At 34.1% G+C, this 72,089-nt stretch overlaps 2 pseudogenes; one reads left to right on the top strand and one right to left on the bottom strand.

Annotated features, from left to right (window-relative positions):
* Nucleotides 1–35,199: 35,199 nt before the first annotated feature.
* LOC144229198 (U6 spliceosomal RNA) lies at nt 35,200–35,300 on the top strand (annotated as a pseudogene).
* Nucleotides 35,301–53,182: 17,882 nt separating this feature from the next.
* On the bottom strand, nt 53,183–54,195 carry LOC144229197 (large ribosomal subunit protein uL30-like; annotated as a pseudogene).
* Between the last annotated feature and the right edge of the window lie 17,894 nt (nt 54,196–72,089).

The raw sequence follows: 72,089 nt of genomic DNA, 5'->3' as shown, positions 1-72,089 counted from the left end.
GTAGCTACAGAAAGATGACATCTTGAATTTTTCTTCTCCTGTAACAAGGCAGTCTGCTTATTTGACTATCTTCTATCCATTCTTTTTTTGCATATCCCCTAAGTATGATGTACTATTGCAACCTGGCATGATAAGTGAAACCAACATCATTTTTTTTAGAGATTTATACCTGTTTAAAATTCTCCATTAAGATAATTTGGTAGAAAAATTTCCCCAACACTCCACATTTTATGCTTCTTGCTTTTGTTTAGCTCACTTACCAGATCTTACTCCATTTAGATGTCAACACTTACATAAATAATGAAGCTTTCTAGGCTTGCCTGGTTGGGTTTGATATATGTTTGTCCTCATCATTTTGGGTCGTCAGGTTTACTCAAATATTTAACTTGATTGTTTATCTGGAGCAAGCAAATATCTTTAAGCTGGCAGAATCATCCCAGTTTTTTTCTAAAAATAGAAGTGGAATCAACACTTTCTGCTTTGTTTTGTTTTCCCCCCATGTTTACCTGCTGAAATACATCCTGAAACTATAACTTAATGTTATAAATTATAGTTAATTATGGCCACACTATATTGTGATAGAGTATTTCATTGAGCTCCAGCCTCCACAGGAAAGTACACAAGTTAAAAACCTAATCTGGGGGCGCCTGGGTGGCTCAGTCGGTTAAGTGTCCGACTTCAGCTCAGCTCATGATCTCACGGTTTGTGGGTTCAAGCCCCGCGTTGGGCTCTGTGCTGACAGCTAGCTCAGAACCTGGAGCCTGTTTCAGATTCTGTGTCTCCCTCTCTCTCTGACCCTCCCCTGCTCATGCTATCTCTCTCTCAAAAATAAATTAAACATTAAAAAAAAAACAAAACCTAATCTGACTCTGTTTCTATGACATGTGTAATTCAAGAGCCATTTCTTGGGCCAATTCACAATAAAATAATCAAGATAAATCTTATTGATTAAAATTCATCTCTCTGTTCATATGTAGCTACTACGTATCATGTTTACTTTGCTTAAAATCTTACTTCCCCCCCTTCTGAAACTACTTACCATTTTTCAGCTTGCTTCATAATTTCGAATAACCAAAATAATACTTTTTTTAATACCTTAAAATTTTGTGCTAACACTTAAGAAATTTCCAGCACTTGAAGCAATTGAGAATGTAGTAGGGTGATATATGCGATAAAAACTATTCATCTTCAAAAAAAGATTAAATTTGTGCAACAACTTTCCATTATCAATATTGAAGTCTTGAACTATATCACCAAGAAGGTAAGCTAAGATTTGGGCAGTATGTTTATCTGGACACCTTTATGTCAGATAACTTCTACATAAAGCCCACATGGGCAAGAATGTTTCAGCTTGACTCTTAAAAGGACTTGCAAACTACTTCCTGATTTGATTTTTACTTTTCTTCCTTCATGCTTCTGAACTCACTTTCTGCTTGTAAAGACATTTTTTCTGCCTTTCTATATCTGGTTAGATGGTTTTCACCTGTTTTAGAGCCAATGACTTCTGGGGAAATGCATAATAGAGGAAAAACAGAAGACAATTGAAAATCACTAGTAATTTTTGATATATGACATTTTAAATATCCTTGAGAATTGCATATAGGGAATAGAGAATTATTTTCTACTACAGTAGCATGGCATCAAACTTGTGTGATATGATCTTTAAAAGAAAAGTCCTTTCTCTTCAATATAAACCATGAAAAATCAGCTACATGATACTAAAGTTTTCAGACTGTCCCAATTTGCCATTTCTTTAACTTAACTTATTAATATTTCTCCAAAGGATTGGATTTAAATTGCCATTGGGCATATAATTCAAGAGTAACTTTGTAGTTCTTCTTGATTAGGTTCTCAGAATGGTATTTAAGCTTTTCTTTTCTTTCATTTTGTAAAAGACAAAAAAAAACCTAAAGCATAGACTAACTGGTTTCTTTGAGTTCTGCTAAATGATTTGTTTCATTTTGGGATTCACAAATTATAAACCCCATTTGCAAGAGAACAATCTGATCATAGCTGTGCTGCTCTGCAGTTTAAATTAGAGTTTTGGAAATCTGAGGATTTAAATTAAAGCTCATACTCAAGGTAACAGAAAACCCTCCACTCTACACTCATATAGAGAGTAATTATATATGAGAACCTGAAATTAGAAGCTGAAATTAGAGCTATATTCATTCAGTCCCAAAGAACAGCTATTTTTTTAGACCCCATAATGAAATGATTCCAGGTAAGATAATATACATGTTACAGCCATTCTGTGCCACATTTTCTTAGCTTTTATTTTCTTTTCTCAAATATATTGAATCCCTTTAACTCCTTTTCTTGGTAAAAAAAAAAAAAGGTTTTAAACTATTTATAGAAATGCAATATTTAACAAAAGGTTTTCCCTTACATTGAGAGAGGTAAAACTTGCCATGTTTAAATAAATCTCCTTTTGGTTTTATTTAACATTCATAATAGCAAATACAAATAAGAATTGATATTTTTAGTGTCACTATCACAGTGATAAGGAATATAATATTTCTATTACAAAATGTTACATAACATCTTTTACAATATATGATAAATTAATTTATAATAAAGAATATGAAGACAATATTCATGAAAATAATAACTAGTATTTGCTGGATGTTTTTCTGTACCAAGCATTCATTGTGCCAAATATTTCACAGGTACTGTTTCATTAAATCTTGATAGCAACTTTATATATATGCATACACACATAAGATGTAAGCAACTCTTGGTTGTTATTTAGATTTTATACATATACCTACATGCATATGTATATACACAAATACCTCAAATTACCACAAGTTGAATTCATGATTTATCTCAGTCACAAAAATGTCCAGATTTCAACCTCTTGGGCTCTATAATATGGGAAAGTGCACTGTTTTTAACTTCAAGTTATGAAGAAAGAAAATCACTTCTTAAAATAAAATCTGTAAGTATATTTATTTTTTAAGTTTATTTTTATTTATATATATATAGAGAGAGAGAGAGAGGGAGGGAGAAGGGCAGAGAGAGAGGGAAACAGAATTTCACACAAGCTTTCATGATGTCAGTGCAGAGCCCCACAGTGTTCTCGAACTCAAAAACCTTGAGATCATGACCCTAGCTGAAACCAAGAGTAGGATGCTTTCTTTTTTTTTAATTTTTTTTAACGTTTTATTTATTTCTAGGAGAGAGAGAGACAGCTTGAGCAGGGAAGGGTCAGAGAGAGAGGGAGACACAGACTCTGAAACAGGCTCCAGGCTCTGAGCGGGCAGTCAGCACAGAGCCTGACGCGGGGCTCGAACCCACGAACCGCAAGATCATGACCTAAGCGAAAGTCGGACGCTTAACCGACTAAGCCACCCAGGCGCCCCAAGAGTAGGATGCTTAACCGACTGAGCCACCCAGACATTCTGTCAGTTGATATATTTCCAATATGTTGATTTTTGGTTTTATATGATGTTAAGTTTACATTAGAATGCAAATATAGAGGGACACCTGGGTAGCTAGATCAGTTAAGCGACCAACTCTTGGTTTCTTCTCAGGTCATGATCCCAAGGTTTGTGAGTTTGTTCCATGTTGAGCTCTGTGCTGACAGCACAGAGCCGGCTTGGGATTCTTTCTTCCTCTCTCTCTTTTCCTCCCCTGCTTTCTCTCTCTCTCCCCCAAAATCAATCAATCAATCAATCAATATTTTTTTAAATGCAAATATATAAACAATAGTATATGTATAAAAATAAACTGAAAAGGTGCAAAATACTATACTGAGTATAAGAAAAAAATTATACAGATTAATTAGAGCCAGATATGGCATTGCAACAATTGCTAAAACCTAGGTTAATCTTGAGGAAATTATTCTGTGGTGTCATCACTATTGGTAACACTTATTCATGGTCTTGTCCTGATAAATCAATTTGTCTAATCTGCCTCAAGTAATCTTCCAGGTTGTCAAAGATCAGAATGTGTGTAAGGATTCAGAGACACACCTTTGCATATTTCAATGGAATCAATAGTATCTACATAAAAGCTTCACTGAGCATGCATTGGCATTACCATATGCTTTCTTGAACAGTAAAAGAGATTGGGTTATATAGCTACTGTTCATCAAATTAAATATAGAGGTATAAACTTTGATGTTTCTTATTTATAGACTATATCCTTAAAAGTTTTATTGAAATGTAATAAATATACAAAAAGCTGCACACATTTAATACAATTTCATGAGTAAAGACATATGTGTAAACCCATGAAATCATTATCACATTCAAATTAGTGAACATATTGATCATCCCCAAAAGTTTCTTACTTCTTCTTTGTTTTTTATTTATTTTATTTTATTTTATTTACTTTATTTCAGTAACAACACTTAACATGAGATCTACCCTTTAAACAAATTTTTAAGTGTACAAAACAATGTTGTTAACCATGGGTGCTATGTTGAACAGCAGATCTCTGGAGCCTATTTGTCTTGCATAACTGAAATATTTTACTCATTGAACAGCAACTTAAACTTCAGAATATTTATGTAAAAGCTTTCTTTTCTGTAGTGAGTCATTTATCGATTTACCATTCTCATAGGAAAAAATGAAGGAGTGAGACTCTATGACTTTGTGCTTATTTCTAATCTCTACACCCTGGTTTATAAGAAGAAATTCTATAGTAATAATATATAAGCTATAACATAGATTTTTGCTTTAATTTAGAATTACTGGATACTTTTCTCTTTAAACTATAGAAAGCATCTGCCAATTAACTTCCCAATTAAAAACATAAAAAAGTATCTTCTTCACACTGTACTAATATGAGAATATAAATTGGTATGACCTTTCTGGAAGGCAATTTGGTAATGAGTTGCAAAGCCTTAAAAATGAGCAAGAAATTGCACTTCAGAAATATATCCTAAGGAAACAATTATGTGAATGAAAAGATCTACAAGAAATTTATTGCAACAGTGTTTATAATAACAATAAATTAGAATTTCCTAATTTACCAACAACATGAGATGATTTGAAACATGTAGTGTAATACAATCTAGACATCTTAAGGAATGTATAATATTAATAATATAATCAATTAAAATAATGTATATTTGCACAAGTAAATATACGTATGTATTAATAATTATAGTAGTATTTGATGGTAAAAACCAACAAGAAATAATTGAATATATTATTCCAAACATAAAGATAGAAGAAATTTTTAAAGTAGATGTGTCCCAACTACTACTGACAATAATTTTAAAAAAGAAAGTCATTAAAAATATATCAACTAGATGTAATATGATATTAACTTAAATGAAGGAACAAAACATCTTTTTTTTATTTAGTGAGCTTATAGGTTTAATGGCATTCTATTTTGTATAAGGAATTTATAGCAACTTTACTCTGGGGACCAAAAAGGGGAAATAGTTTGCTTGTTTTTTCTAATAAACAATATATCTGTTATTAAAGAAATGGTCTTGGGGCACCTGGGTAGTTTAGCTGGTTAAGCATCCAACTTCCAATCAAGTCATGATCTCATAGTTTGTGAATGAAAGCCCAGTGTTGGGCTCTGCACTGATAGCTCAGAGCCTGGAGCCTGCTTCAGATTCTGTGACTCCCTCTCTCTCTGTTCCTCCCCTGCTTTCTCTCTCTGTCTCTCAAAAATAAATAAATATTTAAAATATTTAAAAAAAAGAAATGGTCTTAAACATTCCCTGCATACTGGTAGACAGGTAAAATTAATTATACAAAGTGGAAATCCTGTTTGTGGATCTTTGTTTGGAAATAGTTATGATTATGGTATATTTCAAATCTTTACCAAAGATACCATATTTAAAGAAATTTTAAATATTTTTTAAAGAGAGTGAAAGAAAAGTAAGAGGCGCTAAGCTATTTCATCATTAAGAGAAAATCTATTTGACACATGAAAAGATGCTCAACATCACTCATCATCAGGGAAATACAAATCAAAACTATGATGACATGTCACATCATTCAAAATGGCCAAACTCAACAACACAAGAAACAACGGGTGTGGGCAAGGATGCTGAGAAAGAGGAACCCTCTTGTACTGTTGATGGGAATGCAAGCTGGTGCAGTCACTCTGGAAAACAGTATGGAGGGTCCTCAGAAAGTTAGAAATAGGGAAGAGACAAGATGGCGAAGTAGGAAGCTCCGTACATTTCGCTCACCCCCATCTCTCAAACAGAGAAGGTCTGAAGCCATAGGACACTGAACCGCAGGAGTATGGAGGAAAAAAGACAGAGTCCACTGGGAGGACAGCCTCATAGGTGTGTGATTGTGAACGGGGGAAGATAAAAACGGGCCGGGATACGGAGATACAGAGGAGAGGAAACTCCATTCTCAGGGAGTCGCGGAGAGTGGAGGGGAAGAGAAAGAGCAGCTGAAACTACTCATAGAACTGTCCTTGGAGAAGAGAAAAACCTTGGCCCAAGACAGAGAGGGTCCTGACATCCCATCCCGAACTGCAGGGCGATCGGAGAGTGATCCTATTTCTAGCTGTGGCGCTAACCTTGGGCTGGGTGCACTGTCCCAGGAAGCGCCAGAGAAACTGCTCCACTGCTCTCCTGGCTTGATCCTTTGCTGGAAGCAGCTCAGCCTGCTGGGTTACATTTTGGGCGGTTTCAATAAAGTATGAAGACTAAGACCTGGAAAGAAGGTGTGGCTTGGGATATAGAAATGGACCACCTTGGCTACACCCGCGGCACAGGGAGATCAGACCTAAAAGAGTGATTTGCAACACTTGGTTCAAGAAGGAATTGGGGCACCTCCATTTTTCTCCCTACAACCACCAACGTGGGACCTCAGGGAGTGGCCCATGGTACCACAGTGGAGGCAAGACCTGCCTACACCAAACCACGCCCATTCCCGCTAGAGAGCTCCTTTTTTTTTTTTTTTAAACCAGAACCGGGGGCAAGACCAACATGGATGCACTGCCATGATTAATGCTAAATCAATTCTTCCTATTCAGATATATTTTCCCTTGTCTATACATATCCCTCCCCTCTGCTGGACTGGGCAATCTGGTCATTGGTTTGCTTAAACAGTCACATTTAATCCATTTTCTAGATGTATATCCTACACATTCATCATTACCTTCCTATCTCTCTCTCTCTCTTTGGAGTAATCAGACTGTACAGTTTCTTTGGGTAACATTATCTTCGTTTCTTTTTCCTCACCTCTTACCATATTCTCCTCTTTCTCTCTCTGAATTAAGCTTCTTAGTGTCTCTGCCTGGTCATTGTCCAATTTCATTGTCTCCCCGCCCTTGTCATTTCTATGCATATGCTTGTCCATCAGCACTGCATACACCCTACTTTTTATTTGTAGCTGGAAATTCTGGTATTATGTTTTTAAACTACATTTTGTCTTTTTTTTTCTTTCTTCTTTTTCTTTTTCCCTTTTGGTTTGCTCATTTGTTGAATTTGTCTGTGCGTTTGTGTGCCTTTGTTCCCTGTGTGCTTGTCTGTATGTTTTCCTTTCCAGGGCTACCTCAAGAAACAAGCCAAAGTACACATGGTGGAGAATCCCAAATATTACTATCAGTAAGGAAACAAAATAACTAACGTCTCAACAAGAGAGACCAAGAGACACCATTAAAAGAACACTTCTTGGAATCACCTGGGTGGCTCAGCCAGGTAAGTGTCTGACTTCAGCTCAGGTCATTATCTCACAGTTTGTTAGTTCGAGACCCACGTCAGGCTCTGTGCTGACAGCTCAGAGCCTGGAGCCTGCTTCAGATACTGTGTCTCCCTTTCTCTGTGCCCCTCCCCTGCTTGTGCTCTGTGTCTCTCTCTCTCAAAAAAAAAAAACCAAAACAAAAAAAAACATTAAATTAAAAAAAAAAGAACACTTCTTGAATGGACAGGCCCTACAGTCAATGAGCTTTCTTTAATATAGCAGTATTCACGGGTACAGAGCCCATAACAAGCTTTTAAAACTAACAAGTGACAGAAGACTACCCAAAAGGATGAAACGGAAGTACTCTCCTCTAAAGAAATTCCAGGAAGAAGTGACAGGTAAACAACTGCTCAAAACAGATATAAGCAACATAACTGCGTAAGAATTTAGAAAAATAGTCATAAAATTCATCACTGGGCTTGAAAAAGGCATGGAAGACAGCAGAGAAACTATTGCTACAAAGACTATGGAGCTTAAACATAGTAGTGATGAATTAAAAAATGCTATAAATGAGTTATATGATAAAATGGAGGCGTCTAATGTACGGGTTGAAGAGGCAGAAAGGACAATCATCAAGACAGTATGATATTGACACAAAAACAGACCCATACACCAATGGAACAGAATTGAGAACTCAGAATTTGACCTAAAAATATACAGCCAACTAATCTTTGACAAAGCAGGAAAGAGTATCCAATGGTAAAAAGACAGCCTCTTTAACAGATGGTGCTGGGAGAACTGGACAGCAACATGCAGAAGAATGAAACTAGATCATTTTCTCACACCATACACAAAACTAAACTCAAAATGGATAAAGGACCTGAATGTGAGACAGGAAACCATCAAAACCCTAGAGGAGAAAGCAGGAAACAACCTCCTTGACCTCAACAGCAGCAATTTCTTACTTGACATATCCCCAGAGACAAGGGAATCAAGAGCAAAAATGAGCTATTGGGACCTCATCAAGACAAAAAACTTCTGCACGGCAAAGGAAATAATCCATAAAACTAATAGGCAACCGACAGAATGGGAAAAGATAGTTGCAAATGACATATCAGATAAAGGGCTAGTATCCAAAATCTATAAGGAACTCACCAAACTCCACATCCGAAAAACAAACAATCCAGTGAAGAAATGGGCAGAAGACGTGAACAGACACTTCTCCAAAGAGGACATTCAGATGGCCAAGAGACACATGAAATGATGCTCAGCGTCCCTCATCATCAGGGACATATAAATTAAAACCACACTGAGATACGACCTCACGCCAGTCAGAGTGGCTAAAATGAACAATCATTTTAGCAGACTATAGATACTGGCGAGGATGTGGAGAAATGAGCTCCCTCTACACTGTTGGTGGGAATGTAAACTGGTGCAGCCCCTCTGGAAAACAGTGTGGAGGTTCCTCAAAAAATTAACACTAGAACTCCCCTATGACCGAGTAATAGTACTGCTAGGAATTTACCCAAGCGATATAGGAGTGCTGATGAACAGGGGCGTGTGGACCCCAATGTTCATAGCAGCACTTTCAACAATAGCCAAATCATGGAAAGAGCCTAAGTGTCCATTAACTGATGAATGGATCAAGAAGATGTGGTTTATCTATAGAATGGAATACTACATGACAATAAGAATGAAATCTGGCCATTTGTAGCAATGTTGATGGAACTTGGGGTTGTGATGCGGAGCAAAATAAGTCAGGCAAAGAAAGACAGATACCATATGTTTTCACTTATAAGTGTGTCAGGAGAAACTTAATGGAGGATTGTGGGGGAGAAGAAGGGGAAAAATATTAGGGAAGAGGGAGAGAGGCAAACCATGAGAAACTTGAATACTGAGAACAAACTGAGGGCTGATGGGGGTGGGGAGAGGAGAAGGGGGATGGTGGGCATAGAGGAGGCACTTTTTGGGATGAGCACTGGGTGTTATATGGAAACCAACTTGACAATAAACTATGAAAGAAAAAAAAAGAAAGTTAGAAATAGAACTATCCTACAATCCAAAATTGCACTACCAAATATTAACCCAAAGAACACAAAGATACTGATTTGAAAAGGCACTTGCATGCTGATGTTTATAGCAACATTATCATCAATAACCAAATTTTGAAAAGAGTCCAAAAGTCCATTGACTAAAGAATGAAGAAAGAAGAGGTGGTATATATATGTAATGGAATATTGCTCAGCCATAAGAATGAAATCTTGCCATTTGCAATGACATGGATGGAGCTAGAGAGTATTATGCGAAACAAAATAAATCAGTCAGAGAGAAAGACAAATACCATATGATTTCACTCGTATGTGGTATTTAAAAAAGAAAACAAACATGGGGGGGGGGGAAGAGAGACACACCAGGAAACAAACTCTAAACTATAGGGAACAAATTGATGGTTACCAGGGGGGAGAGGAGAGGAGGTGGGTTAAATTGGTGATGGAGGTTAAAGAGTGCACTTGCTGTGATTTACGGAACTGTTGAATCACTAAATTGTACAGCCGAAACTAATATTACACTATATGTTAACTAACTGGAATTTAAATAAAAATGGGAAAAAGAGAAAATTGGTTCATAAAAATTGCATAGAGTTTTGGATAACTATTCATACATGTGTTATACATATTAGAGTATTCGATATTATTTATCTCAACCTATTCTTTCTATGCTTAGTTGACAGTGAAGTGCAGTATGCAGATAACTGCCTAAGTGTTTCAGTACATTTTCTTCTCATTAATTTTGAATGCCTCAATAAGCCTGGATATTCTTTGTTTAAGTTTCTCATTGCTTTTCCAGATGCAAATTTGGGTTTAGATCAGAAGGATATAATCTTGACTTTTCCACAAGTAATTTTATATTCCCCAAACATTGAAATATGTAGATATGCAATAAAATATCTAATTACTTATTAGTAATATATTTTTCTCCTGCTCTAGAATAGCTTATAGTTTACTATTTTCATGGTCATTAATTTCATGAGATAGAAAGAAAATCTCAGAGATCAACTACGAGAATGGCATAAACAGCTCCATTGACCCACTCACCAGAGAAAGTGTCAAAAATTATCTTCAAAAAACACCTATTTAATTAAAATTAAGAACTTATGCTCTATGAAAAACACCATTAGGAGAATGAGCAGACAAACTTGGAGAAAATATTTACAAAACATGTCTGATTAAGTGGGGTGCCTGGGTGGCTCAGTTGGTTATGTGTCTGACTCCTTCTTTGGCGAATTGTATTTTTTTATTGGAATCATATCACAATAAAGCTATTTCACAAAACAGCTTATAGAGGAGATACTATTTCTGTACATGATTACTAGCCAGTCCAGCATGCTTTAAGCTCCCAACAGCTATTTAGGCTTGTACAAGTAAAACTGATAAAGTGCTGGGTGAGTCTGACCTTATATTTTAAACAATTGTATTACTTCTTTTCTCCCACCATGACCTTCATGCCTCATTCTCTTCCTAACAGAAATTTTAAATGTTAGTAGGGACATACATATGTGTCTATTTGTGTATTTATATATGTGTTTTCCCTAAACCCTGCTATTCTGGTGTTTATTCTCACCTCTTCTTTCAGTCATACCAACATAGAAGGCATCCATTTCTGCTCCTTCAAGTTCTGAAGTTCCTTTCGCCATGTGTACCTTGTAAAAGTTTACAAGTGGTGTCAAATAAAATCGTAATGGGATGAATATGTAAAAGTGTAATAGATACATTAATACTTAGATAAATTTTAGTTTTACAATGTATTTTATTTAATCCAGTAAACACCCAAATGAACATTTCAGAATATAATCAGTATAATAAATTACTAGTGATATATTTAATATACTTTTTCATACTAGATTTTGCAAATTTTGTATTTTACATGTACGACATGTACTAATTTGGACTAGACATATTTCAAGTTTGTAAAAGTCACATGCAACTAGTGCTTGCCAAATGGACGAAGTTGAGAACAAGCCAGCTATCTGATATAATAACAGAGTGAGAAACAAATTCTCACTATTTTTTTGAGGAGAAACTACCCTGTTTGGAATGGAAATATTCATGTTAATTTATTTAATCCTGAAACTGTGTCATACGTTGATCTTCTTACATGTATTCCTTCTGTAGGAAACATTCATGTATTCCTGACAAAATTGATAGTTTGAGCAGATAAAGGAGAATGTCATGTATTTGAAAATACAAAAAAAAAATCATATTAATAGTTTTCACAATATCAATGTTAGTAATGAAATCACAGCTGTCTACACCACACTGCTATAATTTGATATTGTTTATGTATCTAGGAACTAAGTCCTAGAAAGTTAACAAATAAATTGAGCAGGTAGAAATAATTTTAGATTATACCATCATAGGTCTCTGCTACCTTTGGCATATTCAAATACAGGTAATGATTGAATATATTTTAAGAATTTTCTCAAATTTGGAAAAAAATGTGTGTGTGTTTGTGTGTGTGTGTGTGTGTGTAAAATCCAAGGCATAAACATGGACATTCATAGATTGTATGTACAGTTGGCCTGTCTTCTTTTTTATTAATCAATTAGTTTGTATGCTTTATGAGAATTACTGAAGACAAGAGCAATATCATTTTCAAAGTCAAAGTCATTTAATTATTCTTAATATGTCTAATTAAGTCAAAATTTCTTACCATCTGCTAAGATATTCATTATACAACCAAATCAAAGTACCCAAGATAGATCTATGGTGTCTCTCAAATTAATTTTGAATAAAAACAGTCATCACATTATTACTGACCTGCCACCCAAAGTCAGTGCTATATATTAACTAGCTTAGACTGAAACATTAAACATTAAAGCAAAGTTTTTACATCAAATATGAGACAAAAGAAACTGAAAATCAAAGTTATTAGAACTTATTTAAAATCAGCAAGATTGAGACCAGAAAACTACAGCAGAGGGCTAGGTCACAGAATTTTCGAAACAAGATGAGTTAAAATTATGAGAGAAGCTGGAGCTACAATAAATAAAAGCTTATGTGTGTACTTCTCTTTTCTTTTAATTTTCATACTTTATTTCATGTAAGAAAGATAGAAGCAGACATTCAGGAGCTGGCCTAGTGCTCAGAGCTAAGCCTGAGTTCCTTCCTTTAAATGTTAACAATTTCATAGAACATGAACATCAATTAAGGACACCCTGTGACTGTGAGGAAGTAAGGCAGAGAGTTTGTCTGTGCACTGAAAGAAGCAATAACTCTACTGTGCAAATTACTAAAACACCAAATGTACCATTACTCTGAATGATTTTAGTGACTTCCACCTCTTTACCATTTACATTTTCAGTCTTATGCTAGTCTTCTCTCTTACTTAAAATTTATTAAGGTAGCAAATGATAGAATTACTCCTGCTTTCTTTTTTTATTTCAAAAATTGTTTGATCGTCATTTATTTTTGAGAAAAAGAGAGAGAGAGAAGGCAAGCAGGGGAGGGACAGAGGGGGAGACACAGAATTCAAAGCAGGCTCCAGGCTCTGAGCTGTCCGCACAGAGCCCAATGCGGCATTGAACTCAGGAACAGGGCTTGAACTCACGAATATGAGTTCATGACATGAGCTGAAGCTAGACGCTTAACCAAATGAGTCACCCAGGCATCCCAAATTACTCCTACTTTTTAACAGTTTTCAAATAAGAGCAAAGTTCAGTTTTCTTGAACTCTCCCCCAAATCTTCTAACAGATCCAAATCAAATAAGATTCCCTTTCATACCTTCTTACCAGACACCCAAAAGTTCCACATTGTGATTTGTCTAGCTGCAAGTAGTGATACAGTTGATTCTTGGACAACACAGGTTTGAACTGTGTGGGTCCACTTATATGTGAATTTTCTTCTAGTAAACGCTGCACAGTATGTAAATGTATTTTCTCTTCCTTATGATTTTCTTTTTTTTAATTGTTTATTTTAGAGAGAGAGAGAGAGAGTTTGGGAGCAGGGGAGAGGGGAAGAGGGAGCGAGAGAAAGAAAGGATCTTAAAGAGGCTCCATGCAATGCAGGGATCCATCCCACAGCCCTGGAATCATGACCTGAGACAAAACCTAGAGTTGAACGCTTAACAGAATGAGTGACTCAGGCACCCTTTATGATTTTCTTTATAACATTTTCTTTCTTTAGCTTATTTTATTGTAAGAATGCAGTGAATAAAATACCTAACATACAAAATTTGAGTTGATTGACTGTTAATGTTAGAGGCTTCCAGTCAACAAAAGGCTATTAGTAGTTAAGGTTTTGGGGAGTCAAAGTTAACATGGATTTTTCAACTGCTCCAGTGGGTTTGGTGCCCCTAACCCCTGCCTTGTTCTAAGGTCAAATGTACATTCAACTCATTCAACTACAAGGGGGTCCTTGTGATCTTTTCCTGGAGTACACTGACAATTGAAAAAAGACAATACTACAGCCTATTTGCTTATTTTCCTCTTGATAGTTATTCAGATTAACTCTGATTTTGATAATGCATATCAAAGTTATAATAAACATTATTGAATCTATCACCTTGAATATATGTGAGTTACTCTAAAAATATACTTAGAATTAATATAGGTGGATTGTACATAGAAAATCCTAAACACTGTATGGTATTCCCAGATTTAGGTTCATAGAATCAGTTACAGTTTAAATTTGTACTATATTAGGGAATTCCTGATTCTGTATATTTTCATCAATACCAGGTATATCCAGTATTTAATTTATTTTTCCTAGTAATCTCTTTACATCCTTTACTTTTCTAATATCTTCTCCATGTCCCAATAGTAAAAAAGGTGAAGAAGAGGGAGAAACATCATAGAACAATCATTGTAAAAGTCATTGTCACATATTAAGCACCTAGCATACGTTATGTCTATTCTGAAGATTTTCCCTTGTTGCTTCATTTAATACTCTCTGCAGGTACATGACATGATATCATCTCCATTTTCCAGGTAAAGAAGACTAAGGTTCAAAGAGATTAAATAATTTGTCATGATGACATAGGTAGTTATTACTGAAGCTATCATTTGAACCTAGATCTGGCTCACTCAAGCCTCTTAACCACCATGACATTCTGCCTCTCAATGAATCTCAGTGAACTGCTTTTTAGTGTTCATGTACTATTCCCTGCTTCCTACCAAGTGCAAATTGTGGATAAACGAGCAGACATGTAAATTGTGTGACTTACCTTTAGTTGATTGAGTTACTTCTTTTGGTGAAAGAAATGAAGCAAAAAGTCTTTAGTTACTATGTGGAAAATGAGGATTCTGGGCTTCAGCCCTGGAGATTTAGAATCTTCAAGTCCTGGTGCAAGAGGGAGAAGTTGGACACACAGAAATCTGGACAGTTATTTTCTCTTTAATGCCTCTGGTACAGATACAGATGACCTTTGGACTACACACTGAGAAAAACCGATGTCTCTTCGTGTTACGTAGTCAAGGTTTTGAATGCATTCTCTGTAGGACCAAGTTGGATTCATTTTGCCATAAAAAACTTTGTATGTGTGTGCACAAGGTGAAGTGGTAAAAAGAAAAGGAAAGCCACAGAAAGATAGGTCATCAGGAAAAAGGAATATCTTACCGGAACGGACTGAATAATCAACCATGTATTTTTCCTTTATCTCAAAAGCTATATTCAGCCTGCATCCTAGATAAGCATAACTTCTTGATTCAAAGAGTCTCAAAGACACCACCCAGCACTGGTCATTTCTGGTGCAGAGAGTGCAGTTCAACTTTAGCAAGCCCTCTCAAAATACTTTTTTTGATCCCTGAGGGGATGAAATAATGAAACCACACAAAGCCAATGCCACTCTGGTAAAAAAAAAAAAAAAAAAAAAAAAAAAAAGTCACAAAATGCCTTTCAAAGGGGTTATCAGGAGTACTTCCCTGCAGTGGGACACACAGGAAGCCTTCATGCTTTTCTCCTTCAGACACCATAGAAAAACTGCCTAGCTTTCCTTCTTCCATTCTTTGTTGAGAACCACAATGACCTTTTATTCCAAATGTGGAACAAATAAAATTCTGTGTTAAGGTCCCCATTTAAACTGTAACCTCAAGGCAGACAAAGATTTTGTTGTTGTTTATTTTTTTATATCAATATATTCTTGATACTTAGAATGGCCCCTGATCCATGATAGATGTTCAGTAAATCTTGGCAGATATTAACTGACATAATAAATGAAGGAGTGAAAAAAAACACCACCAACAACACAATTTTCTTTATAATCATCATTCTTTTATAAAACAATTTTTTTCAATGGAGATTATTAAAACTTACAGACTTCTAGTTTATGTTCAGGTGTGTAAAGAGTTTGGAAGTTGTCACTCTGTCCTAACTATAGCTGAATGAACCAAAATTCAACAACAATATTATTTAGATGATCTGTCAGAGAATTGTGTCATAAGAATAACTACCATTCTCAAATTTGGGAAGACAGGTAGATATAGAGAATTATCTAGAGTAAACCTAATGTAAACTATGGACTTCGGGTGACAGTGATGTGTGGATGTTGGTTCATAGATTCTCACCACTTTAATGCAGGAAGGTGAAATAAGGAGAGACTCTGTGTATGTGTGTGTGTGTGTGTGTGTGTGTGCGCGCGCATGTATGTGTGTAGTATCTGGGTAATCTCTACATGTTATGCCAAGTTTTGCTATGAACCTTAACCTCTCTACAAAATAGTCTGTATACGAAAAAAAATAACCTTAGCTAAAAACAAAACAAAACAAAACAAAAAAGAAAACTACCTCTACACTGCCATAACTGCATTAGAGGCACTTTTCCTTTAAAATATTTTTTAAAAGACCTTTGAGCTTTATTTAATTTTTCAATGTATTTTAATGTATGGCATTAATCTAAATTTGTATTACTTTTTTTCTCATGCATAAGCATCTGTAACATCAGTACAGGTTGCCATTGCCAATATTTTCCCTTTAATGTAGTCTCAAACATGCAATGTGATTGAAAAAAATATCTGTGCTTAAGTTAATCCACAGCAACTATTTCAAAAGGAATAAAGCAATTAAGTAAGTTAATGGAACAAAACTTTGTATCATCATCAGTGGGAGTTTTTTTTTCTTTCTTAAAGATAGTTGAATGTTGCATTGAACAGTCAATGGTTTCTTAGATTTTATCAATATTAAATATGGATAATATGTAAACATGAAAACAATACTAATTGTCAAACTAAATTTTAGAATGTGCTCTGGATGTTTTGTGGTAATTTACTTATTAAACCTAAGGCAATGAAAATATATCCATACAGTTAAAGATGCCCAAGTGTGAGAGAATCGTCCTCAAAGAAACATGAGGAACCTTCTTGGATGACATGTTGAGTTGATGATTACAGGGGTTTTCGTGTACCAAATGCATTAAGCAAAATGTTTAAAATGAGTGAACTTTACTATGTATCTTGATTATGTCTCAATAGAATTGATTTAAGTACTCTATATCTTAGTAATGAATTTTTTGTCTGTTTGGTCTATCTTTTTCTGGTTTGGAATTGTTCATTTCGCTTCATATATCAGTTAATTGTTACTATGCATATTTCTGAGCAATGTAGTAATTATACTCATTTTGATGATTTTTACAAATTTTAGGTTACTTACTTTATTGTTATATGCAGAATCTCTGTTAGTCATTAAATCTTTGCCATAAAATACATTTTAGCTGATGTAAATACTCAGATATAGTCTTTATGTTTAAGAGTTTCGATATAATAACTTTTCCCCATCTCTTTATTCTTTTTCTTTCAATGCTACAGATGTCACTGAATGTAACCAATAGTTGGAAATGTTTATTATCTGCTCACCTCACTATATGTATATGATGATTAATATGTATGTGGAATATTTCCCATTCACTCAAGCTTTTGTGTTCACTTTACCGTGTTTTTTTTCATTTTTATTCTTTTCCTAGGTTTAGTTTGAGAAGTTTTTCAGAAGCTATCAATTGTTTTCTTATTTGTGATTACCTTTAAATATTAATAATCAGACTTGTAAAAAACATCTAGTGATTATCTATATCCATTTCTATATATATAAGGACCTTACCACATATAACTATCCATATCTTGATATTATAATTTAGTATTTATATTTTCTTTTCAAAATTATAATTGTTTTTTACTTTTATATTTACCAGATTATTAACAATTCTGATATTTTTTTAAGGAAGGGAAAAGGCAGAGGGAGAGGAATCCCAAGCAGGCTCCTGGCTCAATCTCACAACTGTGAGATCATTACCTGAACCAAAATCAAGAGTCCAAAGTGTAACTGACTGATCCACCCAAGCTCCCAGACATTTATGAAGTTTTAAAAATTGTCTTAATTTTGTTTCCTTTTTCCCCTACACCTTCCTTTCAGTGATCTTTTTTGCTGAATTATATTGTTAGTATAACTTTTTATAAGAGTACGTAGGTGATAAATTTTCTTAATCTTTGTGTACCTAAAAGTGTATTTTAACTCAAACTTGGTGAATAATTCACCTATATAAAAAATATAGACTGTCAGTGAATTACCCTTACATGTTTAAAACATAACTTCACTGATTTCTATCACCTTTGTTGCTAAGAACACTTATCATACTCAATTGTTATTTGTTTAGAAGGCATACTATAAACTATTTTTGATACTTAAAATTTTTCTCTACATCTTTCACATTTCATAGTTTGATCACAATTTGTTTTAATGTAGATTTATGTTAACTCTGCTTGATATTTGGGGTATACCTTTGATTTTGAAACACATGTCTTCCTTCAATTCTGGGGAATTCTCAAAGATCAACTCTTGCTATGTTGCTTCTTTGTCAATTCCTAGGTCTTCTTGTTTACTTAAGTCTTTTTTTTTTTTAAGTTTTTTAAAATGTTTATTTACTTTTGAGAGAGACACACACACACAGAGTGCAACTGGGGAGCAGCAGAGACAGAGGGAGACACAGATTCTGAAGCAGGCTCCACTCTCTGAGCTAGCTGTCAGCGCTGAGCCTGAGGCGGGGCTTGACCCCATGAACTATGAGATCATGACCTGAGCTGAATAGAGGGAGACACAGAATCCAAAGCAGGCTCCAGTCTCTAAGCTCTCAGCACACAACCTGATGTAGGTCTTGAACTCGCAAACTGTGAGATCGTGACCTGAGCCAAAGTAGGACATTTAGCTGAATGAGCCACCCAAGCAGCCCACATTGACAAATTTAAATTGGCCATATTGGGGGGCGCCTGGGTGGCTTAGTCGGTTAAGCGTCCGACTTTTGCTTGGGTCATGATCTCACGGTTCGTGGGTTCGAGCCCCGCGTCGGGCTCTGTGCTGACTGCCAGCTCAGAGCCTGGAGCCTGTTTCAGATTCTGTCACTCCCTCTCTCTCTGATCCTCCCCTGATCACGCTGTCTCTCTCTCTCCTAGAAATAAAAATAAAAACATTTAAAAAAAAATTAAAAAAATAAATTGGCCATATTGGAAGTTTTACAACATGGAAATTGGCAAAGTAAATTGTTTCAAATATAGATTTTAAAAAATTGGGTAATATATAGTTCACTTGTTTTAATAGTTCCATGACAATAAAATCAGAATTTAAATATTTAAACATTTTTAACAATTTAGCTGGCTAAGCATCAGTTACCTCCTTTAGATGACAAATGTGCTTTCCAGTTTTTCACAGACATAATCTCTTTCATTTGTTTGTATTAACAACCTGGCATCTTCAGACATACTCATTATGACCTTTGTCTTCATCTCTAAGAATTAAAAATGTCTCTCTGTAGATGTTATTATTCTGGGCTTGGGGTACTCTGTCTTACACCTGCTATTTTATCCTAGCTGTAGATTTAGCAAAGGTTCCCTAAATAAAATAGTAACCATAACATTAATAAAAAGTTAATTATCATAGTAAATATAATGGAAGAATTTTTCACACTTTATAATTGACCAGCTTTATGATTTATCCTCATCCACTGTGGTATGCCATTCTATATAGAAAGTATTTAACCATTCTTTATTGCTGGCAGAATAAAACACAAGTTTTATTACTGAAAAAGTTACGTTAGTTTTTAAGATAGTGTGATCAAACTATACTATGATTAAATGCCTATCTAATTTGATTGATCCAAAATGAACTAAAGATTAAATATGTCGTTAGGTTATTTCACGTCATGAATAAATGTATATATAAACTCATGTTATTTTATAATGTAAAGGATTATAATTAAATTGAGAGTCATTTTACTAACCATTGATGTATTTAATTTATTTAAGGTTTATATTTTCTGAGCTTTTTCATTTGTTCTGTACTTCTACTGAGAACTCTATCTGACAACGGAAAGTAAAATAAAATACATATCTTCAACACAAAGTTTAAGGAATAAACTAATAACACAGAGAGATTATTGATATTCTTTTTCTAAATATGAACAAAAATATGAATATTTAAGGAAAATTTACTCATATCTCATAGAAAATCAAGTGGGACTGCTATAGAGTTTATAGTGTAATCAACTGTTATATATATAGTAAGATAAATAAATTTAGAATTGGTGCAATGGGACTAGTCTGTTTGAAACATGCCACAACTGAAATATTAAATTAATCTTATTTGATTAAAGAAACATAGGGTACATCAATATATTTAAGTAGAACAAACAACAATAAGGTAAAAGGGAAAGAAATGGCTCACATGGGAGAAATGTGCTTATTTCTGGTTTTATTTCTTGGTCCTTCAAAATAAACTTGAAGGGAAATGAGGTGCTAGGAATGATCTCTGTTTAAAAAAAAAAGTTGTGTTTGTCGGCGTGGAGTGGTAGTTGCTAACAGACATCACAAAATGGAAGGGGTTTCCTCAGATAGTCACAATTTCTCAAAACTAGTGATGCTCATGGGGCTCCTGCGTGACTCAGTCAGTTAAGCGTCTGACTTTGGCTCAGTTCATGATCTCATGGTTCGTGGGTTCAAGCCCTGTGTCGGGCTCTGTGCTGACAGCCAGCTGAGAGCCTGGAGCTGCTTCAGATTCTGTGTCTCCTCTCTCTCTGCCCCTCTCCTACTCACACTCTCTCTTAGAAATAAACAAAACAACATTAAAAAAAAAAGCTAGTGATGTTTAGGCACAGACTAACCATACTGTGACATTACAGTTATCAATTTAATTGACTTTTTACTTTTTTCTTATATGCCAATATGCAAAATGTATCATTATTTCTTGTGTGTATATCGAAAATATTAATGAATTTCAGATTAAGGTGGACATCAAAATCAAGCCTGCAGGTCAAGCAATCAACATATAAATATATTGTCAAAGCTACTCTAGGCAAAATGCTAAGTAATATTTCTCAGTATAATTTAAATCACGTACCTTTTAGTCATAAAGAGGGAGCACCATAGTGTTCCTTAAGATAAAAAGTGATTTTAATCACAGTTAATGTGTATATGACATATTAATAAATATCACACGTAGTATGTAACATCTATTTTATGTAAATAATAACCTAAGGGACACATGCACCCTGATGTTTATAACAGCATTATCAACAAAAGCCAAACTATGGAAAGAGCCCAAATGTCCATCGACTTTATCCATGATGAATAGGTAAAGTGTCGGAGGCCGGCTCCCGCAGGTCCAGGCGTCCCTGAAGGATGGACAGTGTCAGCGAGGGAGGGAGTGAGAGAGCCCAGGATTCTTTCTGATCACATGGCAGGCATCTCTGTCCTGTCGGTTTTGGTGTCTTTATTTATAGGTCAAATGTTAACATGGCATCAGGAAATGGAATTTTTACAATGGATAGTTCTCTGTGATAAGATGTTTTTGGAATGTACAGAAACAGGCTTTACAGAAGTCTTCTGGCAGAACTGCCCCAATTATAGTGAGGTTGAGTGACTAAGTAAATGACAGGGTGTTCACATTTTAATAACGCTAAGATTAAGTCATAGGTTTGTAGATACTCCTATCCATCCTCATCACAGCTTCCAGGGTAAGGGAAGATGTTTATGCAATGTAGGCCTTAGCGAAGGGGCTACTATAGACCATCAGTTAGCAAAGGTGTATGTACTAACTTAGCTTCTGCCCTTATCTGTTCCTTCTCTCTAAGTTAGGCTCTTTGTCTCTGGGCAAGACTTGATTTTCCAGTTATATGCTTTATGACACAGAGAGCCAACCATACCTTTAAAGACTTTAGCTCATTTCCAATACATAGAATAGCCTCTTTGAGTGCATTTACCTTTGTGTCTAGTTTTATGATTCCTTGAATAACTAGGGCATGAGAGACATTTTCAGTTAGGTGATTTATATGTTGAGCTGTATGTACATCTTGGACTAATGCAACGGTAGAAACAGAATTGTGCATGTAGAGGTCAGTCTTTTATGAGTAAGGGTCATTAGCCTGTCCATAGCTCAAGGGAAAGTATGGAGGGAAACAGGACCTTCTGGAGACACGATGTCTGTTCCCATAATTGAAACAAAAAGTTCCCACAATAAGTTCCTTCACAAGGTGCAATCGNCCATTGACTGATGAATGCATTGTATGCTCATATATAATGGAATATTACTTAGCTATCAAAAAGAATGAGATCTTGCCATTTAAAATGACATGGATGGAGTAACAGTGTATTATACTAGGTAAAATAAGTCGGGGGAAAAAATACCATATGATTTCACTCATATATGGAATTGAAGAAACAAAACAAATGAACATATGGGAAGGGGGAAAAGAGGGAGGGAGAGAGAGAGAGAGAGAGAGAGAGAAATAAGCCATAAGAGACTCTCTAATGAGTAATGGGCATTAAGTAGGGCATTGGTTGTGATGAGCACTGGGTGTTATATGTAAGTGATGAATCACTAAATTCCACTACTGAAATTAATATTACACTATATGTTTACTAACTAGAATTTAAGTAAAAAATTGAAAAAATATAAAATAATAAATAAAATAAATCCTAAAACACTTCTGAAGTAATCATAAGTTGCTAATTTTGAATATTTAGAGGAAATCACTGACATTCTACCACACTTTGGTGTAAACTGGAGTTTACTCAACCTGAATGAATTGTGGATTGCGTGTAAAATATTTCCTATGAGGTTAATTGAACATTTTGTCTAGAGAAAATTTTCTTTAATATCTGGAGATTAAATGTTGTAATCGTAACATAGCTGAGAAAGATAGAAATATGCTACTTTATTAGCACTTGCCCAAACACTGAAGTTCTTTATTATCTTGTAGAAGTAATAAAATTCTTCAAATAACATCCTGTTTTTTTCTAAAATAGTGTTTTTAGGACAAGAATATTAATCTTCTAAGTTTTCCCTAGTTAAATTAATGAAAAAAATAGAAGGTTAGAAATTTTCAAAGTTTCATACGTTGTGTTGGAAAAAATTTTCTTATCCAAATAGTGGATCTACATTGCCTAAAACTAGCAATTAGAAATGGACACCATGTAGAAAACAAAATGTTTTATAATAAATAAGATTATATTAGATTCTGTGCCCTTCTGCCAGCTTCACCTAAGATATTACATGTTTTAATATAGGAAGTATCTGAAAGTCACAAATCTGTTTCTTCACCTTTAAGTTCACTGTTGTAGTGAGACCTAATAAAAGAAAGAGAGGAGGGAGAGCACAGCATCAGGAATATATCACAGAGCCCCATAATTTCTGTTTAACAATGCCTCCATAGCCCACAATGTGGAAAGAAGAAATGTAAAGGAGGATAGGATTAATTTGCTTTGAAATGTGTTAAAGCCGGATAGCAGGTAGCATATTAAAATAGTCATGTAAATGGTGAACCATAAACCACAGTTCTATTTACTCTATGACAGTGTACATATCACACATTATTCTTCAAGACATAATATAACAAATACTACAATATAAGCAACATTGCACTGAAACATCCATCACCACTAATTCCTCTCTATTGGAATACCTCGGCATCTGCTGATGGTTGAAAATGGAGATCTGAAACAAAACCCACTATATGATACCTACAAGAAACTCACTTCAAGTATAAATGTATGAAGACCCTTGTAGGTTAAAAGGAAATGATTGAAAGCTATAGGTCATGCTAACACTAATCAAGTGAAAGCCAGAACAAAGTCTTTTAGTCTCGCAAGTGTATCCAGTCCCTGTTACTCCATCTAAGTCTGAAACATAAATGACAATATGCTTTGTTAATGAGACTGCTGGGAAACAGACATTCTCTTATAAAGTTAGAGGGAGTGCAAACTATTACATTTGTAAGGAGGATGTATTAGTTTCATTATAATTACAATTTTAATATTAAAATTATAAATGGATTCACTCTCTCACTCAATTGAGAAATATTCTATGTGTATGCTTTTCTCATTAAAGTCATTAATTGCAGCATTGTTTGTAACAACAAAAACAATAATTAATTAAAATGATCTCTTGTCTTTGGGCAAAATAATGCTAAAAGACGTTGAACTGTAGCAAATAATATGATGTGCTACTCTAATCAATTAAGAAGCTCTCTGTTTACTTATATGAAAATAGACTCCAAGATATATTAAATGAGAAATCAAGGAGATGAGGAACATGTATATAGTATACTACTTTGTGTATAAAAAGTGGAAGATAAGCACACATTCACAAGTGGAAGGATTTTCTTTAAGACACTGGTATGACAGATAAGAAACGAATACAATTTTCTGTGGGAATTTCAGGAGCACAGAGAGAGTAGTGTGCATTTCACTGGATGATTCAATCATGCGAATGTATTATCCATAAAAAAAGTTAAATGTAAAAAAATAAACAAGGAATATCAAAAATTAAAGCAACATTTCCATTCTGCTACAAAAAGATCCAGTCACACTGGTAACCTATTTTCTGACTTTTGTATGATTGTTCAAAATCAGTTATTTTCTCCTTTCATTCATTCTCCCACTATTTTCTTTCTTTATTTTTTCTTTGGAAAAAATTATTCGATGTGATGTAAGAAAAAATAAAATGAAAACTTTATTTATTTTGACCCATATTATGAGGAAGACAAGAATGCCATATCATAAAACTTCCAGAAAATAATGCAGGGAAGAGTTGCTTGAAAACTCTTGGAACAACTGAAAGGTCAAAAATGCATAGCCTTATCCTTGAGAACAGCTGGAATGCCAAGATTTTCACACCTAGAGGTTTTGTTTTTTTTCCCCTCATGATTTTGTTGCTGGGAAAAATGAAATAGTTAATGTGCAAAGACAGCTTTCATCAGATATGTGATGAACTGTGAATACCTTCCGGGCATGAGTAAAATGAATTTAGTTTTAAACTTTATGGTTTTGAAATAGTTATTTTAATCGTATGTGAAGATGATTTAAACAGAATGATTTTACCATTACTTAGTCGAACATGTAATTATCAATAAGCTTTTCACATTGTACAGTTTCTATAGTTTTGAGACCTTCATAGACTTAAGTTGTATAAACTCAGTAATAATCACTCTTGGACAATTCAGTGGCTAGCAGTACAATTTAATTATACCTTGTCTCATTAAAAAAAATAATATAAAAAACTTGAGTGGAAAATTTTCATTCCTAAAACCTAAGAACTCATTTATCAATGGTCTCTGGACTTTAACCGAGAGAAGTAACCATGACTGATGAGTAAACTAGACATTTTTACACTTTACTTACTTTCATTAATATAATTTTAACACATGGAAATAGGTATTTTTAACCTCACTTAACACACATTAAAACTGATTAAATAAAAGAGAAATAACTCAATTATAGCTGTGTCCAACTCAAAGTTTACTAATGAAAGTGTAAGCTCTGGGAAACCTTACCTTTTCACTGTCACACAGCTGTCCTCATTACATTCACGTTACACACTGTGCCATTGTAAGTACTCAGTGATACAAACGATTCCATGCTTTTTCTAGAGTTTGAATAGGCTTGCCCATAAGTGAGAATAGATATGCTCCATTTTCTTGCAAATTTCTTTTTGTCTTAGGTCTAGAATCACATGTAAGAAAATACTTGACTTGGAAATCATTTTATCGCAAAATAAAAGTGACCCATTCCCAGCTATATTATCTTATTGGCCAAACATTGTCCTCTCACTGGGTTACTTGGTTATATGCATACGTTAAATGCACATAGCATAACTTGGCTTTATGTGAAGTAGAATATCTTTATAAGAAGCGAGAGCAATGATGGATAAGTGAGAGACGAAATTACATGCAATTTTAATCATATCATTTAAGCAAGTTTATAGAATCATTAAAAGTATTGAGAAGAAAAAATTACAGTCACTTCTGATTATGCCTACTGATTTATGTGTTCAAAGGTAGAATTCTTACTTATCAACTTTTATTACAATCACCAAGCTGGAATGAAAAATTAAACTGTTTTTAAAAACTTTTAATATTCATTTATTTTTGAGATAGAGAGAGAGAGAGAGTAGGAGAGGGGCAGACACAGTCTAAGCAGGCCTTGGGTTCTGAGCTGCCAAAACAGAGTCTAATGCGGGACTCAAACTCACGAACTGTGAGATCACAACCTGAGCTGAAGTCAGCGCTTAACTGCTGGAGTCACCCAGGTGCCCCAAAAAGATGAGCTTTAAAAGCAACTTTGGTCTGAGATAGACATTTAACATTTCGTTAATAACAAAACAAAACATAAGCATGTGCTATCAATAATTTTGTGCATTATGTAAGATGCCCCAGTACCAGCTGAGCCCAGGCATTATTGTTTTTCATCCAAAGGAAAACAAATGTATGGCATCCCATCCACTGCTGTAATAGAGCAGAATTTTAATTAGGTAAAATATTATGGCAACTCGTTCAAGAAACACAATTCATATTAAAGACATTTATAGATGTGAGATAACCTAAATAGAATAAGTCATTCCTCATTAATAAGTAATAGTTTAAATTTCTTCAAAGCAAATGGGAGCAAAGAAATCCTCCAGAGCATGTCATTGATAAAAAACTAAGTAGTTAAAAGCCAGGTTTGAAATATTTTTATACAGACATAGAAGAATATTCTGATAACATTAGCAGAAAGATATTACCAACCGTTCCAGGGCAGAAGGACACATGAAAGAATAAGATGGTACATGCAGAAAATGATCAGAAGAGCAAAATTCTCTTGAATTAAAGAAAAAAGAAGAGGAGATAACCCTGGGACAAAAGCAAAGAAAATTGTCTCTCATTTTTAATACAAGAATTTTCATCATATCCAAAATTATATTTTGGTGGGCATAATTATGCTAGTTGGAAAATTTATAATTCTCATTTTAAATTGCTAATATAATTATTGTCAAATAATCTTCTCTGTAGTTGTTACCAAGTATTGATTTAGATTATTCTCTCAGGTTGGGACTGTTTTTCTTGGCCAACTGCTGTCAGCATTTCTAGACATAAAGGGCTTCAATTTGGTAAGAAACATACTATACAGAAGATTGCTTCAGTTTGGAAGTGTATGTTATTCTCCCTTAAATCTCATTAGATCTACACAGATGTATTTGCATTTTTAATTACCCATCTCAGGGGTACCTGAGTGGCTCAGTCAGTTAAGCAACCAGCTCTTGATTTTGGCTCAGGTCATGATCTCACAGTTCCTGGGACTGATCGCCAAGTCGGGCTTTGTGCGGACAGCACAGAGACTGCTTGGGGTATTTTCTCCCTCTCTCTCCACCCCTGCCCATAAATAAATAAACATTAAAATTCTTTAAATATAATTATCCATTCCAGCTTATAAGATACTATTTCAGGTCATATGTTTTCTCCTATGAAATTTTAGATGTGTCAAAGTGTTCTGTTTTTTCCCCCTATCCTTTTTCCCCTTAAGCTTATATTATTCTCTTGTACTCAAGAAAAACATTAATAAATACACTTTTCATTCTGACAACGATTTGGGAAGTAGAGGATTCCTTTGCCTGTTACTATATAATGCTAATGAATAGGCTTACCCCTGCTTATTACAGACTATTAGGACAAAGTTGGTGGCTAGTTACCTTTAACCTCACCAAAAGGTAAAACAAGATAAAAGTTCTTAATTTTTATCAAGTAAATATAAAAAAATATTTATTTTATCAGATAAATATTGATGATAAAAGTGATTGAATGGTCTGGGTTCCAAAACAGTGACACTTTTTCCCCCCACAGAGATCTAATAATAAGTAGATCACCTGTTTTTGAAAACAAAATAATTGAAATGATAAATGATGATGAGATTTAGGAATCTCCATACATAATCCATAAAGGTAAATGGCAATGGCCATCTAGTTGTAAACATAGCACTTAGGAGAACATAATGCCAATTTTTTAAAAAATGTGGCAAGATATGTATCTTTGCCCCTTTTGCTTCTATGGAAAAAAAATACTTTGAAAAATAATTCATTCTTCCTTTAAAAATTAATCTTGGAAAAACAATTTCTGGAGATACAAATTATTCAGTCTGTTTTCTGGTATGCTGTGTAAGTATATCAGGCCCCCATTTTTTTAAATTTCAGAACTATAGTTTTTAACAATTTCTTAAATCCATAACTTTAGTGGGGGTTGATTAAGGGTGATCAAATCTTAGGGAAAAAATGTAGTCATTTTGGTTGTAATATGTTATCATCATTATGTCTTACATTATCTTCAAATACTCTTTATTTACAAGTTTCATTTTACATTGTGATTATGGTCAGAAAAGTGACAATGTAAGAACATAACATCTGTAATCTATATTATTCTTCAATACTGACATCCTTAGTCATTTTTTCCCAGTTTACAAGTCAAAACACGATTTTCTTTCTGTGAAGATAGAAGTTTCAACTGTTGTATAACTACCACACTGTCTATAGTTGGTTGTGTTTTTTTTTCATTTTATCTCTTTAGTTTTTGAATGGGTGACTCATTTCTTTGTACAGCACTTAGAAAAAGACTGAAAATCATGAAAAAGGGTTGAATAAGAAAATAATAACTAATGATGCTGTTTGCCCATATTTAAAATAGATTAACCTTCTGTTATGGATGATATAAAGAAACATTTAAACAGAAAAAAGATACATTAAGAATGATTTTATTTAATAACATTTATTTAAGCACTTATAATTTGTGTGCTTATTTAACACATATCATATATTTGTAAAATAGAGTGATGGATTATACAAAAATGCGTAGTTTTTATTATTTTAGAAGCAATAAAGTGAATCATTTAATATTTAACCATTCAACCAGGATTTTACCATTACAAAGACAAATTTTCTTATTCCTGAGTAAGTCGATTTTTGTGTTAAGCTTTCTTCTTTTTTTTCTATGTAAAGATAAGGTTATCTTTTTTGCAGTAAGGAAATAATTTTATGATCATTAATAAAATTACTAATGCCAATAGCTATCTTCTTGCCAAATATATGGTTTTATACTAAAAGGGTGAATTTGTCCACAATAGCAGCCCAAGCAAAAGTATTATTAGTATAGAAAATGATCATTCCTCATCATTATGAGGATCTGGAGAACAAGGAGTATTTGAGGAGTTGGAGTTTGAAGGCAGACTACATACTTTCCAATATGGCTGCACTCTGTGCTTACATTGTACCCTTAGCAAACAGCTTTATTTTAATCAGCCACTTTCTTCGATTATAAAATGGGGAGGTTATCATAATGAAACTCCACTGGATGGTCATAAACATTAAGGAAGAAAATAAACACTTAAGGCTGTGCCTAATATATAGTGTTATACAAGTGTTGGTTACTTTCAAGTATATCTGAGACCTGAAGAATTTTGTTAATCGGAGCAAAGGGGGCAATCATTTTGCAGTATGTAAGTGTATCAAATCATCACCTTAAGCTTATATGTAGCTGTATGTCAGTTATAACTCAGTAAAACTGGGGACAGCACACAAGAAATAAGTGTTGTCTAGATATTAAAATGCAGATAAGTGACATTTTAGTTGTAATGATGTCTTTTACTTATATTAATAGTTTTAGTATTAGTTATTCATTCCTCAAGTCCCCTCCAACTGCATTTTATTGTTTAAGGAAGTATTAATTACTTCAATTAATCTATAATTGATTTTCTTATAAAGAAGGGGGCCAAAATGATAGAGCAGAAAAAAGAAATGAGATTAAGGAGATCTAATTTAAGTGTAAATCAAAAGATAATTTCTTCATCTTATGATATACCCTGCAATTTTTGATCTTCCATAACTGTAGTGTGGGGATCTATATTATTTTTTTAAACTTTTTGGTATTTTTCTCTGTCATTTTTGTTGGAGAATAAGAGGAGATTTTCTTCTTTAGTTTTTCAGAATGGTTTTCTAACTAAATAAATACAACAATATGCTTCAAAGTATATTTCATGGAATATTAATCTAAGAGAAAAGTCCTGAAAAGTAGATCCCATGATCAAACAGCAAATAACTCGATAAAGGGTTTGAGAAATTATGAGATAAAAACATTAGCTTAATGTTGTTTTACTAATCATATCCCTATTTTCTAAATAATAAATCTGCTCTGCACAACACTTTTTAAAGATGTGTGGACCAATGTTCCATGGAACACTCTTTATGAAATATTTCTATATAATCTTAAAATGAAAATGTACGATCTCACCCTAATAAACAAAGAGCTAAGCAGAAAGTCATTTAGTTCAGATTCACAGGTTATGAGGTAAGCATTTGATCTGCAAATAATACATTTCATTATTCTTTTATTTTGCAACATTAAGCTCTAATCTCTTTGCTTTTCATATTATCTGACTCTTAAATAACTCAGTTGAATTTGTATTTAGTGTAACAGCTGGTAAAAGCATCAACCAAGACTCTGCTTCTAATTAGTCAAGGGGGATGTGGAAACTAATTAAAGAAACATGATCAAGGAAAGCAAAGATTTGCTATAGACAGACTACTCCTCATTTCCACTTTCAAACAAATCATTCTTCACGCCTTCCTCAAAGCCACTGGTCACTTTCTTGGGTATTTCTGTTTACTTTACAAACCGTTAGCTCTCTTACTTACCTCTCTACCAAACTTATTCATTGAAAATATCAACAGACTAAGACTTTCTGACTTTCTACCATTTCTGTCATCTATATGTTTCAAATTTAGTGTTTCTGCAAAGGATGGGGATTTGTTGACAACGTTGGGTTATTGCCAGTGTCTGGAATACTCACTAAATATGAGGATTAAATTAATTCATTAGTGATTATTGTATCTTTTCTTCTCATACAATCTAAGAATTATCCAGATGACTGTAAAAAATCAGGCCTCTTGATCTCTGGATCCCATACCACCCAACCTACTCAAGAGCATTTATTATTATAATTATTCTGTTGTTTACTGTTACTGGTTTTGCTTCTGCTGGATCATTTCCATTAGTATGCAGATATCATTTGTTTTGGTTTAAACGGATTAATTTCTAGTGTCCTTTTTACTATTTTTACAGTTCCCTATTTGTTCATACCAATCCCCTCCCCTAAAGAGTAATTGATGTATGATATTTCCCTTATTTCATCTTCAATTTGTGCCTTTTGGTCACTCATTCTCGTGACCCGCAAAAATAATTCTCAGATTCACCAAAACCTCAACCTTGGCAAATGCAGTATTCATTTATATTCCTTAAAATTGCCTGAACTCTCAATAATATTTAGCTTGGTGGATATTTCTTCTCTAATTGAAAATCTTATTTTTCTTGTTCCAAGTTTCTGTGAAAATTTAATTTTTTTCCTCTCTTTTCTTAGTCTCTTTCTTGTACTATACTTAGAAAGTGGAAAACTACACAGGGTTCAGTATTAGATGTTTTTTCTAGCCAATCAAATGTTTTACTTTGGCAATCAGAAAAATCTCATAAATCTGCTGCCATATGTATCTTAATGGGTCTCAAGTCTAAATTTTCATCTCTGATCTAGCCCTGGGCTCCAAACGCATATGAAACTATCTATTTAGCATCTTTATTTGGAAAACTAACTGGCATCTCAAATGCAGTTCAGAAGAAATGTACCTCTCAGTTTCTGCTGTAATCTGCTCCTTCTCTAGTGCAATAAATGATAACACCATTAGTTTAGTTCACCAAAGTTTTTTAACAACACAACATAGAAGATACTGTTTATTTATCTCTTTTCCCCATACTTGAAGCCAAACTAGAAGCAATTTCTTTTGGTTCAAATTCAAAACATAGTTTTCCAATTATAATCACATTTGCTGTCTTCATTTTACAACTTATTTTAAGCCACTGTCATCTTTTGAATAGATGTGTGTATATACATACACACATGAATTCGTGTGTATATATATATATACAATAGTATATANTCATAAAAATTTCTTGCTTATTAATGTTTGATGGCCTTCATTTCAAGCAAAAACAAATCAAAATTTCCATCATGGCCTATTAGGACGTTTTACAAGCTAACTTCTTCCCAACTCGCTGGCTTTATCCCCAGTCACGTTTCCCTTATCTCTCAAGGACCTAATGCAATATCTTGACTTTTGGTTTACTTGCTTGGTTTTGTTTGTTTGTTTTTTGTTTTGTTTGTTCTTTTAATATATCAGTTTTGAGCATGATTTTTCAGGGCTTTTTATTTGTTTACTGTTTCTTCTGATTCTTATGTAGTTCTTCTGTTTATTATTAGTATTCACAGATGGTTCAGCTATCATATCTTCAGAGATTCCATTCCTCCTAGCACAGATTTTTCTCTATCTTATTATTATCTTAGTATTTGTAAAATTTGCATCATACTACATCACTATCTTTGTCATATCTTTGAGTCTTTATTACAGTTATATATTTGTTTTTTCTCTCTCCCTTTCATTAACATATAAAATATCTGCCACAATTTAGGTGTTCAGTAATATATATTTAATACATTCTGACATACACCAGTAATAAATTTCTGAGCAAGAAAATAGCAGTACCAACCATTAAAGAGTTTACAATCTAGCAGAAGAAAAAGACAATTAAATATGCAATTCAATTAAGGGTTTCAAATTTATCATAAAAGGAGTATTGTGATAGTAGAGCATATGGGGACACAATGTAAATCATAGGTTAAGGAAGGTTTTATCCAACGTAATTGTGGTGGAAGGCAAGGTATCTCACAAAACTATCTCATATTGAGAGCATAGTGTATGTTCAAAAAATCCACATGGCAAAAAGATAGAAAATTTTCCAAGACAGTAAAACTTCATGTGGATACACAATAGCATGATGTGGCCAAAGCTGAAGCTCTTTAAGGAAGGCTGTTCCAACCAAGTTTAAAATTAGCTATACGTAGAAATAACTTCAAACATGGGTGCATCATAATGACATTTATATTGTAGACTAATCATTCTGATTGACAATTGAAAATTTATTTTGAGTGAAGCAGGTTATTAAATAGAGACAACTAAGGGACTGGTAGTGGATACATTAGACAATGACTCCCATTAACATGAACTCTATTTTTGTTTCACTTTAAGTTAAAAAACAGATTTTATTATATATATATGATAAAATATACTAGTTTTTCTTTAGATTATGAGATTTCATAGTTTTTAAGGTAGTTAAATATATATTTGTTCCACTATTTTAAATTGCTGCATAATATTTCATACAATGAATGGCTGCATTTTTCATATTATTATTATGGTAAGAATACTTGAGATCTACCCTTTTAACAAAACAATGTGATGCTTTCATTTATAAGAAAGAACAAAAAGGTAAGAACAATTAAGAATAACACAATTTATTTGGGGCGCCTGGGTGGCTTAGTCGGTTAAGCGTCCGACTTTCGCTTAGGTCATGATCTCGTGGTTCGTGGGTTCGAGCCCCGCATCGGGCTCTGTGCTGACTGCCAGCTCAGAGCCTGGAGCCTCTTTCGGTCTGTGACTCCCTCTCTCTCTGACCCTCCCCTGCTCATGCTGTCTCTCTCTCTCCTAGAAATAAATAAAACATAAATTTAAAAAAAAAAAGAATAACACAATTTAGGAATCCACAGAATTTAAAGGTCACTCTAAATGTCTCTGAATAAAAGTCCTAGAAATAATAATACTGGTGCTTTAATCTTCTAATTCAACATTTTCAGGTGTGTGTGTGTCTGTGTATGTAGAAAATTGTCAGTACTATTTATTGAAAGATCCATTATAATCAGTTATTCCTAAGTATACATTATGTATACATATTGAGAATATTTATATTTAAGAAATTCCTTGGAAATTTATTCAACAAAATTTTGAAGTGCTCCTGCAAAAGCACATTTCAAAATAGGTCATCAGAGCACTCTTTAAAAAGTAGAACTAGAGAATATTCCTAACCCATTCATGTAAATTCTTTAGATGATAAATTATGGGTCTAGATCGCATAGAATGAATGAATAAAAATAGAATAGAATAGAATGAATGAAAGGTAAGAAAGAATACCTTACCTTTAAGCAAGGCACTAGTATGCAAATCTATTACTAAAGAAAGAAAAGGTTAGACACCTGGATCTTATTCAAAAGTAAAAGTTTTCTGTAGAAAATAGAACAAAGGAAATGTCCATAACAAAATTGAGGACAGACTAATTTTGAGGTTAATTTTGTAGATAGTCTCAAGTAGTAATTCGAGTTGTGATTTAATCACACAATACTCAAGAAATCTTTTGAGTAGATCACACATGTTTTAGCTCTAAAATCAAATTTTAAAGCAATTAATAAGACATTGATTTATTACCATAACAGTTATTATCTTTTTAAATTTACCCATATATTTCTAACTTCTACCGTCAATTGTTTAAGAAATCCTTCAGTCTTGAATGTGATGTGAATTTTTATTTAGTTTCATATTCATATTTCAATCTGAATTAATTTTTTCTTACAATAATTTTTGAAATTTAATTTTATATATATTCACATAGTCTCATGCTTACCCTTAATTGACTTTACAGTGGCTTCTTCTGAATTACATATCCAGGATTCTAAATAAAATGTTAAAATACTTTTATTATTTTTCTACTCTCCTTTGAGAAATCTTATATGAATTAGTAGAATTAAACTATTTATTTATCTTTGTCATTTTTCAACATGATTATTTCAAAGCAGTACAGTCCTAGAATTAAAACTGAATGTCCAGTACAAAGTACAGTATCATTGACAAACAAGCATTTGCCAGATGTTTTCTGGGAATATACTAGGTATGACTTTCATTAATGTGGTACTTAATAGTTTTGAGAATTCTAACTCTGGTTCTTTGGAGTCTCAAAAGAAAAAAAAATATGCTATCTTTTCTCAGGTTCATTGAATTATTCTTTTTTTAATTACAACAGAAATCACTAATTCAAAATCCTTTACAAATTATGAGACAATGTTAGTCTGAAAACTTTTTCAGTGTACAATAAGGTGTAGAGAACAAATACTCTTAGATTCACTGAGTCTGATTAGCCTGACTATTGTCTTTCTTTTCTTCGACGAATTTACTCTCTGTAAATACTTCTTTCTCAAGATTGTTTTGGCTATTTGGGGTCTTTTGTGGCTCCATACAAATTTTAAAATTATTTCTTCTAGTTTGGTGAAAAATACCAAAGGGATACATGAACCAATAAAAAAGCTCCCAAAGGCCAATTCTAAACAATCTGAGTGATTAAATCAGGTGGTACTGGATTATAACTCAAAATATAAAATAAGTCCTCACTTTGACAGTAGATATACTACAATTGGAATAATACAGAGAAGATTAGCATGGCCCCTGCACAAGGATGACACCCAATTGTGAAGCATTGCACATTAAAAATATATATTCACAAAAATATAAAATATAAATAGGATGTGTGCATATATAATATATATACATATATATTACTGAATTCATAGTCACATAAATGATTGAGTAAATAAATAATTTGGGAAGAATGGATAAATCTGTGAAAAATGCTATTGGTATTTTGATAGGAATTTCATTAAATTTGTAGAATGCTTTGGGTAATATGGACATTTTTCTTGCTTTTTAAGGTTCCCCTTTACTGCTATATACTTCCTTCTTAAGAATGTTTTTGCTGCATCCCAAAGATTTTGGACTGTGGTGTTTCCATTTTCATTTGTCTCACCACATTTTTTAATTTCCTCTTTCCTTTCTTGATTGACTCATTGCTTGGTAGCATGTTATTTAACCTCCACATATTTGTGTTCTTTCCAGATTTTTTCTTATTTCTGGCTAATTTCTAATTTAATAGTGTTGTGGTCAGAAAAGATTCATGGTATGACTTCAGCCTTTTTGAATTTCTTGACACTTGTTTTGTGACATAATATGCAATCAACTCTGGAGAATGTTCCATGTGCATTTGAAAAGAATGGGCATTCTGCTGGTTAACAATAGAATGTTCTAAATATAACCATTAGATCCATCTGGTCCAATGTGTCATTCAAAGCCACTGTTACCTTGTTGATTTTTTGTTTGGCTGATCTATCCATTGATGTAAGTAGGGTGTTAAAGTCTCCTACTATTATTGTATTACTATGACCTACTTCCTTTATGTTTGCTGTTAGCTGCTTCATTTGGGTGATTCCATTTTGGGTGCATAAATGTTTTAATTGTTATATTCTCTTGTTGGATTATTCCCTTTATTATATAGTGTCCTTCATCTCTTGTTACAGTCTTTGTTTTAAAGACTATTTTATCCAATATTAATATTGCTACTTTTTTTTTCACTTCTATTTGAATGATAAATGCCTTTCCATGATGTTATTTTCAATCTGCATATGTCTTTAAGTCTTAAATAAGTCCCTTGTAGACAGCATATAGATATTCCTTTTTAAAACAATCTTTCAGGTGGGCCTGAGAGGCTCAGTAGGTTAAGCGTCCAATTTCGGCTCAGATCATGATCTCGCAGTCTGTGAGTTTGAGCCCCACGTCAGGCTCTGTGCTGACAGTTCGGAACCTGGAGCCTGATTCAAATTCTGTCTCTCTCTGTACCTCCCCTGCTCACGTTCTGTGTCTCTCTCTCAAAACTAAATAAACTTAAAAAAAAAATCCCTCACCCTGTTTCTTTTTTTAAAGGTTTTATTTGGGAGCAGGGGAGAGAAGAAGATCAAAGAAAGAACAGAGACAGAGAATCCCAAGCAGGCTCTGTGCTGTCAGTGTGGAGCCAGACCTAGGGCTCTATCTCATGAACTGTGAGATCATGACCTGAGCAAAAACTAAGAGTCAGACATTTAACCAACTGAGCCACCCAGGCACCCCCTATCCTGTTTCTTTTGATTGGAGCTTTTAGTCCACCTATATTCAAAGTAATTATTGATAGGTCTGCATTTATTGCCATTTTGTTACTTGTTTCATGATTGTTATTGTAGTTTTCCTCTGTTCCTTTCTTCTTTTGCTCTCTTCTCTAATGATAAGTTGGCTTCTTTAGTGATATATTCCTTTCTCTTTATTTTTTGTATATCTATTACTGGTTTCTGATTTGTGGTTACCATTAGGTTTATATATAACATGTTGTGCATAGCACAGTCTATAGTAAGTTAATACTCAGTTAAGTTTGAATACATTCTTTATTTGCCCCCTCCCCATGTTTTAAGTATGTGATGTCACACTTTACATTATTTTATTTTGTGAATCCCTTGATTGATTATTATAAGTGTAGTTAATTTTATTGCTTTTGTTCTTCATACCTTTCTAACTCCTAGTTATGGTCTTTCCTTTACACTCAAAGAGTTCCCTTTAACATTTCCTGTAGGACTGGTTAGGTGGTCATTAATTCATTTAACTTTTATTTGCCTGGAAAATTCTTTATTTCATCTATTCTGAATAGTAGGTTTGCTCTATAGACTATTCATGGTGGCAGGGTTTTTTCTTTCAGCCCTTTGCATAGAGCATGTTATCCCCTTGTGATCTGCAAGGTTTCTGTGGAAAAATCAGCTAATAGCCTTATGGGGTTTCCTTTAAATGTAACTTTTCTTTTCTCTTGCTGTTTTTTAAATTCTATCTTTATCAGTACCTTTTCCACTCTAATTAGTATGTATGTTGGTGCAGACCTCCTTGAGCTGATTTTGTTGAGAACTCTCTGTGCCTTCTGGGTCTAGATTTCTGTTTCCTTCCCAAGATTCAAGAAGTTTTCAGCTATTATATATTCAAACATATTTTCTGTCCCCTTTTTTTCTTCTCCTTCTGGGATCCTTTATAATGCAGATATTATCGCCCTTGATGGTCACTGAGTAACCTTAGTCTATTTTCATTTTATATATACATATATATGTATATATATATTTTTTTCTTTTCCCCCTCTCTCTCTCATTCATCTTTATTGCTTTCCATTACTCTATCCTCTGGGTCATTGATCAGTTCTGATTACTGTAGTCTCCTATTTATTCTATCCAGTTTATTTATTTTTAATTTCAGTTATTGAGTTTTTCATCTCTGAATTTTTTTTTACTAATTCTTAGTTTTGTCTGTCTGTGTCTGTGTATTTCTGTGGCTGTGTATTTCTATGTCTGTGTCTGATAACTCAGCCATATCTCCTGCTCTTACAAGTAATGGCCTTGAACCTAGCTCTCCATGGATGTCTCCTCTGTGTGTTGCATGTGCCATACTATTGTGGCTGAGCAGTGTTTGCCTCCAGTCCAGTTATCTTTAGTGGCTCTTTTTGCCTACTGTGGTCATAGTTTGGTCCGTGTATTGTCAATGGGCCAGTCTGGGGCTGCCTTGGCCTTGAATTGAGTAAGACAGGCATTTGCCAGATATGTGGTGGCACCAAACTTCAGGGCACTCTTCCTGTGTTGTCTCCTGAGTACTTTCATTGGTGGGTGGGGGTCAGTAATCAGACCTAATGTCTGCCCTCACTGCTGGGATTGCAGTTGGACTGGGGTTTGTGATTATCCTCCCCTTTCCCAGGGTGGTACAGTGCTGGCCCCTGTTGAGGCTGCCAGTCTTGTGCCACTGCTTTGGATAGGTTCTGGCCAAGAGCATATTGGAGGGGGCAGGTCCATAGTAGAATGTGGGAGCAAGGCACACAGTGCCAGCAAGGTCCACACTGGTCTGCTGCATAAGGGGGCCTGCAGTTGCCCAGGAAAACTGCTGCCAGACTGGGATGGAGCAGAGGTGTCTGCAGAAGAATGGGGGAATAGCTTGCTGTTAGCAAGTATGTAACAATTGTTGGTAAGATGTAATAATTATTAGCTGGCGATACACTGGTTCCTGCAGGTGTCTGTGTGTCTATGCTGGGTTGCAAGGGAGGGAAATGCTGCCTGCTAGTTCTTTTGTCCTTGGAAGTCCCCCAAAGAACCCTGCCTTCAGCACATGCTCTGAGATTAGTAAATAAATCTCCTTCCCATATACCTTCAGTGTTTTTCAAATTCCTGCATCTTTTCTGTACCTCCATGTGTCTGTTTGTTGTGCTGTCTCTTTAAGTGTGGAGACTCAGTTTCCTTTCACCCTTATGGCACCCCAAGAACTGAGACCACTAGTTTTTAAAGTTACAGGTGTCAAGTCCCACTGATTGTTAAACCCCTGTAGTTTTCAAAGCCAAATATTATGGTAATTATCTTCCTCGTGTAGAACTCCCATGCCTGAGCTGCCTGGTATAGGGTCTGGTTTGCTCCTCTCCTCTGGCTGACATCTCACAGTTCATTTGGCTCTAGATCACCTCTCTGCCTTTCATAGCCTCTGATGTGGACTCTTTTGTATTTAGCTGTGGAGACTCTGTTCTGCCGGTCTTCAGTCGTTTTCTGGTTTATTTCCACTGTTGTAGGTGTTATATAATTGTATCCATCCATTCCATGGGATGAAGCGAGTGTAGGTGGGATTCTCCTATCCCTCCATCTTCCTCAGAAGAAAGACTATTTGAGAGAGAGAGAGAGAGATCACAAATTAGCAAGATCAGAAGTGAAAATAAAATATATTTTTAAATTTTTACTCTAATACACTTTTTCCAATCTGTAGGACTAGGATATGTAAAGTGTTTATATCTGTTATATCTACTATATTTATTAATTAATTAAGATGTGTTTATCATTTTATACTAAACATATGTCATTATATATGTATTACTATCAGTCAACTATCTTATTATTAGGATCATTTAAGTTCAAGATAAACAATAAATACTTAGGTTAAGTTGAATAGTAGGTTAGGTTAAATGTCCTTACACATTTTAAAATAATTATGAACTACATTAAGAAATTATAAAATTATAAAGAGTCTGTTTCAAGCATTTCTTTATGGAAAGATAAGTTGCATATTAATTAGAATTCAACAAGGAGGGTAGGGAAAAATGTCAACTCCTAGTATATGATGCTCATATGCATATGTTTATATTAACTAGGAGAAATGTCTATTCAAGTCCTTTGCTTTTTTACTATTCTCAAAAGTGTAGATTTGCCTTTTCAATTCATTGATTGTTTCCTTTGCTGTGAAGAAACTCTCTATTCGATATAGTTGTTGATGGTGCTGTCCGTGGCGTATCCAAGAAATCACTGCCAAGACAAAAAGGCAAAGTCTCCAGTTTTTTGATAAAGTTGTTGTGTTCTTTTCGCCCACACCAACTTCCATCAGCTGTACTTCTGCAACCTTTTAAAGATGTTTTCAATTACTTCTAATGAGTTAGAAAACCCTTGTGAATAATTTGATAATGCTGCATTTCTAACTTATTCAATTGTGCTCTAGATGACTTAAAAATATATAACATATACTCAGACTGCATTTAATGTTTTTGAAATGTTATTTCTTAGCTTCCAACATTATCGTCTAGGTGCTAAGCACTCTGTGATCTGATGATAGGAACAAATATTAGTAGTTCAGGTAAAAGTGGTAGGAAACAGAAACGGAATAAACAAAAACCCTGAGGGGTATATGTTAGAGGGAGAGAGAGAAAGAGAGGGATATGAATGGAAGATAATTATTTGAGGTAAGAGTAAAAATACATACATCAAGAATGTGTGTGTATTTATATACATATATAAATTTAGATATGTGTATATACAATACATTCAGACTAGGAAACAGATTGTACTCTGTTTTTTGCTGATCTGAACATTTATTTAAATGATATCTGTTCAAATCAGTATGTCGGTTTGCAGTACACTAGACAGAGCTAGTTGGCTAATGTCCTCTTAATGGGAAATTAAGAAAACAGTATAAAATTGTCTGTTATCTGTAGAAGATACAACTTATATTGCTAAATCAGGAGTACCAAATTTCAAGGAACTCACCTACATGATTTATGCTTGACTGTTTAAACATATTTACTGAAACTCAGAAAGTCTTCATCACTGTGATGGATTGGGTGAAATCACCTATCACTTATTTATGTGTATTCTAATCAAATATGTTACTAGATATTTTGCCTATTTTCTCTCTTATATGGCACCATAATCCTGAAAAAAAGGCATCATTGTTATTTTATTTAAAATGTGAAGAAACACGGGGGCACGTGAGTGGCTTAGTCATTTAAGCATCCGACTTAAATGATGATCTCACTGTTCAGCTCAGGTCATGATGGCATGGTTCGTGGGTTTGAGTCTTGCCTCAGGCTTTGTGCTGACAGCTCAGAGTCTGGAACCTGCTTCAGATTCTGTGTCTCCCCTCTCTCTGCCTCTCCTCTGCTCACACTCAGTCACTGGGTCTCTCTCTCTCAAATATAAATAAATAATAAAACAGTTTTTAAAAAATCTGTATTTTACACAGGGTATCTAACCTGCAATTATAAGTATTAGATTGATATATATGTAATGATATTTTATTTATTTATTTTTATTTTTTAATTTTAATTATTTTTTTTTTTACAAATAGTTGANAGGGTGGGGATGAGGCAAAATTGGAAATAGAATGAACAGGCAGAAGGGATAAGAAGCTTTTTTCAAAGAGCTAAAGGGTAGAATATGGTTAGATAGGCGAGAGAAAGATGCTGGTATTATACAGAGAGACTATATAGTCTAATTACTCCTTAGAGAAAGAAATGAAAACGTTGATAGGTGTAGAATTTACATCTACAGTTTGGACTCGTTGTGATTGTTTAAGCAAGCCAGTGACTGGAATTAATCTGGTNCAGGGGCTTGCCTGTCGGGTGTGCCGAGCCCGCTGGAGTGAGGAAAACCAGGTCCCTCTATGCTTGTCACCTGAAACACGAACTCACAGGCAAATCTCCCAGTTTTTAGCTCTTTGCCTTCCCTCTAGAGTTCCAGTCAGCCAGGAGCGCGGACGCCCATGTCCGCGCGTGGCTCTTCCAGGGGCCCAAGCCCTCTGGGAGGACAATGGCGGCAGGCACGCCACTACTCTAGAAGTCCAGCCAGCCAGGAGCCAGCACAAAGAAGCAGTTTGTGTGCTCGCCCCCCCCCACCCGTGACCAGTTGGCACGTGGGGAACTGGCATGCACGTATTTGGCGCGCAGGGTGTTTCTATGCCCCGAGTGGAGGTTTTTCCCCCAAGCGGAGGTTTTTATGTTTCAGACTCTCTCTTTTTCCCCTCACTTCCCGCAGAGGGGATTGCCTCTGACCCTGGATTCTCCGATCCCCACTCGATTTTATCTTCCCCAGTTCGCACTCACTTTAGAAGGCTTTCTCAGTGGATTCTGCATCCTTTTTCTCCCAATCTCTCAGGTTTTGTAAGGTTTGCAATGGCTTCAGATCTTTTCCATGTGATGTATGGGTGTGAGTGCAAGTACGGAGCTCCTTACTTCTCCGCCATCTTGCCCCTCCCTCTCTGATAGTTTATTTATTGTATAAATTTTGATTATAGTAACACATTGTCAACATTTAACTCAAAGATTTTTTTAATGAGTTGTCTTTGAAATATGTTTTCTGAAACCATCTTCATAAAAATAATTCTTTTCAAAGATATGTATCCCTAGTAGACTTGTGTTTAGCTGCTGATTCTGTGCTTTGCTAGTTCTGTACTGACGAAAGGAGTAAAGAGAATTGTTTTGATCATTTTTCAGTTGGTGGAAATAATGGAAAAAATGGATATACTGTTTAACACTGCCATCTGAAAAAAAGCTTTTTCTTTAAAGAATACTGCTGAATTACAATTTTGAATTGAAGAATTTATATTTTTACACTTATTTGCAAAAGTTTTTAAAAATATGTTCTTGTTAATGATACATTACAGTCTAAAAAGGAACATACAGAGAAATATCACCCAGCCCAATGCAAATTGTTATCTGTGATACATCAGGAGTTGTAAATCAGACTCCCTATAAGAAGAGCTCTATTTCTTCATACTTACAAAGACCATACACTCTGCTTCATTTTTTTGTTTTTTTTTAAAGTTTTTTTTTTAATTTATTATTGAGACAGAGAGTAACAGAGCATGAGCAGGGGAGGGTCAGAGAGAGAGGGAGACACAGAATCTGAAGCAGGCTTCAGGCTCTGACCTGTCAGCAGAGAGCCTGATGTAGGGTTAGAATTCACAAACCGTGAGATCATGACCTGAGCCGAAGTCGGCCACTTAACCAACTGAGCCACCTAGGCGCCCCAATACACTCTACTTCGAGGTGTACATTTTTCTATATGCAGTCGCTAAATTCTGGACAGTGATGTCCAAGCTCTTTCCAATGGTTGGTACGCTGATTGAGCTGTCTTACCATCTCATACCAGTCCACTGCAGCCAAGATTGACTCTACCCTTTTTTTTTTTTTAATTTGTATGACATTACTGTAGGTTCTAGGTATAACCTTCCTCAGGAAATTGCCTTGGCCAAATTCTTTTTTTTAAATTAAAAAAAACCCTTTATTTATTTTTGAGAGAGACAGACAGACAGAGTCCGAGTAGGGGAGGAACAGAGAGAGAAGGAGACAGAATGTGAAGCAGGTTCCAGGCTCCAAGTTGTAAGCACAGAGCCTGACATGGGGCTCAGGCTAAGAACCATGAACTGTAAGATTATGACCTGAGCGAAGGTGGATGCTTAACAGACTGAGCCACTCAGGCACCCCAAAATATATTTAAAATGAAGGGTTACACGTTCCCTTATTTAGTAGATATTACAAAGGAGAAAGACAAGTGTCACGGGCAATGTTCTGGGCTGCCATGTTCTGGTCTGGAGCTTCAGAATAGGCTTCCTGGGAAATGTTAAATCGAAATTAAAAGATAGTTGCAAATGACATATCAGATAAAGGGCTAGTATCCAATATCTATACAGAACTCATCAAACTCCACACCTGAAAAACAAATAATCCAGTGAAGAAATGGGCAGAAGACATGAACAGACACTTCTCCAAAGAGGACATCCAGATGGCCAAGAGACACATGAAATGATGCTCAGCATTCCTCATCATCAGTGAAATACAAATCCAAACCACACTGAGATACCACCTCACGCCAGTCAGAGTGGCTGAAATGAACAAATCAGGAGACTCCAGATGCTGGTGAGTATGTGGAGAAGCGGGCACCCTCCTACACTGTTGGTAGAAATGTAAACTGGTGCAGCCCCTCTGGAAAACAGTGTGGAGGTTCCTCAAAAAATTAACAGTAGAACTCCCCTATGACCCAGAAGTAACACTGCTAGGAATTTACCCAAGGGATACAAGAGTGCTGATGCATAGGGGCACATGTACCCCAATGTTCATAGCAGCACTCTCCACAATAGCCAAATCATGGAAAGAGCTTAAGTGTCCATCAACGGACGAATGGATCAAGAAGATGTGGTATATTTATACAATGGAATACATGAAATACATTTATACAATGGAATTTATACATGGCAATGAGAAAGAATGAAATCTGGCCACGTGTAGCAACATGGATGGAACTAGAGGGAGTTATGCTGAGCGAAATAGGTTAGGCAGAGAAGGACAAATACCGTATGTTTGCTCATATAGGTGGACTAGGAGGAGGTTAACGGAGGACTATGTGGGGGAAGGAAGCATGTATGTGTGTACCATACTTCAGTCAGGGCCACCATCGGTGGGCATCCACCACTTTTGGATACCCTACATAGCATTACTTTTAACCAACATATTTATTTTAAAGTAAAAATAAGGTAATAAGTTGACCCATTGATTTCTTGGTCTTATCATATTCCTCATTACCTAGAAGTAGAATGAAAAACACTTACAATGGTTATATTTTTAAAAGTGGTAGTAAAAACTAGGAATTAATGTATAGTAATGTCATGAAGAATGAGAAGTACTATAAATTAACAACAAATGAATGGTGCTATTTTTCCCACAGACAAAATACAGGGTACATTACAACTGGCTGAAATTCCTAACAGACTGGAGGAGTGAAAAAAAAGATGAGTAGAGAAATGTTATGTGAATAGATAAATAGATGAGAGAGAGAAGGAGAGAAAGAGGGAGAGAGGAAATTAAGTAGTTATTAGTCATTTTAGTGTACAGAGATTAGTTGGGTCCTGAATCAAAATTAAGTTCAGATAAAGAAACCTCAGAAATAACAATAATACAAACACAAAGTTGTAAAACTCTAACATTATCTGGATATTTGAAGATATGGAAATGTGTAAAATTTTAACCATAGAAATTATCCTTATATTTTATACAAAAAAATAACAATAGTATGGATACCTTTCTCAGGAAAATACAGAGGTTGCCAGTTGGCAAGTTCAGGCTCCTCATACCAATAAGTTAGCAAGTAGATAATGAGGTTACTGTTTTGGTAAAGGATTTATTTCTGACTTTGAAAATAAATAGAATTGTTGCTCCCAGATAATGTCAGAGAGGAGATTAGGTGGAATTCAATCTATTTAATGATGCCTCTTTATTTCCAAGAAAAAAAAGTTAATGTTAGAATCAGTAGAAGCATATGGTTAGATCCTTCAGAAATAAAGTTATTTTCAACCTGGACAGTGACAGGCAAGCTAAAGTGCTGACAAAATGAATACGGAAGTTATTTTTCAGAAGGAAGTTATAAACACTAACTAACTTGGTGACCAGATACAGAAATAAGAATTATAATAACCAGTCCTATTCGTGTTTTTTATGTATATGAATATATGACTTGAATATATTTCTACATCATTTATCTACCACTTTACATAGGGCATTTTGATCATGGTAAACTTGGATTTTACACATAGATTTTAATCTATCAAGATATAAGATGGACTTTAGCTACAATGAACATCACCAGAGATTCCAAGTTAGAATTGACTGAGGCTGTTACTTTCAGTATCACCAGTATTTGGCTGCCCTACTGGGGTTGAAATAAAAGCCACTTTCTAGGGGTAGTATTGGCAGTGAGGCCACGAATAACAATGACTGTCAGGTGATATTCTTAGTTTCTACTTCAATGAACTCCTTCCTATTCCCAGTAAGAGATCACCTATGAAAGTATTCCCTCCCTAGGAGTGAGGATGTCTTATCTGTCACACTCAAGGGTTGTAAGGATGGGCACTTCAACTGTTCAAGACAGTCATTCACAGTGATAGAGAAAAGGAGAAATCCTGCTTCTACTCTTATTTTTATCTTATTATTTTTAATATTTTATTTATTTTTAAATTTTATTCTAAGAAGGAGAGAGAGAGAGAGAGCAAGTGAAGGATAGGGGTAGAGGCAGAAAGAGAATCTTAAGCAGGCTTCACCCACAGTGCAGAGCCTGACATGGGCTTCATCTCCTGACTGTGAGATCATGATCTCATGACCTGAGCTGAAGTCAAAGTCAAATGCTTAACTGACTGAGCCACCCAGGTGCCCCATGCATTTGTTTCAAAGGACTNAGTGAGGCTCAAAGAAATGAACTGGAATTTATAAAGTCTTGCAAACCTATAAATTCTAAGTGTCTAAAAAAATGGTTTGTATTTTGTACATTATTTAATCTGTAAAACACTGTATTTAGTACCTAGATTTTTTTAAATAAGTGGCTTAATTAAGTTATAAAAGCCAAGAAATCTGTTAAAGTGAATTTAAGTTATTAGAAAGTGTTCTAATGATTGTAATTTAGGTGGTTTCAAATTAACTAAATATAAGATAATTATATAGTTTTAGAAAATAAGAATAACAGGTTCAAGATACCTCATTCATTCAATGCCTAGTGTTCCCAGCATTGTTCTAGGCATTGGTTACACAGCATATTTCATCTACTTTCTGTCCCGGTGGAGCTTATTTTTCCTACCAATATTCTAGTAATAATCCCTTCATGAACATATGAATAAATAACTGGATATAAAAGTCAAGTTTTATTGGAAATAAATGGAGATGAAGTATAAGCCTCTGCGTAGATCATGTATGTAAACAGAAGGTTTTAAGAGAAAAAATATTTAAGGAATTTAACTATACACACAGAATTTAGGAATATAAAATCAGATATTCATTCCCAACACAACTAAGTGAAACTTTCTTAGCAGCTAAAAATTCTGAAGTAAAATTGGAAGAGATTTTAATTTTTCCACACTTAAAAAAATGTGTACTTAAATATATTTTAGGGGTTAACACCCAAAAACAGTCCCCATCATGTTGCAAACCATTGTTAATAGCTTCCAAAATTTATTATGGGTGCTTTTCAAAGGATGGTCACATGCCACTTTCAGAATTTTGAAGTGCATTACAGAGATATGTATTCATCTGTTTTAAAAGTTGTTTCAGCCTTAACAGGTATCATATCACTTAATGATTTCATATATATAAATCAGATAGTCTCTATTCTGATTGTTTTCCTCTCATACATCTGCTTATGAGTATGTTTAGCTATTAATCAATAGCTATATACTGATGGGCAAAATTCACTTATTTTTCCATAAGCACAGTTCTGAACTCTAATGCTTTCATATAAACTTTTCACTTAAATTGGTTCCATTGTCAACTTTTTTAAAACTTAAAGAATAACATTAGAGCATAGGGAAATATTCCTCCATCAAGTATTTTTCCCAGAGTCAGTCTTCATTGCAGCTGAAGTTCTAAAACTTTTGTTATTATTTATTTATTATTACATATTTTTAATAAGACANCTGATGGGCAAAATTCACTTATTTTTCCATAAGCACAGTTCTGAACTCTAATGCTTTCATATAAACTTTTCACTTAAATTGGTTCCATTGTAAACTTTTCATTAAATTGTAAATGCTCATATTAAAATATGAGCTATGGGAAGGAGAAATCTTTTCAGAGATGCAGAGACCCACGTGTAGAAGAGGAAAAGACAGCAAAGATTATACACACAGGAAGAATAATGAAAATAATATAGGATAGAGGGAGAATCAGGAAAAGAAGTGGACTGAGCAGGTCTGAGTAGAAAAGGAATATAGCACAGACCTTGCAGTGAAATCAACTAGGTCTTGGTCTTATATTTATCACTTTAGGGGCACCTGGGTAACTCAGTTGGTTGTCTAAGTCTTGGTTTCAGCTCAGGTAATGATCTTTCAGTTGTGAGATCCAGCCCCATGTAGGGCTCCGTTCTGGGTCTGAAGCCTGCTTAAGATTCTCCTCCCTCCGCCACTCAAGCTCGCTCTTTCTCGCTCTCTCTCAAAAACAAACAAACAAATAAACAAACATGTCACATTAACTTCATGATATTTAAATGAGTTTGTATCTATAAAGACCTTAGACGGGAGTGGCAAACTCCAGCCTGTGTTTCAAATCTAGTCCAGTATTTTCATAAATAAAGTTATATTTAAACACAGCCACATTACCTACTCAATGTCTGTGGGTGTTTTCTAACTACAGACTTTCAAACTATACATTTATGTCTCCAGAACTACATCTTCCTTTGCCTCAAAACCAAGAATAGATTTTAATGATCCTAAAAGCAGACAAGCCTTCTATATTCATTATATTCTACATCTGCACTAACATCCTGGAAACCACTTCAGAGGAAATGGACACTAGTTTGGTAGCACAGGTGCAACTAACTATTCACAATCACCAGGGATTGCGTGGTGAATCCAAGATAGAAAATCATGCAAATGGTCTTAAGAGTAATATTAAATTCATAACACATTAATCTTCTTTGTGCTTTCAGAGTCAAAATGGTAATGCGTCCCTTTTAACCTTGGTGTCTATTCTAGAAATATTGTCAATACTAACAAGCATTTGAAATGTTACCACATATAATACACCGACATCAGAGCAGAAAAATATTATGCCATCTCCTCAAAATTTGTTTTTAAGTGAAATCATGTTTATACTGAATTTAATAGAAACAATTTCCTAACCCCCCAAAAAATGATTTAACAGTATTATAGACATGTTATCAATAACTAGCAGTGTTGAACATAAGTATAATAATTATAATAGTTAATATTTTATTAAAAGTTTGTTCTATGGCAAACTCTATGTTAACCCATCATAAATAAATTACTTAATTTTTACTCCTGATTATATTTTGAAATTGGTATAATTATTATGCATATTGTACACTGTGGACCTAAGGCTTAGAGAGGCTATATAGGTTTTCCAGGCTATGTAGGTTTTATAGAGCTAAAAAATCAAAGAATCAGAACTGGGTATACATTTATTAGATACCAGAGTACAAACATCATTGTACTATATTTCCTTTATAGAACAAGGCATTTCCTTCCATGTGTCTTCTAAATATTTTTATTTTAAGTTCTTATTCACTATGTCAAAAATTCCTTATTTCATTTGGAGAGTTTATGTTAAAAATACCTCAGAGTTAAAATCTTTACAGCATACTAAACTTTGGTAAAAACAATGAATTGTTTGGTAATTTTGTATTGCTAAATTACTTTTACTAGATATGAATTTATAAAAGTGTGTGTGAGGCATAAAATATTAAGATACAGCAAAATTGACCCTTTTGAAATCTAGTTAAGAAAGAAAACACTAATGTACCTTTGAAGAATCCTGTGTTGTTGTTTTTTAAATTTTTTTAATGTTTATTTTTGAGAAGGAAAGAGACAGAACATGAGAAAGGGAAGGGCAGAAAGAGAGAAACACAGAATCTGAAGCAGGAGCCAGGCTCTGAGCTGTCAGCACAGAGCCTATTGCAGGGCTTGAACTCACAAAGTATAGGATCATGACTTGAGCCAAGGTCTGCCACCCAACCAACTGAGCCACTCAGGTGCCCTGAACAATCCTGTTCTAAATGGAACTATCCAATCTCTCCCATTGTCTCTGTATAAAGAGATAACCATTCACTACATTTTCCTTAGATAATTTGATAAATAGGATAATATAATAAATAATGTGTATCACAGTTACCAAAATTTTATAAACATCTATTATCTATCTATCATCTATCTATCCACCTATCTATCTAACTAGCTATTCATTCTCTATCTTTAGGTTATACAAATCTACATATAATCTTGTAGTTATTTACAATATTATGTTTTTTTAGCCTAAAAACTACATTATTAAAATTCCATGTTTTTCCACATGAAGACTGGAGTTATTCTCTCACTCTAAACAAACAAATAAGACATTTGTAAAATATATGAACCAATTATTTTCAAATATTTGTGAGTATGCATGCAGAACTATGATCCCTATATAAAGGCAAACAAATAAGGGAGTATTACGTTCTCAGGTTAGAAGGAATTTCTGGACATTAGTGTAGAGATTGGAAATATAAGTAGACCAGGGAAATTTTGTGGACTTAATAAGACAGAAATTAAAGTTCAGGGAGGCCGAGGCACCTAGATTTGCAGGACATTACCTCCAAGAGAAGGCAGTAACACACACTCTGACTGATACCTTTTATGAGAATTTGTCACTTAACTTCTTCAGGTTTGAAGTGTTCTATAAATTCTTCATACACATATGAAATCTCATTATTTTAGTTGCACAAATAACCAGGTATGTGGCAAGCAGTAGCAATAAGGAATTCTGATGAAAATTAAAATTAAACTCACAGTTATTTGTTTAATGTAAACAACTAAACTGATGAGAAACTTGAATAAGTACATACTTTGTAGGCAAGGCCAGACATACATGTGGAACAAGACAATGGCCTTTTCTCTAGACTCTGTTTAAAAGATGAATTTTCATTAGAAGGTCAGCTATTTTTTTTAATTAGATATTAAATACATGAAATGATTTGGGTTTCATATATTGATGCAATTAATGTCTATACAGTGTTGATAGATGTCTAAAAGTACAGGATACCAGAGAACTCCACTTTATTCAACTTTGTTGAATGAGATTCTAAATTATGATAGCATGAACATTTTATATATTACATGTAGACATATGTATATTTATATTATGAAGTTTAGATTTGTGTACACAAAGTTGTTTATGTGTGTACAAACTGTACACAATCCAGGTTTATATATAGAATATCAGCTCCACAATATAACCTTAGTCCAAAATTTATACCTAGTGTGTTGTCTATAACATTTCATAAGCTGATATACTTTTGCTTCTCTCTCCATCTCCCTCTGTCTCTTGTTCATTTATTAGATGCAGAAAGATATTAATAAATATAACTCACTATTTTAAAGTGAATATTTTAGATAGAAACATTATTAGTCAAGAAGTAGTACAGTTGTGTCTGTAACCACCAATGAACTAAAACCCTTACATATTCATTGTACATCTTAATTGTCCTCTGATAATTCTGAGGCATTTGATCACATATTATATTGCTTTTTATTACCTTGCAATTTCCAATACTAACTAAAAAAATAAATATTTTAATTTTATACTTCTTAATGTAAACTTTTTTATGTTTTATAGTATATTTCCTATCTTATACTATATTTTATAGTTTATAAAATATATGGATAAAATTGTGCAAACAATATTTTAACCTAAACTTTCATATCCTAGGATTCTGATATTTCTTTATTCAATAATATTATCTGCTGTTTAACTAGATGATAAATAAATATCTATTCAATAGTACTTATACTACAGGGATATTGCCCCCCAACATTTTAATAGAGATGATTAATTTTTAGGCAAGCAAGTCAACAGTTGCAACATTATTGAAGAAATATTAAATGTGGGACAAAAACTAAAAATAAGAGTGATCTTTTTAAAAAACACTGTAACTTATTTATTTACACAGAATTTTAAGTTAAAAACTAGTATTTTCCTTAACCCTGTGAACAACTGTGTGAGTGAGGCACACAGGGTAGATTACATTAGCCCCATTTTGGGAGACAAGAATGGAAACATTATTCCTGTATTTAGTATAAAACATATCTGAGATAAAACTCTGGACTTTCACACTCACAAATGCTCCTTTTCCATTACTTTTGATACATCATTTTAAAGTAATTTGATTTCACAATGCTTTAAAGTATAAGTGTAAGTTCTAACATCTATTCCTGACAGGTTAACTCATGGGCCAACCAACCTAATTCATTCCCTCATAACCTAGCACATATTAAGGCATTGTTATACTTAAAGTTTTTTTTTTCTTTAAGTAATCTCTATCTCCCAACATGGGCCTCATACTCACAACTCCTATTTCAAGAGTCACATTTTCCTCCAACTGAGCCAGCCAGGCACCCCAAGCATTGTTACACTTCTAACTCAGCCTCACAACTATATTTAAGGGCCCCATGTGCCAAAAGTGCAGCAAAGATTATCTTTAAGGGATCAGGGGACACAATGGTGAAGCATATTTTCAAGCATTACCCTATGCCTGGCACATCCTCTCCAACTACTCAGTTGGCAATTGAGGCAACAAAGTGACAAGATCAAAGGAAGGGCTACATAGGAGTCGGACCCTTATGATAAACACAAGCAGGATCAGATCCTCTTTTTAGGTCCAATTCTCAAGAAGCTGTGGTGTTGGTCTACTGCATCATTGCCTACAGAGTAGAAAGCAATACTTTTGAAGTCTAGACTATGCAAGGAGATGTTCCAATTAAGACTGCATGGGGACTAAATATCTAATAGTACTAATTTCATCCCTGCCAAACCAAGAAAATCCCTTCCTGAAGCCCAGCAGAAATAAATGGTGGGCATTTCCCTGAGGTAGAATCAGGGGGCTCAGAAATCTACCACTGTGTAGGAAACACCCAATTGGCTTCAAAGTAAATGAACTCTAATGGTAAGCTTTGGTCTTCTATGGAACATGAAACCAGAGGAGACTAACAAAGTCAGGGCTTGGGTGATCAGTCCAGATAGCACAAGACTTCCTTACATAAGGTGCACAGGTCCCTAAGAAAGGTCTATGAACATATAAACTTCCAAGCAAAAATTTGAGTGTGTGTATCTTCCTGGGAAAAGGGTCCTTCCCTTCTCTAGACCCAAGGGTAAGTAAAATCCTGAGCTAGAGAAAAGGACTAAGCCAATTGCAGGCTGGGATAAGGAAGCCGCCACATAAACTTTAGTACCAACCAAGTCTGAGAACTCGCAAATCTGTCACTAAAAAATTAGAAGGTAGATTCACAGCAATTACAACAGAGGAGTGTTTTTATGCTCTTCTTTGTAATTGTATTTCAAATTCCTTCCAAAACAAGGCCCCAGAGACCCTCAGGTTCAAATATATTCTTGAGCTTGGTCCACGGCTGTCTTGTATTCATGCTTAGGAATTCATTAACCAATGTTAATCCACAGGATAAGAGATGTGACATAGAAGGACTCCCTTTTCCATGGCATGAGTCCTTTGCTGAATTCAGAGGTGGCAGGGGCAGTCAAGGTGGAAAAGACACAGGAACTTTTCCTTGGAAATGGGCTGTGATAAGAAGTGCCTTCCTGGAACATCATCATCTTTTCTTTGATCCTGCCCACTAGTTTCTGAAGATAAAGCAGAAAATAACAATTCCAAAAGATAAAACACATGCTTCCAATGTGGTCTGCTTTCATATACTCTGGGTTTAATTCAGCTTCCCAGTGAGCTGATTGATGTGTTCCCCTCTTTAGGCAGATAAGCCCACCTCCCTGAGGAAGCGCACTCTATTCTTGGTAGCATAATGGGCCACTGAGAGATGGAAAGTTCATAAGAACTCAGAGATTGCCTGGAAATTCTTCCCTAGACACGCAATTTCATGAATGAAGTCTTCTAAGAAATGACACCATGCTTCCCCAGGTTCTCCTCAATCACTGTGTTGTCTGTCAAAGGGATGGTCTTATTCCTTTTTTAAAAAAGTTTATTTATTTATTTTTGAGGCAGACAGAGAGAGAGAGAGATTGAGAGAGAGAGAGAGAGAGAGAGAATGTGCATGAACACAAGTAAGTGGGAAAAGGCAGAGAGAAAGAGAGAAAGAATCTCAAGCTGATAGCTTTGACCCCCACACAGAGCTCTATCTCTGGAACACCATGAGATAATGACCTGAGTCAAAATCAAGAGACATTTAACTGACTGAGCCTACCAGTTGCCCCAGGGATGATTTTATTCTTGACCTTGGTTTGTCCACATTTCAAGATGAGTTCCCGGACAATTGCAGGTTAGGACAGACTTTAGATTGGTAAAGTCCCAGGTCACATAAGTTTCCACTATATACCTCATTTTTATGGTTAGTGGGGTCACTCTGACAAATATATCACTGAAAATCTGCAAGTGAAGCCTTACAATGATCCTCTGCACCCGTGAACTCACTGTTAATCTTTGGATGTGTACAACAAAAGCCAGGGAATGTTTATCTGGCACTTCCAAGCCATGAGGTTTTACTTCTAGTCATCTAAGTCACATCCTGTCATGTTGCTACCTGAAGGAATCATGTAGGAAACATTCCAGTCATTTAAACTTGAGCCATTTTCCTTTCTTCTGTGGTTTCTTGTCCAGGTGCCTGCTTTGCTTCGGTGGCTTTAACGGCCTGATAAGCCTTCTTCTTTTTCAGGAGATTGTCTGGAACGAAAGAGATGTTTTTCTCTGCTTTTGCTCCACCATGTTTCTAAAGCTGCCAAGAATAATCTTTTAATGATGTTACAGCCCCTATGGATTTAGTCATCAGCATTCATCTTGCAACAGGGCCATAGAAGTCAAGTGACTACAATAGTAGATGGAAATTATTTCCCAAGTTCTTACATTTTCTTTTCCTTCTTTAATGCATACTTAAGAAAAAAAGATAGAAGCAAGCTTTATCCCTTTCTCCTTCATCACTTTCTAGATTCCATCATTTTACAAATTTTATTATTTCTATGTAATTAATGAAGTGTTTTGTGCTTTGGTAATTATCATTTGAGTCTCTTATTTCTAAACCTTGTTATACTCCAAGAGCTTTTGCAAGACTTTAATTTTATACTTTTTTATTCTAGTAATGTGGGAGTAATATTGTATGCATTTCACAGAATATTGAACTGCAACCAATTTTTATGTGCCAAACATGATTCTGTCAACTGTGTTAAATAACAGTATTGTTTTTAATGTAATTTTTAAATAACTTAGTAAAAGTTAAGCACATAGAATAGAGAACAACCATAAGAATATAAATCCTGAGGGCTTTTTAAAATATGCTAGTTGGAATATTATGTGCAATACTTAGCTGTTTCTATCAAAAAGCATACATATTAAAAAATAAGTTGGAATAAAGTGCATGGAAGAAAATTTCTCATCTGTTAAATAAGATTATCCCAAATAAAATATTCACAACACTTAACTGTTTTTCTTCAATACAAATGGATTTGAGCAGGTAAAAATGATATAAGCTCCTAATGTTCAATCTGTGAAAATTGAGTAAAATACCAGAAATATAAATAAGGAAAAAATAAAATAGTATTTCATACAAAATGGACTTAAATATATAAACAAAGATGAGTATTAAAAAAACTGCCTCAAATAATAGTAAATGGATATACATCTTTTATTTATTTAGCTATGACCAATTTTTTTTTATTTTCTCAGAATTACTACTTTGTCTAAGCAACACACTTTTATTTTCAATTGGCTTATTCTCATGTTTTTGTTTCTGACCTTCGAAACATGCCTTCTTGTACCCATGTGGTAGTTCTATTAAGAGAAACATCAAAAACAGCAGTGTTCAGCAGGTCTTTTAAAAATTATACTATTAAACAAATAACATGAAAATACTAAACAGATCAGTTAACAATGAGGTACTGGAAGTCAGCCAGTCTGCAGGCAATAAAGAGACGGTTATTAGTTCACTTGCCTGCTAGGCTGAAGATTTACAGGGAATAAATACAAATAAATCCAAAAGCATTCCTGTAAAACATTATATCCAAGAGGTGAAATGGGGGTAACTAACAAAGAGAGAAAGTATAAACATTTAAAGTATATATTGAATTATGACCTCTAGTAATATGACACTGCTATAACCTGCTTGGCGAGAATAATGGCACACAGAATTGCCAAGATGTAAAAATAGAAAAAAAAAAAAAAAGAAAAAGGAAGTGCATAGCTCATGTTGAACAAAGATATTAAAACAACCAACTGCTTTAATAAACACAACTCACAAATAAACAATGCTGAAGAAACGGTTGCTTTGCCTTGTGTTGTGCCATACACAATATATTTTATATATGAAATTATTGAGTTTATCTTGGTCTTTCTTTTCTTAATATATATAATACATTTAATGTATATATTAACCCTGAACTCTGCATTCTATTCTTGAGGGAGAAAATTATGATGCGATATGATATATGGATTTTTAAAATATTTTTGTTCACTTATCTGTTTAACAACTAGAAGGAAATATCCAATTGGTTGTTGAAAATGTACCTCTAAAATGTAAGCAAGTGAAAGTCACAACGAAGATGGTCATAAAAGGCATGAGCATGAATTAAGAATTGAGAGTGAAAGTAAGAGCGAACAAAGAATTGAGCCCTGTGAAACATCTACAGGTTAAAAAAAAAGAGGAAAAAAAGGCAATAGAATTAGAAAAAAAATCATAAAATAAACACTGGACAAGACAGAGGCACAGACTAAATAAATGAGTAATATAAAAAATCATTAAAATACTATCTAATATTATGGGCCTCCTAGTGCCCCAAAAAAGACTAGTACATAGTGCAATTGATGACTAAGTGAATAGTTTCTTTTAATTTTTTTAATGTTTTATTTATTTCTGAGAGAGAGACAGGTTGAGCAGGGGAGGGTCAGAGAGAGGGAGATACAGATCTGAAGCAGGCTCCAAGCACTGAGCTAGCTGTCAGCACACCACCCGATGTGGGGCTCAAACCCATGAACTGTGAGATCATGACCTGAGCTGAAGTCAGACACTCAGCTGACTGAGCCACCCAGGCACTCCTAAGTGAATGTTTTTATAGAAGTCAGCGCAATTAGTTGAAACCATATAAAATATGTTTTTGCTTAATAATCATCTCCAAACACAGTGAATTTGAAGATATAACAATAGTGACTATCCAGTCTGAACAAAAGAGAGAAAATAGACTAGAAAAAGAATGAGCAGACCCTCTTCTCAAACTCCAATATGAAAAATTAAAATTGTTTTATTTTACACAGGCAGAGCAGGATACCAGCAATTTCTTTCCTGAAGACTTGTTAAATTTTTTATTCTGTCTCACAATATAGAACACAAGGACCTTGGTCACTTTTTAAATTTGACATAATATCTCATGCTAAATGTATCTGTTGATCAGAAAGTGATGGTTAACCTGAATAACTTAAAGATGAGCTAACCTTAGAAGACTTAGAGCTCTGCCACATTGGTAAGGCTTACAAGCGTAATTGTGCCTGGCATGTTGAGCCCCCCTCTAGAGATATTACGCATTATGTTACCTTGTGCTCCCTAATGTAAGGAAAGAAGCACTCAGTCTTTGCTAGATCTCTTTTGGATTATGAAGGTAGTATATAGCATTCTTGGAAAGAACTCTTTGGACCTACTTAGATGAATCACAATATTGCCAGTTTTAAGTTGTACATAATGCAAGAGAGGGCTCTGTAGCAGATCAAGGCCATGGGTAAATTGCACTGTTGCATGGGTCATGTCAGGCAGCCAATCTGGTGATGTTCTAGCTATGTTGACTGTAGATGAGGTTGTTATATAGATTCTAACAAAGATTGCCAAAGAAGATTCATAGTGCAGACTGCTGAAGCTGAGAGAAAGGCTGTGTCTTCTGTAACAGGGAACTATTCAACATTTTGAAAGCAGAGCCTCAAATGCTACCAAACTGTAATAGACAGAGAGCTTCTGATCGAGTAGCCTCATGAGTATATGAAAGGACCTGACCATCAAAAAGTAATATTCTCATATATAAGGATCCAATATGATGTAAATACTACTTTTGAGATAAGAACTTCACATGTAAAGAAGGCGCAAGTAAAAACCATGAACGAGTGGCCTAGTCTACCACACCACCCAACTCTGTTATACTGATGTTCAACCTCATGGAGTTTTACCATGGTATCTGGTGAATGATGAAAAAACTCATATCCAGTTGACAGATGAACCAGGTTCCCATGTTATAATAAGCTGAACATAAATTGCTGCCACACTGAAGCCATATTCAGGGTGGATCTAAAGAATAGTAGTGAAGGAATATTTTCCTAGCATGCAGATCAGCAGGCAATATACTTGATCATTTAATTTTCATAAAAAGACAAGATTCTTAATGTGCAGCTATCCATGGAATTCTTTTCAAAAATTAACTAAATGGATTTTCCTGTTCTCCTTTTTTGCAGGCAGTACCTCTGCCTGTACCACCAACAGAGGATTTGCAGAATTGTTATTTACTGCCATGAAATTCCTCACAAAACTGTCTCACATCTAGATGTCTTTAGGTGAAACACCATGGAATTTACTGGCCACACCATGTTTCATAGACGGAACTCTTCTGGTCCAATGAAATGATTAAAGACCTACTAAAAGATTACCTAAGGTACTAGCATCCTGCATAGTTGGGATGCTATCCCCCAGAATACAGTATATATTATGTAACATGTAATTATTATATATTAATATATCATATATAAATACATATGTTATTATATAACAATTAGTATATAATTAATATATAATATGTTATATATTATATTACATTAAAATATATAACATTATATTATATGGCTAATGCAGTATATATATTGACAAAATAGACAGTATGTGATGCTAGGTTTCCCAAAGCTATGGTTTAAGGAATTAATGGAAATCAATCATTCCCTTTGACTCAATTATACAAATTTTACTTACTATACTGATAAACACTGGCTGGGCTGGATTAGAGGTCCTAGTTCCTTAGAGGGAAATTTCCACCAGCAGAGAGATTAAAGTTTTACCAAACTTCAAGTTCTAATTTATACCTGATCACATCAGGCTCCTCATACTAGTAAATATGAAGAAAATAAAAGAAGGAGGGCACCTGGGTGGCTCAGTCAGTTAAGTGTCCGACTTCAGCTCAGGTCATGATCTCATGGTTTGTGGGTTTGAGTCCGTCATCAGGCCCTGTGCTGACACTTTGGAGACTGGAGCCTGTTTTAGATTCTGTATCTCCCTCTCCCTTCCCCTCTCCTGTTTGTGCTCTGTCTCTCTCTGTCTCTAATAAATAAATAAATGTTAAAAAAAGATTAAGAAAAAGAGAAGGATCTACTAGTACATTTAATTTTTCCTTATAACTATAAGAAACGGGCAGATTGCTAAACAATCAAAGAGAAAATAGGTTATTTTTGGACTTCCACATCTCCCAAACCTTGTGAATAGGCAATTGAAGAAACCAAAGCCTAACAAAAGCAAGGTAAGTCAGGGTCACTGACCTCAGGGAATAAGTCTTGGCCATCTCTTTAGACTAACTAAAATGTTTATTGACTATAAAGGGAACTGATGAAGAATAGGAAGGTTATATCAACAATGTCTTCAGGGCCAGTTGCCATAGCGAGGGCTTCAGCTTGTTATCCCCAGCATGAACTGCTGCATGGAGACTATAGCTTGTCACCACCTTGAGTGTGTGGTGATTGCTTGGATTTACTGGAAAGCAGATGCATATGTGAACAGTTCAAAGGATAGACTGTATTAAACCTTTGCTGTTAACTGCCTCCCCTCTTCTCAGCCTCAATTCTCACTACAACCTTAGATAAAGTGCATATTTTTGTGTGCAAGATTTTATTTGTTTTTGTTTATAAAGACTCAAGTACACACCATCATTTCTTCTTCACAAAGCTTCTCTAACATTACATCATAGTTCATAAAGCAGAGCATACTCCTTGGCCCTCATATCAGGTACTGATATATTCACTGAAGACTCAGAATCATATTTTCTATGAAAAAGAAAAATAAGAAAATAAATAAGAAAATAAATTATAACTCAATTATATATTTTTGATATCAATGAACACAGAACTATTTTCAAGCAGTTTTAATTAAGAGAATGAAAGCATAAACACACACACACACACACACACAACTTTAGGGGTGCCTGTGTGGCTCATTCAGTTAAGTGACTGACTCTTGATTTTGGATCAGGTCATGATCTCACAGTTCCTTAGATCGAGCCCTGCATCAGCTCTGTGCTCAGCATAGAACCTGCTAAGTATTCTCTCTCTCTCTCTCTCTCTCTCTCTCTCAATGTCTCTCCCCTGTGCTCACTCTCTTCTCCCTCTCTCTCTCAAAATAAATAAGTAAACTTTAAAAAAACCTTTAGGGGCCGATTTTAAAAAAAGTATAATTAAGAAGCTATTCATTTATATTAAGTATAAATATTAAATCTAAATTTGGTTACTTGACATTGCTTTTCTTTCTTTGTTTTTCAAATTTTTATTCAAATTATTGTCAATTAACACATAGTGCAATATTGTTTTCAGGAGTAGAATTCAGTGATTCATCGCTTACATATCACACCCAATGCTCATCCCAAGTGGCAGTGCTTTTCTTTCCCAGTAAAGACTACATCTCCAGTATGGTTTTTTTTATCTGGCTTATTATACACTTTTATTGAGGAAAAAAAAAGACCTAATTTCTAAGAGTTGAAAACAGGCAATAACACAAAGGCTTTTAAAAGTAGAGGAAATGGAGCGCATGGGTGGCTCAGTCTGTGAAGCACCTGACTCTTGCTTTCAGCTCAGGTCAGGATCTCAGTTTGTGAGATCAAGCCCTGAATCAGGCTCTGTGGTGAGCATGGAGTGTGCTTGGGATTCTTTCTCTCCCTCTCTCTCTGCTCCTTCCAGGTCATATGTGTACTCTCTCTCTCTTAAAATAAATTGAAAAAATAAAAATAAAAATAGAGGCAAAGTATATTTATACTTAACATATGAAGCAGAACATTTTGATTCATCCCCAATATCTCCTCTTGGAGATATCCTATAAATTACAGATGTGTATCCTGTAAATTACCATCATTGTGTTTTATTAATCTTATTTATGCAGTATTATATAGTGTGCATGCTAAGTCATAAACATTTCTTTGCATCCCTATATGTCCATTGTGAGAACCATCATTGTGTAGAACACAGAATAAGAACCTTAGGAAAAGTGGCATAATGGGCTAAGAAAGTGCCAGGAAAGAAGAGACAGGCACAAGCTCCTCCCAGATTCTGACTGGTATGAAAGAGCATGTCAGCATTTCCAGCAGGCCACTGACTATATTCATAGGAGTTTTGAGGGGCTAGAGGTTTCTTTAAAGCTATTAAAGAGTGGGCAAAGGTTTGCTTGCATCAAATGAAAGTAGATACAATACAACCAATTGGGGACCATTGGAATGGGGCCCAAAACTGGAGTTCTCACAGGTATAGAGAGTTGCACAGGATCAGGTCTATTATAGTTGGATTTATCATTTCTCACCCATGTATGTAAGCCTCTTGATTTCAAGATAGACTGACCCTAGAATTATTCGTAGGGAGAAAATACATGGATTAAATTTGAACACTCCTCTTTCAGTCAGGATATGGACTGACATATTGGCAGATGTCATAGCTTATTCTACCCCACCTTTCATCCTAAGCAGGCCATCAGCATGGTCAGGGAAGATTAAGACAAAGGTGCTCTGCAAGAAGAGTATTGTGGGACAGGAAGCTCCGCTCAACTTAAGAGAGGGTGCTTTAACTGACAAAGATAGAGGACAATTGTTAACATGAGAAACGTATGAGGTTTTAGTAATCATATTAAACTCAACTTATTGAAAAGATCTGAGATAGTGTTAATTGTTTATCTGCACACTTAACTTTTGTCTTTCTTTCAGTATCAACCCACTTCAGTACGTTGGGAGTTTTGAAATAGAAATTTGATATGAGTAATTGTAAAATAGAAAGACTTTTTATTTGGGAATTTTTATTTAGGTTTATACATATAAACCAGATCTTTGATATAACACAAATAGCATACTTCATGATACTTAGATTAAATGATTAAATATTATCTTGTTCAAAGCTCCCCAAAAAGAAATGACTGACTGAAAATTTAGATTTAAGAAAAATTATGCCAAAGTCTGGTTCTCACTATATTCAGTACAGTTAAGCATGCTTTTTATTGTGGCAACGTTTCTCATAATGGCTATATGAATTATCAATCTTCAGGATAGGCCTAGAATTGATCCCAAAATACAAAATGATTTCTAAAAGACTATCACACATGCCATTGGTTGCCATGAATGGATTTTTAGAAATGCTTTTTTAGCTCTATCCCTAATTTTTGAGTTGAAGCAGATGAAATAAAAATTAAATAATTAGCTGAAACTGAAGAGATAAACACTTGAAAGAGACAAAAACCCAACTCTTCTTATATCACACTATTGACATAACTAAAATTTTACATTTCCTCCCTTAATTTACCATGGTGTGGCAGAAATAAGTTGGGATTCGATTTTAGCTAATTTTTTAAAAGAATCAACCGTGTCATTTTTTCCCCATTAATTAGGCTTACTACCAATGTCACAGTATTTCACACTGGGAAATTTCATAATTTCAGTATTATGAAAATGAATTCTGCTCATTTTTATTATTGTAATAAGTTTGAGAATGAAGTTTTGAGTTTCTTAAACTGTAGTTCACACTATAATTCCATAAACCTGTTACCAAGTTATGAAATAGGTAACCATTATTATATATCTTTATTCAAATAACCATTTTCAAACTTTTCCTAGTAAACATCACATTATTAGAATTTTATAAACATAGACTTTATTCGAAAACTGGGTTAACAAGATCATACATCCCATTTAGACTTTAATCATTTGCACAAGATATCATATTCTATTTAGAGTAATTATTAGCATATTATTATGCCTTGTTTCAAAGTATGAAATTCCTTGACATCATCAGAAGCAATGAAGTAGAAACAAACATCTTCATAAGTTTCCTAATTATTGACACTGACACTTCAAGGCAAGTTACCAAACTTTGCAGTGTTCCAATTCTGTGAGTTCACAATTACATCTGGACATTTGAGGCTAATGTGCATATATTTTGCTGATATATAAGCTGATTTCAGTAAATAGTGACAGTGAATACTAATACAATGCAGTCAAGATTATTTCACAGAATACAAATTGACCAAAAATAATTAATATACTGACTAGTCCCTAAAATATTAGAGTTAATAAAGTTTGAGGTACAGGTGTAATAGTTAAAGGTTGTAATGAATAAATGATTATAAAGAAGAAATAATGATTGTTTTTGAAAAATTAATCTATCATTTATTCCAAGTGGTATATATTAGGTGCCCATTATGTGTTAGATTGGGTACTGAGGATATCATGGTTAAGGAAATGGCACTTCTCCTTAAATCATTTATAGATAAGTTGAACTTATGTTCAGTTTTCCCAGGAACCTACATATTTATGTCTGTTTTAAAATATTATTTATTAAGAGGACTCTTTTTGTTCTCAAATGCACCATTGTATATATGATTATATGATTACTCTATTTGTAAACTTGATAAAACTCATATATAGAAATATTGAAAGAAATTTAAGTCACTAAAGTAGATACTTTAAAAAAAAGTAAATTAGATCTTTAGTTCCTTTTATATTTGAATCTTATCTTACCTGCATCAGTTGAGGCAACTTCTTTTAAACCACAGTGAAAGCTGAATAAATATCTGATTATCTATCAACAGAATCAATCTTATACCACAGAAGTCAGTAAATTAATTTTATCCAGCAGTGTTAAATCTTGTTTGGAGAAAGCTGTGTAAAGAGGATTATGACAACATATTATAAATTGACTGTAAATAAACTTGTAGCCTTCTCACAGGGAAAGGAATATTTGCTTTTACAAATGAGTGTTCCATGATGCTCTGTTTCCTTGTTTTTAGATAAAACCAAGATATAGGGTATTTGTCATTAGCACTTTGTAGATGTAGAATGTATTTTAATGATATTTATTAAATAAATACTCTTTTGAAAATGACACACAGTCTTAAGATGCAATTCTCTATATAAATTGAATACTATAATGGAATAGAACAGGAGTAGATTCAGAATAATTAAAAAAAAACAAAGTTTGCTCAGAACTCCAAAGAAATAATTAAAATTTCTCACTGGCCTAAGACTCATTATTCTTTAACTTCACGTATGTACAAACCTGTTTGAGAAGTATAGATAAACAAATATGAAAACTATTTCTCCATAAAAATAATAAAGATAAAAATTATATCTCTTCAAATTACATCAACAATAAACTCTCAAAATAATTTGTTTCTTATTGCCAATGAACAGTATCATTACTAATCCTTAATGTAAGCAATCTGAATACTTTTGTTGCATATTTAAGGAAAAAAACCTTCTATCTTATTTCAGAGTGTGGGAGAGAGTGGCAATGACTTCTTCACCATTCCCCGTATACACAATTCCCCTCCACCATGCTTCATAATGTGTATTTCTTAGTATATACTCATTTAATATTTAACGATTTTTAAATTTTGAAAATAAATTGAGAAGAATGGCTGAGCATTTGCAGTTCTTTTGAGGAAAAGTGGTATGGTAAAAAGGATACAACAGACTTGTCTCTACAGTTTCCAGATTAAAAAAAAATAATAATAACTTTGCTAATTCTGGTAAAATGAATGCCTGGGAGTAAATCCTTTTCAAATATCTTACAATGCTATTTTTTTGTAGTAACTTCCTTTCCTTCGGGAAAAACAATAATAAAATTTTACAGTTAGGTTGATCAAAGAAACCTGGAAAATGCCATAGCTTGCAGCTGAATTAAAGTGGTTTATAAGGAGATAAAAACATAAAGGTTATGATTCAAAATGAATTTTTTATAATTAGCCAATAGTAGTTTTAATTGCCTTAAGTATGAATAATGTAAAGAGTGTGCTACCTAAATGCAAAATAAGTTTCCTTTTTGAAATTAACCTTCTTTCTCCATTATTTACTAGGATTTTCAAACATTTATTAATATATTTCTATTTAAAAGTCTGACACTCATTCTCAAAACAAAAGCAATGCATATTGAGTCAAAAATTCATGTGATTAGGTAAAATCATATATGTATACATAGTGTTATAAAAAATAATAGACAATACATTTTGTATAAGCTTATTATTTTGAGTGACAAAATAACAGCAAATTTAAATTTTTCCAAAATTAAAAGTGAAATTATCTGTCATTTTTATGATTCACAAGATAATTATTTACCAACTTTACAACAGTCTACCTATCTATCTACTAATCTAGATAAATAGATAAATATAAATATATTTTCATGATGGTTAATTTATGTGTCAACTTGAAGGGCGTTTTTTGATGAAATCAAAATTTAAATCTGTGAATTTTGAGTAAGGCAGATTTCCCTCAGAAATGTGACCTCATCCAATCAATTGTAGGCTTGAATAGAAAAGATAATAATAATCTGGGTCTTTGAGGAGTGCACGAAGGAATTATCCAGATGACAGCCCTCAGATTTCATTGCACCACCAGCTCTCCTGAGTCTCTAGCATTCAGCCACACTGCTGATTATGCATTTGCCAGGCAACAAGGTAATGCAAGCCAAATCCTTAAAGTAAATAGATAGATGATAGATAGATAATCGATTGATAGATGATAGATAGATGATAGATAGATACATAGATACATAGATAGATACATAGATGAAAGAGATAGAGAGCTGACCTTTGAACCATGTAGGACTTACGGGCACTGATCCCCCATCATGGTCACAACCCACATATAACTTTTGACTCCCCCAAAACTTAACTACCAATATCTGCTGTTGATATCAAATTTTACCAATAAACAGTTGATGGACACATATTTTATATATTATATGTATTATATACTGTATTATTACAATAAAGTTAGTCAGAGGAAAGAAAATGTTATTAAGAAAATCATAAGAAAGGAAAAATGCATTTATAGTACTGTGCTGTATAATTGGGCCTGTGCAGTCCAAACCTTTGTTGTTCAAGCGTAAACATATACACACACAAAGACTGCTGTTATATACATAACAAATATAATATAATAATATGATATAATTATGCATCATATAATATATATTAATTTTATCTCTCTGAATGACCCTGGGTAATACAATATACAAAATCAATGTGATTTAAGTGATGTGTATTTACAGAGCCATCATCTCTGACCTTATAGTGCCAACATAAGCAATTACAACATGAACAAAAATTCAATCACAATGGCATCAAAAGCAATTTCTGGATAAATTTCTTAGATCAAAAAATTTCTCACCCTGTGTAGACTATCATAACAAATAATCTGACCTTCACAATAAAGCAGGTTCCGTCACTTCTTCATCATAAGAAATGTGGTGCCACACTAACCTAATGTTTATTTTGTTCCAAATTTGATTTTCATAAATTTCAGTTACAACATTCATTAGTATGGATATAATATACTATGTTGTATTAATAAGCAACTCTAAGACTTAATGGTCTATGAAAAGAAAAATTATTTCTATCTCATGCTAAATGTCCATTGTGAAATGAATGCACCTCTGCTCCAAAGCATCTTCCCTCTAAGTCAGGCCGTAGAAGCACATACTCTCTGGGAAATGTCAATTGCTTGATAGGGGGATAAAAGAGATAAGGTTAACTGTGAGTTTAAAGCTTTAGATGTGACACATATTACCTCTACACAAATTTTATTGGCTAAAATGATTTACATGACCTCTCCTGATTTCAAACTCCAAGGATGTACCATTCTCTTTCCAGGTGGATCATCACAAATCACAATGACTAAGTCTGAGATACTACATGGTGATGGAAGGATTATCATTCTGCAGAGTCACTGCAAATTAAGCTGCCAACATTGACATTGATAAGGTGCAGCAGTATAATACTTCCCCAAGAGGAGCAGCAAATATATTGAATAGTAATACAATATCACACATATTAGGTGTGCAGTAGAGAGAACTGCACATGTCAACAGATAGAGGTAATAGAAAGTGGTATTTTGGTGCTCTAGAAAGATATTTTTAGTGGGTATTGTAACAACAAAATAATAGAAGTGTGAGTTTTTCCGGTGATAATAAATATCTTGTCTCTAAAATATTAAAATATAAACCCAACAATCATATCTCAAGCAATGCTATTTTAAAGTCCTTGGAATCAAGAACCTCCAATTCCCATCATATGGCAAATGCATACATCCTTCATTTGAAACACTTCTTTGTTCCTGAGGAGTTTGAAAAGAAGAATGAGACAGAGAAGAAGAACTTGAAGGGACAAATAAGGAGCAGGAAAAATAAGAAAAGGAAATAAAAAGATAAATCTGGATTTAGGAAGAAAATTTTTCTTATCAGTACTATTTTTATTTCTCACAAATCAATGATATAAATTTAAAAAAAGAATCATCATTTGCTCTAAGGCAATATAATTTTGTTAGCATTGTAGTCAAACTTTTTTATTTAAAAACACACAAAAATGAAATAATAGAAAATACTTATGTAAATTAAAGTTTAATAGTGAAATAACATATTTCCATTTTTAAGACACTGTGAAATACACTATTTTTCCTGGAAATGATGAAGACATGTATGTGTGGGAGGGTGGTAAATCTTTTGTTTTTTTGATGGCTTCAATGGAATTGTGAATGTTATCAGTTATCCAAAATGGTTTTACATGAGATGATGGGACATTTGGTAAAGTGCACATGTTTTAGAATGATATAGATTTGAGTTACAATCCTTACAAAGAATGGTAGCTAGTGATTATGGACTAATAGTTACCTTTTCTGAATTTAATGTAATGTATAAAGTGGTGATAACAATCATAGTGATACTATATATAATCTCTAACATTTATTTTTATCACAAATTCTCTTATCACATACTTTTTCTCCAGCCTTATGAACACATTAAAACTATCAAAGAGGATAGTAGCACAAGAAATAAATACATTGTTTCTTCTGTAATATTTTAATTGAAAATAAGACTAATTGAATTTTTTGCCTCCTGTTTAGTAATTTCTGCTTAAACTGTGCTTATACAAAGTAAGATTCTATAGATTTGTTAAGTAAAATAGCAAAGTAAAGGAAACATGTTAGAGAATTCAAAGAATGTTTATGGAGACTTTGTGCTTAGTATTTACAGTGTAAATTAACCATATACTTTGTTTCTAATTTGTTGTAAATTGAAAACTAAAGTGCCATCTTTTCCATATCTTTTTTTTTTCCTTACAATCATTTACTTAGCAGTGATAGATGAAGTGTTTGCTTGTCTTGAATAGCATGCTATACATCTATTTTAATGAATTTTAGCCATCACCTTAATTGATAGTTTCAAACAGAGGGATAGATTTATTTCCACAATGAATAAAACTACTTAACATTTGCAGTCTGTATAAATTATGTTAACACTTCTATTGGCTCTCCATTTCAGCCTAATATACTGCTAATTTTAAAAGAAATCAATCAAACAATATGTAATATATCACTAGACCACAGTTACTATATAAAGCAGAGTAAATTTTTTTCTATAATACTTTAAAACTATGTGTTAAATGATTTTGCCAGGAGCCTTCACTGAACCAAGGAGCTTTTGACTTGTCTGATGTATATCTCTGTGGGCTTCCTTTATCATTTTTTACTATAAACTATTTGTCTTTCCCTGGCATCCCACCTGTACAAGTGAGATGTCTCTATTGTAATAATTTATTATACAGAGTTTCAGAAAATTTGTCTTCTAATTAGTAACATAAATGATTCTAGTCCATATGGTTTATTATGGAGAATAAAATACAAAGAAAGTGAAGACCAAATATTGATTTCTGAATATATATACAAACATTTTCTGGTATAAGTGAAAACCTACAGTCAAATATCATAGATCCAGTACACCACATGTGAGCTGGTATTTGTATAAGGAAATATTATGGTTCAAAATTTATATGATATAATCATTTCTGTACTTTAATATTTTGTTATATTACTAAATCATGTAGGTTATTTACTTATATTGCATTACTAAAATTTATTTTATTTTATTTTATTTTAATGAAGACCTGTCATTGTCACTGAATAATATTCTCAAATAGACTTAACATTCTATGTCGAGGCAGAAGTTTCATTGATAAAATTTGCACTTATAATTTACCACAATATTTTATTATATGATATATCATATTGCCCTATGAGCCTTTATTTTTTATTAAATGAAATTATATAACCCTTCTATTTTCCTTTCTATAATATTGTTTTCTTTAAATTAAATTTCACAAAAATTTACAAATTGAGTGCCTCGTTTTAATTTTATTTTAATGTGTTTAAGGGGGAAAAAAACAGAGAAACCATAGGGTGATGCTCAAGACCTGTTAATACTAATACTATAAAATGAAGGTATATTTTATAAAGAAGAATATAATCAAATTTAATCTCCACAAAAAGAGTTATGAAAAAGAAGGGATGAGAAAGTACTGCCTACTGGAGGACAGCAAATTCACATAAGATCTAAACATAAGTTGTAATGTGAACTGTGTTACATGGTATCTAAGATATACCATGTAATTAATTAATTAATTAATTAATAACTAATTACATTAGTTATTCCATGTAATGTGATGAAATGACCTCTTTTTAAATATTTTTTGTTTATTTATTTATTTTGAGAGACAGACAGAGCATAAGCAAGTGGGGGCAGGGGCAGAGAGCAAGAGAAAGGGTTGAGAATCCCAAGCAGGCTCTGTACTGACAGGTTAGAACCCTATACAGGGCTGGATCCCACGGACTGTGAGATCATGACCTAAGCCGAAAACAAGAGTTGGAAACTTAACCAACTGAACCACCCAGATGTTCCTAAAATGACCTCTTTTTAAATGTTCTGAGCAAATATAAAAGACCCAACTGACTTGCTTATCATTGATTTAAAGAAAGGATACCNACAGGTTAGAACCCTATACAGGGCTGGATCCCACGGACTGTGAGATCATGACCTAAGCCGAAAACAAGAGTTGGAAACTTAACCAACTGAACCACCCAGATGTTCCTAAAATGACCTCTTTTTAAATGTTCTGAGCAAATATAAAAGACCCAACTGACTTGCTTATCATTGATTTAAAGAAAGGACAAGTCAGCATAGCTGAGTTTTATTTTTTGTTTACAGATATGTTCAGTTACATAGGTGTACATTTGGGTAGTCAGAGTTGAATCTAAGTTTGGAGTTTTTACCAATAGTGTACAATGATTCAAGAAAGTGACAAGCACGGGGCGCCTGGGTGGCTCAGTCGGTTAAGTGTCCAACTTCGGCTCAGGTCATGGTCTCACAGTTTGTGGGTTCGAGCCTAGCGTCAGGCTCTGTGCTGACAGCTAGCTCAGAGCCTGGAGCCTGCTTCAGATTCTCTGTCTCCATCTCTCTCTGACCCTCCCTTGCTCATGCTGTCTCTCTCTCTCTCAGAAATAGATAAAAAAAAAACATTTAAAAAATTTAAAAAAAGAAAGTGACAAGCATGTTGAGGTTTTACATGAGGTAATTATTCTACTGTTGAACAGAATCTAACATAGGCCATAAGAAAAATAAAAACTTAATAATGATGTGTCAGTACAAAGATGGTATACTTCAGGCACTGTAATAAGTTATCCTAAAATTTATTGCCATTAAATACCCTTATATTGTTCTTATCAATCAGAATACTGAAAAAGGCAGAGAGGGGTGTCCTTGCTTGAGCTCTGTGATCTCTATGTCCTGAGGTTAAAGAATCAAAGATTGGGTACCGCAATCATGTGAAGGATCATAAACTCACTTGTCTGGTTGTTGATGGTTTACTGTCAAAGTGGGACGATAGTTTCTTGACTTATGAGCCTCGGATTTTGAAATCGGCTCAAGAGGTAGTTTGGGTTTCCTTACTGCATGATATGTATTTCCAAAGACAAGCACTCCAAGATAGAAATGGCCATGTGGAAGCCCTATAACTGTTTAAGATGTAACCTTGTTAAGTTACACACCATCACTTCTGCCATGCTCTTTTTTATTCCCCCAAAACTTTACATTTTTAGAGCAATTTTAGGTTCACAGAAAAATTGAGAGAAAGGTACCAAATTTCCTGTATACCCCCGAAGCCACACATGCATAGCTTCCTGCATTATCAACATCCCTGTTCAGAGTGATATGTTTATTACAACTCGTGAACCTACACTGGTTCATCATTATCAACCAAAGTCCACAATTTATATTGTAGTTCACTCTCGGTGTTACACAACCTTATACAAAACTCATGTTGCCAATAAGTTTTGAAATCTCTATAAAGGCATATCACTACGATTATAGTATCATACAGAGTAATTTCACTCCCGCCAAAGGGTTTCCTGGTCTGCCTGCTTATCCCACCCTACTCTCCAACACCTCTCCACCACTGATCCTTTTAGTGTGTTCTTTGTTTTGCCATTTCCCGAATGTAATATAGTCAGAATCATACTATATGTAGTCTTTTTGGATTGGCTTCTTTGACTTAGTAACATGCATTTAAAGTCTTGTTTTTTCATGATTGGAAAGCTCATTTCTTTTTAGTGCCTAATAATATTCCATTGTCTGGAAGTACCATGTTTATTCATTTGCTCACTTACTAAAGGACATCTTTGTTATTTCTAAGTTCTAGAAATCATGAATAAAACTGCTATAAATATATGTATGCAGGTTTTGGTGAGGATAATAAGCTTGTATTTCCTTTGGATAAGTATCAGAAAGCATGAGTTTTGGATCATATGGTAAGCATATGTTGAGTTTATCAGTAACTGCCAGACTGTCTTCCAAAACGCAGTGCCATTTTGTGTTCCCACCAGCAGTGAATGAGAGCTCCTGTTGCTTCACATTGTCACCAGCATTTGGTGTTGTTATTGTTTTGAATTTAGCCATTCTAACAGGTGTGTGGTAGTATTTCAGCATTGTTTTCATTTGCATTTTCTGATGACAAATGATGTGAAGCATCTTTCCATGCACTTATTTGTCTTCTGTGTATCTCTGGGGAGTATCTGTTAAGGTCCTTGCCCATTTTTTAATTCTTCAGAATTGTTTTCTATTTCTTCAGTTTTAAGAATTTTTCATATATTTTAGATAATAGTCCTTTATCACAGTCTTTTAGCATATGCATTCTTTGCAAATATTTTCTCCTTTAATGTGGCTTGTCTTACTCTCTTCATATGGTATTTGTAGAGCAAAACCTTTAATTTTAATGAAGTTCATTTATTAATTATTTTTTTCATGATCATGTCTTTTGTGTTTTACCTAAAAACCCATCATTATATCCAATATCATCTAGGTTTTGTCCTATTTTTTTCTAGAGTTTTATATTTTTGTATTTTACATTGATGTCTGTGATCCATTCGGAGTGAAAGTTTGTGAAGACTATAAGATCTGTGTCTAGATTCACTTTTTTGTTGTTGTTGCATGTGGATCTCCAGTTGTTGCTGCACCTTTTGTTGAGAAGAGTATTTTTGATTCCTTGTATTGTCTTTGCTTCTTTATCACAGTTCAGTTGACCA

Source organism: Crocuta crocuta, unplaced genomic scaffold (genome assembly GCF_008692635.1).
Source record: "Crocuta crocuta isolate KB4526 unplaced genomic scaffold, BGI_CrCroc_1.0 scaffold497, whole genome shotgun sequence".
NCBI lineage: Eukaryota > Metazoa > Chordata > Mammalia > Carnivora > Hyaenidae > Crocuta > Crocuta crocuta.
Note: the sequence above shows the minus strand (reverse complement) of the source record. Positions and strands in the feature narration are given on the sequence as shown.